The following is a 72,089-nucleotide window of genomic DNA, read 5'->3' as shown; positions in this document are numbered from 1 at the left end:
AAAAATGAACTATATATATTTTGATTTTTTCACTTTTATAAAACCACTAAATTACTAATTAATTTAATAATGCAAAATTAGATCGTAAATGCAAATGCAGCGTATTTTTGTGTTTTTCATTGATTAAACAAAAATAAAAATGCACAGACAAATGCAAACAACTATCAGAAAATGCCACAAAATCCTCAAAAATTGCAAATAATGCAAAGAAGTTATTTTGTTTTGAATTTATGGGAGTAATTCATATAGGGCAAAATCACGGGCTCACATCTGCCCCTCTTTGCTCAGAAGCATGAAGAGTTTTCGTACAAAGATAAAGTGAGCAGATACGAGCTATTTTTGTCCGTTTGAATACTCCGTGGGAAGCATTTTTGAAAGATTTGACAGCACCCTGCTTCCGAGGTTGCCTACATATCCTTAGCTATAAAGGAATCAGATCGATGTAGTTCGGGGAGTTTTGGTAGCTGGGACTACCATGAAGCTGTGATTTCACTGTTGTAGCTGCTGCTACTACTATTTATTGAACCCCTTATTACACCATGTCAAAAATAAAAGAAGCTAGACTAGACTAGACTATGATCTATGAGTTTTACAAGAGATCCTATCTATATCTTCAAACTTGCTTCTTGTAGTTCTTGTTGCCTTGTTGACTTGTATTCTCCCGGTGGAATCCCTTTGTTGCCGTCTTGAATTATAATCTGAGATATTTTCCATTTCTCCAGGTGGATGCCTGACTGCTGAACTTGAATGTATTCCATGCTCTCCAGGCGGGCTCCTGACTGCTGACTTGAAATGTATTCCCTGCTCTCCAGGCGGGCTCCTGACTGCTAAAATTGAAATGTATTCCCTGCTCTTCAGGCGGGCTCCTGACTACTAAACTTGAAATGTATTCCCTGCTCTCCAGGTGGGCTCCTGACTGCTGAACTTGAAATGTATTCCCTGCTCTTCAGGTGGGCTCCTGAATTCTAACTTGAAATGTATTCCCTGCTCTCCAGGCGGGCTCCTGACTTCTAACTTGAATTGTATTCCCTGCTCTCCAGGTGGGCTCCTGATTGCTGGCTTGACACATATTCCATGCTTTCCAGGTGGGCTCCTGACTTCTAACTTGAAATGTATTCCTTGCTCTTCAGGAGGGCTCCTGACTGCTGACTTGAAATGTATTCCCTGCTCTCCAGGCGGGCTCCTGACTTCAACAAAACAGACAAAAACAAAGAAAATATATCTGCCCCAGTTTGGTGGCTAGGCATAGATGTGAGTGCAAAGCCAAATCTTATTACCAAGTATTACTAAGAGTTTGAAAGCTAGGTCCCATTATTCACGGGGGTCCTGACAACTCTTAATTAAACGACAATTATAGATCTAAGATGTATCTTCTAAAGGTATTACTTCTACTAAATCTTGTTATCTAAGAGGGTCTTTAAACTACTTCCTATTATCCAGGAGGGTCCTGAAAATCAAAGGTCAAATTTTATCTTAAGAGTGACAACTTTTATGGCTAAATTATACTACCCTACAACAGAATTTACGCTAAATATTGTTATCTAATCGAAATCTTAAAGCTAAGCCCCATTAATCAGAAGGGTCCTGAAAACTACTAATTGAATCTTATCTCGAACATGCAAACTTTAAAACCAGCTTATATTCATTTGGGATACATTTATGCTAGACTACGCTATTTCTGAACTTTACACTAGGTCCCATTTTCCAGGAGGGTCCTAAAAATCAAAAATCAAACCTGTTTGGTGACTGCCTTCTCCACGGAGGGTTTCTTCGAAACAACCGAAATTTCCTGCCCCTGTTTTAATCAAAGAAAAATTCGTCAATTTAAAATATGGTGGTTAGTTGATGGCATTCTTTGCTGAAGGTCTCTCTGCTGCATTGTTTTGTTTTGACTGGTTTCCCCGAGCTGGCCCGGAATCGCTTGACCTTTTGACTAACTTTCAAAACCCATGACCCTGGATGACCCGAGTGTTCTATACCTGAACCGCTGTTTCACACTTCTGACACCTTTAACTGAACCTCTGCATCTCCCATGAAATTACTAAATCACTCTGCTGATGGAACCTTTGCTGGCACTTTATCCCCCTTTACATCATGCTATCTTTGGTATGCTCTGACCGCACTGTGCTTTGCAATCTTAAAGCTAGTAGTGAGCTTTGAAATTCCTTCTTAGTTGCTTAAACAGAACTAATATCGGGAACATCTTAGGGGAATAAACCCAAAAGAAATGAAATGCAATGACTTAGATAGTTAAGGATAAGAAAATCCCAAATTGGAAGACTATACGAAGAGGAAAAAGAAAAGAGACTTATCTGAATGGAGCAGCTGGCACCAATGGTCATGTCATGCATTTTGAATTAATCGGCCCAATCTATCCAACCAATCAACTTTTAGTTGCCATACTTTGTTGCCCCGGGGTTTCCATAACCTGATTTCTTCACCCAAATCCTGACCTTGTTCATCCTGCGGTGCCTTGAAAGATTTCCTCTAGTAGACCTCTCTCATTCGTTCATCTCTCAACTCAATTTTGCCTTACGGTGCCCGTGGGGGGTTTTCACCAATAAGATTCTCTCATTTTTTATTTCTCTTAGCTCTCATCGCTTTACGGTGCCCGTGAGGGTTTTCACCAATAAGACTCTCTCATTTTTTGATTTGTATTTCCTATTTGGACTAGAGTGTTGCCCCCTGATATGAATCACCTCTGCCTGCTTGACTTGGCATTTCTCGAAGACTGATCATAAGGTCTTTCTTTGGACCGTAATGTGGGCTTTTGGATAGGGCTAGAAAGAAAGGGTATAAAAGGCTCAAAACAACTCAAATGGGTCAAAAATTACAACTTTCGGAATTCCGGTTTCTTGTTTGGGGACTTTTGAATTTTTATTTTGATGGGACCGAACCGTGAGACTGTCTACGTATCCTTAAAAAGAATCAGGTCGAACGTAGTTCATGTCATAGAAATTACTTTGTTTTTGTGATTTTCTTCTCTCTTTCTTTTCTTTCTCTTTTGTTTTTTTTTTTCTCTTTTGTTGTTTTTCTTCTTCTTCTTTTTTTCTTTTCTTCTTCCTTCTTCTTCTTCTTTTTTTTTCTTTCTTTCTCTTTCCTTTTCTTTCTCTTTTTCTTTTCTTCCTTTTCTTATCTTTCACGCTTGTGTTTCTAATGTTCACTACTGATTCCGAAAGAGGGGTATGAAAGAAAATAAATAAGGCTCAAAAGGGGTGACAAGGGATAAAGTGTTTAGATAGCAGAACAAAATGCCTTCGTCATTTCAATATTCAAAACATGCCAAATACAGACAAGTACAATCAACAAAGAAATCATACATAGTATCTCTTGACTGCATCAGAGTTGATAGCCATTTCTACATCTTTCAAATACAATGCGCCGCTGGACAACACTCTAGTTACACCGAACGTCCCCTGCCAATTTGAGGCAACCTTTCCTTTTGCTTCAACCTGATGAGAAAGAATGCATTTCAATACTAACTGACCCACTTCAAACTTACATGGACACACCTTCTTATTATATGATCTTGCCATTCTCTGTTGATACAGTTGGCCATGACACACTGCTGCGAATCTTTTCTCGTCGATCAAACTTAATTGCTCCAGACGGGTTTTGACCCACTCATCATCATCGATCTCAGCCTCACGACAATTCGAAGGGATGGAATTTCCACTTCTGCGGGTATCACTACTTCGGTGCCATACACCAACAAATAAGGAGTCGCCCCTACTGAAGTACGGATGGTAGTGCGATAACCCAGCAATGCAAACGGCAGCTTTTCATGCCACTGCCTAGAACCCTCCACCATATTTCAAAGTATCTTCTTTATGTTCTTGTTGGCTTCCTCGACTGCTCCATTCACCTTAGGGCGGTATGGGGTAGAATTGCAATGTGTAATCTTGAACTGTTGACATACCTCTTTCATCAGAACACTATTGAGATTTGCCCCATTGTCTGTAATGATCACCTTTGGTATCCCAAACCGGCAAATGATATTTGAATGCACAAAATCAACCACCGCCTTCTTGGTTTCAGAATTAAATGTTTTAGCTTCTACCCACTTGGTGAAATAATCAATGGCTACTAGAATAAACCTATGCCCGTTGGACGCTGCTGGCTCGATTGGTCCAATGACATCCATTCCCCAGGCAACAAAAGGCTATGGTGCAGACATTGTATGTAATTCAGATGGTGGAGAATGAATCAAATCTCCATGCACTTGGCACTGATGACATTTATGCACGAAACTGATACAGTCTCGCTCCATAGTGAGCCAATAATAACCTGCTCGGAGAATCTTCTTTGCCAGCACGTACCCACTCATGTGTGGTCCACAGACTCCAGAATGCACTTCAGTCATGATAGCCATGGCCTGTCTGGCATCTATACATCTTAATAACCCGAGATCTGGAGTTCTTTTGTACAAAACTCCTCCACTGAAGAAAAATTCACTTGCCAAACGACAAATTGTTCTCTTCTGATCAACTGTAGCTTGTACTGGATATACTCCTATCTTGATGTATTCCTTCATATCGTGGAACCATGGTTCGCCATCGAGTTCTTCTTCCACCGCGTTACAATAAGCATGCTGATCGCGGACCTGAATATACAACGGGTCTACATAAGCCTTATCTGGATGATGTAACATTGACGCTAGAGTAGCCAAAGCATCAGCGACCTCATTATGAATCCTCGGAATATGCATGAACTCTATTGATTGGAAACGTTGACAAAGATCATGCAAACATTGTCGGTACAATATGAGTTTTAAATCCCGTGTTTCCTATTCTCCCTGAATCTGGTGTACTAGAAGGTCTGAGTCACCCAAGACCAAGACTTCCTGGACACCCATATCCACAGCCATCCTCAAACCCAAAATGCATGCCTCGTACTCAGCCATATTTTTAGTATAGTACAACCAAAGCTGAGCCGTAACAGGGTAGTGATACCCTGTCTCAGAAACAAGTACCGCTCATATCCCAATGCCTTTCATGTTAACAGCCCCATCAAAGAAAAGTTTCCATCCTGGCTTTTCAATCGGTTCCAACTCATCAATGTGCATTACCTCTTCATCAGGGAAATAAGTCTTCAAAGGTTCGTATTCTTCATCCACATGATTCTCAGCCAAATGGTCGGCCAATGTTTGTGCTTTCATCGCAGTCCGAGTCATGTAGACAATGTCAAATTCTGTGAGCAAAATCTGCCATTTTGCGAGCCTTCTTGTGGGCATAGGCTTCTGGAAGATATACTTCAACGGATCCAAGCGAGATATGAGGTAAGTAGTATAAGATGACAAATAGTGTTTCAACTTCTGGGCTATCTAAGTTAGGGCGCAACACGTCCTCTCAAGATAAGTGTACTTAACCTCGTAAGATGTGAATTTCTTACTGAGATAATATATGGCATGCTCCTTCCTGCCGGTGATGTCATGCTGTCCTAACACACATCCAAATGAACTGTCCAAGACCGTTAAATACAGAATCAAAGGTCTTCCTAGTTCCAGCGGAACCAATACAGGTGGGTTTCACAAGTAACCCTTTATCTTATCAAATGCTTCCTGACATTCATCTGTCCACTTGACTGCAACATCTTTCTTCAATAGTTTGAAAATAGGCTCACAAGTTATCGTGGGCTGGGCAATAAACCGGCTGTTGTAATTCAATCTCCCCAATAGACTCATTACCTCAGTTTTATTCTTTGGGGGTGGCAGTTCCTGGATAACTTTAATATTTGACGGGTCTAATTCAATACCTTGGCGGCTAACTATGAATCCCAACAACTTTCCAGACGGAACACCGAATGCGTGTTTTACAGGATTAAGCTTGAGATTGTACCTACGAAGCCTTTGGAAGAACTTTCTTAGATCTCCGACATTGTCAGACTGCTTTATAGACTTCGAAATCACATCGTCCACATAAACCTCAATCTCACGGTGTATCATGTCATGGAATATAGTCGTCATTTCAATCATGTAGGTTGCCCCAGCATTTTTCAGGCCAAATGGCATAACCCGATAGCAGTATGTTCCCCATGGCGTGATGAATGTTGTCTTTTCTGCATCTTCCTCATGCATTAAAATCTGGTGGTAACCCGCATAACAAACCACAAAAGAACCAATCTCATGTTTGGCACAATTATCAATCAATATATGGATGTTCGGCAATAGGAAGTTATCTTTGGGACTTGCCTTGTTGAGGTCTTGATAATCAACACACACCCTGGTCTTGCCATCCTTCTTCGGCACAGGCACTACATTGGCTAACCAAGTGGGATACCGAGTGACCCGAATGACCTTTGCATCGAACTGTTTGGTGACCTCTTCCTTAATCTTCACACTCATATCAGTTTTAAATTTCCTCAAATTCTGCTTGGCAGGAGGAAATGCCGGATCAGTGGGCAATTTGTGAACCACCAAGTCAGTGCTTAGACCCGGCATATCGTCATAAGACCATGCAAAAATATCTTTATACTCGAACAATGCTTAAATTATCTCCTCTCTGAGTTGTGGTTCAAGATGGACACTTATTTTAGTTTTCCGAACATTATCTTGGTCCCCTAAATTGATTGCTTCTGTATCACTCAGGTTATGCTTGGGTTTTTCTTCAAAATGACTTAATTCTTTACTAATCTCTTCAAAGGCTTCATCCTCGTCATATTCCGATTCAACATCACATTCTATTTCTTGAATTACTATTTCAGAACTAGAATGGCTTTTAAAAATGGGCCGGAGATTCCGCATGCATGTCATATCATTGAAGCCGACATAAAAAGAACTGTACAAGGAAGAAAAGAAAAAAAAATAAAACTATTGTGAGCACGTGATTTTTGCCCTATATGAATTACTCCCAGAAATTCAAAACAAAATAATTTCTTTTCATTATTTGCAATTTTTGTGGATTTTGTGGCATTTTCTATTAATTATTTGCATTTGTTGGTGCATGTTTATTTCATTTAATTCACGAAAAAATACAAAAATGCTTTGCGTCTGCATATAAGACCTAATTTACATTTTAGATTAATAATTAAATTAATTGGTTTGTCAAAAATAGAAAAAATCACAAAATGGCTCATTTTTTGCATTTTTATTTTTCGAATTTTGTGGTTTCTTTTAATTTGATAATTAATTATTTGTTGTAAATATTTTTTTTTAGCAATTAAACTAATTTTATAGGATAATTTAGGTTCAGAATTAGTCTAGGTTCTATTTTTAATTTGAAAAAAAAATTCAAATTGAAAAGAAATTGGAAAGACAAAAGAAAGAATTGGAAAATGTTTGTCTTGTGAAATTGGGCCAATTTAATTAAAGACCTATTCAAATCCTTCCCAATCTAGGCCCAAAAGATTGATCCCTACCCGGTCCAAATCAGTTGGTCCATCAGACTATCCAAACGATGTAGTATAAGGCCAATACTACGCTGTTTTGAGTCCTCTAAATCCTAGCATTTCATCTCAGTACATCTAATGACCAGGAATACTTCTCTCAAGTTAATTAAAATGTCTGAAGACCTCCAGTTTAACCTAGGCTCTTGTCTCTTTTGAACATCATCTCTCTCGTCGAACCAACGCAGCCCTAAGGAATTTTCGCCATTTTCACCGGCAGGGGAGCTCCAAATCACACCATATTTTCACCCATCCACTACCCATAGTCCCTCAAATAGTAAGCCACTGTCAATTTCCCTGAAATCTCCACCTCTTCTCCTCAATTTTGAATTTGAATCGGAAGAAAAACAATGTTCTGACCCCTACGCTCCTAAGACTCGTTCTGACTTAGGACTTCCGTTAAGTGATTGTTTTTTTTTATTAACGATAGTTTTGGCTCATTTCGAGATTTATCAGTTCCTGAACAGACCAAGAACGCCTGGCCAAGCTCATCGCCTTCGTCGATTTGTTCCGGTTAAGACCAGTGACATCCCATCCTCTCTTCCGTTCTTCGTGGTTGTTTCTTGTTTTCTCTTTCTTTGATTTTGGTATTTCTGTGTGTTTGAATTAATAGTTCTAGTTGTTCATTTACGTGATTGGGATTAATATTGTATTGGGTTTGTTTTTGTTAAAGTTTGTTTTGGCCGAAATTATTTAGGTTTAGTCGTTAATTTTATTAAAGGCTTGATGAATTAGCTTTCCTGCTCCCTTATGCATGTTAAGTTGTAGGTTTGGGCTGTTAGTATACAGATTCATATATTGGGTTGGGTCTTGGGTTAATTCGACCTTGGGGCAACTTTGACCCATATCTGTTTCAGGTTCATGAAGGTAATTAGTTGCTGTTTAGGGGGTAGTTTAGGAAATGGGGTAGGGGAATATTTTTGTAACTGCATTGGGAAGCTTCTAGGAAAGTGAAGGAAGGGATTGGCTTGCAATAACTTACTTAAATTGGGGTTCGAACTGAATAAAAGGACTTTAGGGTAGGGGTAAATGTTAATTAACAAAAAATCCTTACTGCTGTCCTAACCCCCCTCTATAAAAGCCCCATTTGCTGAAATTTCGAGGGGAGGATCAGATTAGAGAAAATTAGAAACTGCTGAAAAATACTAAAAGGGTTTGAATAATCAGAAAAATACAAAGAAAAATCACCAAATTACTGTTACATTGATGTTTTTCTGTAATTCTTGGGGTTTTCAAGTTTTGAGGTAATCTCTGATCCATTCTGGGCTCGAAATGGTTTAAAGGAGCTAGATTTGCTGTTGTTGAAATGCTAAAGTGCATCCACTTCTACTGCTGATCTTCTCACCTTTTCTTTTGTTCTAATTGCATCAGGTACTCTTTTGAACTATGACTGGAAATGAGGCCTGATTGAGTTTTTGTGTGAAGATCTGTAAACCAAGATGAAGTTAAATGACAAACATTAGTCCCTGTTGTTGATTACTGCTTGATTCTGCCATTTTTCTTTATTTATTTCATGTTTGCCTAGTCTAGCTTATTTTGCATACTTCATTCCCTGATATTACATTTGTTTTAAGTGATGGATTTGGACCTTGTCTGAATGTAGTTGATTCAAGAGTATTTATTTAGACCTAGTGTAATATCTATTAGTTGAGGATCGTGATTCTTAGTCTAATTAGTGTAATATGTGTTAGTCCAATGACGTCAAAGTGTCACTTAGTTCTGCTTCTGCTTGTGTATGAGCCTCTTGCATTTTTAAAAGGGCTTTCGACTGGGTATAGAGTGAAAATTTCTTGTTAAAGCCATATTGTCAAACATATACCTGTGTTTCGAGGTCCTTTCAGGTATTTTGATGAAAACTGAAATAAGAATTGGTTGTGTTTGATAGCTAGGCTAGTTGTGTGAACGATAATGATGCACCAGGGAAGATTCATTAAGTGTTTCAATTTCAGTAATGATTGGTAATGGGTCTGTTGTTATTTGGGCATGGAATGTTCTATTTTGGCAAAATAGGGAGATTGCCTGTTGAGTTTTGTTGAAATAAATCTCACTAGGAATTGCATATTCACTTCAGAATATATGTTAGCATTAAAATATGCTTTGCATTTGAGTCAAGGATTATCAGAATTGGTTCAAACTCAGATTTTCTTGAATGATGTAATTTGCCTCAAACATTGGCGCTGAATCGTGAAACTGGGCTGCCTTCTTTGGCCCAGTTATGCCGAATTTCTTTTCAGCGATGGGATTTTCCATCTGGGTTCACGTCGAGTCCAGCTGCTTCTTTCGCTGGTCATGTAGTAATTGGCAGTTGGCCGTTGGGCTTCTGACTAGCCTAGGCCTTTTCGCAATCAAACATGGATCGTCTATTACTAGTTCGTTGATTATTAAATTTTAACTTAAACATTAGCATAAAATAAGTAGAAATCCTCTTACGTCTTTTAATCAACTAGTTATGCTCATTAATTAGTTGAGGTGTTCCACATTTAACATAAACAGTTATGGATCTCACAGTTAAGTCTAGAAGTTAGAACAAAGTGAGGTACACTGTGCCAAATAAAATTACAATTACATGGCCCTCGTTTTAATTAATCTTGTTTATCCTTAAAAATCGAGGTGTGCCGTTTTGCGAATTTTCATGGCCCTCGCAAAGTATAAATGCGTAGTTGCTTTAGGCGTGTATTTTAATAACATTACCTTCTTAAATTCGGGTGCGTATTTATGTGACCCAAATCCAAATCTCAACAATGTCAAAGTATGTCGAAGACCGCGGGTGCATTTATGTGACGTGGTTCGAGACGTATTTTAACAATGTTGCAATCTTCTTTAAAATAATTCAAAGCGGCACAAAGTTAAAATTGAACCATAGGTAAAAACGTGTCTTAAAATCAGATAATTAAGCCGAATATAACAGTTGAGCGACCGTGCTAGAACCACGGAACTCGGGAATGCCTAACACCTTCTCCCGAGTTAACAGAATTCCTTACTCAGATTTCCGACTTGCTAACTGTTAAACAAAGTCAATATTTTCCTCGATTCGGGATTCAACCGGTGACTTGGGACACCATAAATCTCCCAAGTGGCGACTCTGAATCTTTATAATAAATCCCGTTTCGATTGTCCTTTAATTGGAAAAACTCCCTTTATTTAGACCCTTCCGGGGGTAGTAAAAAAGGAGGTGTGACAGCTCTGGCGACTCTGCTGGGGATCGAACCCAAAATCTCTGGTTCAGGGTTCAAGAATTCGAGCTTAGAATAATTGTTACTATTTTGGCTTTATTCATTATCTGATTTTATTACATGTTTGGGCCTAATGTGCTAAATGTTGCTTTTACCGCTTTGATATTATCTGAACTGTATATATAAACTGCTACGAAACCCCTCTCTTCTCTCTCCCGAGGAGTGCACGCTGGTCATAACTTCTTTCTGTTAGTGTCATATCCCAAATAGAACATGGCTTGGACAAGTTGCAAAGCTGGATGATTTTTGGTTACCGGTATGCAGCCCCCCTCCGGCTCGAGTTGTCCGCTCGGGTAAGCCAGGTCTAGAACAAATAAACCCAAGTTTTTAAACCTAATATAACAATACCTAATGTTGGATCCCTAGTAGGAACGTTTGTGTGCATCATATGCATTTTTGACTTTAGAGACTCAACATAGGGGTTGGGTCTGTCTAGGACAGGTGCACCTAAATAGAAAGACCATCCTGATGCATCTTACTTGCTACTTGTGCACTTATTTGCTTCGGATTTGCATGCTGACGACTTTTGAATAAAAGGAGAGAATTTGGAAAAGAAATAGCAATATGAGGGTTAAAGAGAGTTAATCGCCTGTTTTGAAAAAACCCAATGTCCAAATAGTGTCGAAATTCTGCCGAATTTTTGAAAAAATGAAAAGAAAAAAAAAGGAAAAAGTATTTGTTTTCAAAAAATAGTTTATTTTATTTGCCAACGAAATGAAAAAAAATAGGAAAAAAGTTTTTGTTTTTAACAAAATAGTTTGTTTTATTTGCCAATGAAATGAAAAAAGAGTCTTATTTTCAAAAATAGTTTATTTTATTTGCCCGAACTATGCCAGTTTGATTCTCACAGGGCGTGAGATACGTAGGCAACCCCCATCGGGTCCAACTTCCTTTTTTGCGAAAGTAGCCAAAAGAACAAAAAAATTATTTTTATTTGAAGATAATTAAGGTGATGTCATTCTTGTCAGAAATAGCCGAACGTCCCCAAAATGGCGCTGGAATCCTGTTTTTGCAAGAACAGCCGTCTGTGGTTATTTTTCAAGGTTTTCACCAATTAGCCAACACAGCCTTAAAATCTTCGTCTTCGAGGTGCTGAAAGGCCGTATTTGCAAAATCGGATTTTATTTTTGAAAAAAGGGGGAAAAGTGTCTATTTTGTCTTTGAGTCAAATGAGTCTTGATTTTGCTTAATCACCCTAATAAATGTGCAGAATGAGCACCAATCCAAGTTTGCCGATAACAGTCATGAACAAGATCCCTTTGGAGTTGCATATGTGGTGGGAGGATCTCGAAAAATCGGAGCAAGATAAGGTCAATATACATGTGGGAGGTCAAGCAGGCCCAGAGGAGATGTCATAAAGGCTTTAGTTACGTTTTGGGACCCGACCCATAACGTATTTCACTTTTCGGATTTTGAACTCCAACCTTGGAAGAGATAGCAGGTTATATGGGAAGTACTGAAGGGCTGAAGCATAAGTATCTGATCGCTCCAAGAGCCATTAACTCTCACAAGTTCATGGATTTGCTAAAGATAATCAAGGAAGTCCCATATTCCAAGTTGGATGATAGTTTTGCTACTTTATGTTTTATATACCAGAGGTACGGGCATGTAGGAGGATTCAACGATCCGGCAAATGGGGTTTGTAGCAAAGGAAACCAAACAAAATGGGATGAGCATAGGCGTTTCGCCTTCATGGTAGCTTTTTTAGGCCTTGTGGTATTTCCCCGAAAAGACGGGAATATTGATTTGCGGGTGGCTGGAGTCGTCAAGGTCCTGATTACCAATGTCAAGAGCATTATTGCCCCTATGATAGTGTCTGAGATATACCGAGCTCTCACAGCTTGTAAAGCTGGGGCAGATTTCTTCGAGGGATGCAATTTGCTATTACAGATGTGGATGATCGAGCACCTGTGCCATCGCCCTCAGTATATGAGTTATGGATCCACAAAGAAAAGTTGTATTAAAGAGTTTGACACAAGAATTTTAGGGTTTAAGCTGCCAAAGGGGTTTGAAGATTGGGTATCCTGCCTTCGCTCCATTACTACAGGACAAATAGAATGGACATTGGGTTGGCTTCCTGTTGAAGAAATTGTATATATGCCCGCCATTGGTCCTTACTTCCTCCTGATGGGTCTGCGAGGTATTCAGCTATACGCTCCTTACCGGGCGATGAGACAGTTGGGAAGGTGTCAAGTGATGTACCCAGATGAAGATCTTAGTGTGCATGCGGTCGAGGTTAGTTATGGTGGTCAATTTCATGAAGAAACAGTTCGTTCTATTTGGAACGAGTGCCAGTATTTGACAGTGAACACTCGAGTGCGTGATTTATCTAGAGGCGAAGTCTCACCCGCCTATCTTGCCCGGTATAAAAAGAACACTGCAAGGGCCGAACCAGAAAGACCAGCCAAAAAGTCTCACATTCAGGAGTTCATTGAGGTGTCGCAAGAACAATGGGCTTGGTTGGATAAGGAGAATGAGTACAGGACCACAATAGGAAGATTGGAAAAGTAAGTCAGAGAGCTTCAATTCGAGAGTAGCTTGCAAGTTGCGGCGGATGAAGGAGAAAAGAAAAAGCTAGCCAAAGAAAATGAGGCCTTTCGAGCTCAAATTCAGAAAATGAAAGTAGTGGCAGAAAATCCAGCCTGAAGTGATAGAGATGAAAAACTCATATCTAACTTGAGGTAGAAAGTGAATGACTATAGTTTTGATTTGAACAAGGCAGAAAGTGAACTAGCCAAGGCTCGAAAGCAATTGGCTAAAAACGCAGATGAACGAGCACGCCTGGTTAAGCAGTTGAAAGAAAAGTATGACAATAAGGTCGCAGGGTTAAAGAAAAGGGTCATCGCCACGGAAAACAAAATGATCAAACAGGCAAAAGACTTCAAGGTTGAAAAGGAACATTGTTATACAGCATTGGCGCAATTAGAAATATATTTGCAACAACTTCAGGAGCAGAATCATGTGGCCGAGCAAACTTTGGAAGCCAGGGCCCAGCAGATTGGGCGTTTGTTACAAGAAAAAGGCGTCATAAGAGAGAGAATTAGAAACATAGCCGACTACATCGTTATGAAGTGCCAGATCTGTGAGGATATGACTCACACTACCTTCTTCGCAGCAGTGATGACATTTGTCAAACAGATAATGAATGACTTGGACCGACTTCAAAGGGAGCTTGCATATAGTCCTGCAGCGAGACCGAATGATGTCCCGCGGGCACCAGGAGCATTGATGTATTCATGATTTTTCCGTTTGAGCCTGTATTTCCCTTTTTGTTAGCGTCTGTCAGTCATGTTTAGTTTGTATTTCTTTTGCTAGAGTCTATCAAATTGTCTTTGAGTCTGTATTTTCTTTTGTTGGAGTATGATAGTCTATTTTTGGAGTCTGTATTTCATCTTTGCATCAAAATCTGTTAGTCTTTTGGAATTTGTTTTTGTAAGGGAAGCATTTGTTTTTACGAGAACTAAAAATCCCAAAAAATATTTTATTATTTACTTTCACACTTATCCCCCAGAACTACACTCGGTCTGATTCATGCGGGGTCATGATACGTAGGCAATCTCCATAGGATTCGACCAATAACCAAAAGAGGGAAAAATAAGAGAGAGAAAGAAAAGAAAGGAAAAATAAGAGAAAAGAAACGATGGCAAAACAAGAGGGAAGGGAGAGGATAAAGAAAGAAAAAAGAAAGACAAATAAAAGTAAAGAAAGAGAAAAGAAAGAAAGTTGCAAATGGAAAAGCCGGGATGACACAAGCAGCCGATCAGATACATGATAAAAACGGTTAACTGCTTAGGTGCATTCATTCCCCAAATGTGCGGTTACCAATTTGCTAAAGACCTAACCGCTAACCAGGTTGTTGTTGATGCATTGAGTACATGCAAGTGGTTAGTTGATTTGCATTCTGGCAACTCACTCATACAACACCTGATCGAAAGACAGGCTGAATATGGCCAACTAGGAACTGGAAACAAGTATTGTCAACCCATCGAAAGAAGTGGAAGAATTGGATGTTAATGAAATTAGGGAAGAAATGTATAAGCTAAAGCAACAGATGGCTGAAATGTACCAAGCCTGGGCGAAGGGGTATCCACCGCCAGTCTATCCCGCTAACCCTGCTTATATCCCACCATTGGCTCAACCTCAGAAACCTCCTACTGTGAACTCATCTCCAGCCTTTCCCCCCTACCAACAGTGCCACGGCACCACTTCCCATACATCACAGCCTTCTCCACCCAAACAAGTTCCATACCCTCCTCCACCAGTCACTCCTATTTTTGTGGCACCTCCACCCGCTACATTACACCGATCTTCTAGTGAACCTCTTTTCCAGACTCACGACAACCTGTATTATCCCCCTAAACCCACCTCAAAGTTTCGAAACCATATTCTTACACCCCTCATCTTGATCTCCGGGTAGAGACCGAGAAGCCACCCAAAAATCCCGAGCATGAGGAAATGATCAAAAAGGTCAAAAGCTTAGAACAATCATTCCTAGATATGAGGGGGTTAGGGGGCCAAGTAAGTGTGGCCTATAAAGATTTATGTCTGTTCCCAGATGTTCCGTTACCAACCGGGTTCAAGATGCCCAAGTTTGATCTGTACGACGGGCATGGTGACCCAGTAGCACACTTCAGAGGATTTTGTAGCAAAATGAGAGGAGTAGGTGGAAGAGATGAATTGCTGATGGCATATTTCAGCCAAAGTTTAAGTGGATCGGCATTAGAATGGTATACCAGACAAGATCACAGCAGGTGGTACACATGGGACGATTTGGCCCAAGCCTTCGCCTGTCATTTCCAGTACAATCTTGAAATTATTCCAGACTGTCTATCATTAACAAAGATCGAGAAGAAGCCCGGTGAGATTTTTTGAGAATATCGGTTCCGTTGGAGAGATCAAGCTGCGAGGGTTGACCCTCCGATGAAAGAGAGTGAGATGGTTGATTATTTCTTGCAGGCTTTGAAGCCCACTTATTTCGGCCACTTGGTGTCAGTAGTGGGCAAGTCCTTTAATGAAGTTGTAAAAATGGGAGGCATGGTTGAAGAGGGACTCAAGTCCAACAAGATCATGAGTTATTTAGCGATCAAAGAGACCACTCAAGCCATTCAAAACGGTACTGGGGGTGTGCTCGGGAAGAAGAAGAAAGAGGATGTTGTGACAATTGAGCTGGGAGTTTGGGCCGGACCCAAGAACCTCTCTCATTACTACAACCAGCCTCGACCCTATCCCCAAACTTACCCCCACACTCCATATAGCCCACCACAACACTACTACCCACCACCAGATCCCCATCTTTTCCGTCCATCACGCCCAAACCTATACCCAACCTCCTGCTCACGCACAATGGCATGCGCCATCTCCACAAAATACACGCCAAGCTCCACAAAATACCTATCCACCCCCAAAATCCTACAGAAATCCTCCTGGAACGGGTTTTCGACCCAACCAAGCCTTTAAGAATGAGAGGTTGCAGAAGCAAAAGACTTTCACTCCATTGGGAGAATCATATGCTAGTCTATTCCACAGACTGAGACAGTTGGGTATGTTGAATCTGATCGAGGCTAAATTGCCGAATCCCCTCCTAGAAATCTTGACCACTCGGTGAGTTGTGAGTATTGTTTAGGGGCCCCGGGACATGACACAGAGAAATGCTAGAAATTGAAAACAGTCATTCAAGAACTCATTGACACCAATCGGATTGAGGTCCAAGCTCCGGAGGCACCCAATATCAATCAAAATCCCATGTCAGCCCATCATGAAACAAATATGATTGAGATAGTGCATAAGGTAGGGGAGCCTAAGAAGCCTTCGCAAACCGTTATGATGATTCGAGCTAGTGAAGCCAAGCCGACTGAGAAGTTAACAAGTAAGAAGTCTGTGATCAAGTTGAACCTAGTAAAGAGTGAATCATTTGTGGTGGTCAAGAAGGGGTCCTCAAGTGACGTTGCAGGGAAACAGGAAAGAGCAAAAGTGGTTGTGTCAGGAATGACAAACAAGCCTATGGTAATTGTGAAGGGCGCCCGCATAGATCCTGTTATCATCAAACCGGTAACTCAATTACCGATAGTCAGCAGCAAGGCGGTCCCGTGGAATTATGAACGAGTGACAGTAACTTATAAGGGGAAAGAGGTTAAAGAAGAAGTGTGTGAGACCCATGGTTTGACTCGATCGGGGAGATGCTTTGCAAAGTTGAGGAAAGTTAAGACTTCAAAAGATAACCCAGTGTTGGTGAAGAAAGCTGTGACTGAGGAAGAAGCACAGGAGTTCTTGAGAAAGATGAAAGTGCAGGACTATTCCATTGTGAAGCAGTTGAGGAAAACACCAGCTCAGATTTCATTATTGTCATTATTGATCCATTCCGACGAGCACCGTCGGGCTTTGATGAAGATCTTGAACGAGGCTCACGTTCATGACAAAATATCAGTAAACCACTTGGAAAAGATAGCTAACAAGATATTTGAGGTAAACAGAGTCACTTTTTCTGATGACAAGTTGCCCGTGGAGGGTACTGAGCACAATAAAGCCCTCTATCTAATGTTGAAATACGAAGATTCCGTGGTTACTCGGGTACTGGTTGACAATGGGTCTAGTGCAAACATTTGTCCTCTCTCCACTCTAAACAAGTTGAAGGTGGATGATGAAAGAATTCACAAGAATAGTATTTGCGTTCGGGGATTCGACGGTGGAGGGAAAGATTCAGTCGGGGACATAGTGCTTGAGCTTACCATAGGGCCAGTTGAATTTACTATGGAATTCTAGGTGCTCGATGTGGCTGTTTCTTACAATCTACTGTTAGGATGACCCTGAATTCATGCTGCCAAAGCAGTCCCGTCGACTCTGCATCAAATAGTCAAGTTTGAATGGGATCGACAGGAAATTGTTGTACACGGTGAAGATAATTTGTGTGTGCCCAATGATGCCATTGTTCCGCTCATAGAGGTTGATGACGACAAGGGACCATGGGTTTATCAAGTTTTCGACACAGTATCGGTAGAGAAAATGTCGGAAGGAAAGTGCGTTCCAACTCCAAAGATGGCTGCGGCATCAGTCATGGTAGCCGTTGAAATGTTAAAAAATGGTTCTGAAAGGGTTTGGGTGCATCTCTGCAAGGTATAGTACAGCCATTTTCTCTTCCAAAGAATCTGGATACTTTTGGTCTAGGGTTCAAGCCCACCCTTGTGGATGTGAGAAGAGCCAGGAAAATGAAACAGAAAGCATGGGCATTGCCAAAGCCAATCTCGTGTCTGTCCAAATCATTGGTCAGGCCGGGTATCAGAAAGCAATTGTTGTCAAAGGTTCAAAGATCATTGATTGGTGCTGATGGAGACTTGGAGAAGGGACTCGAAAGGTTATTCGTCGAGGTTAACATGGTTGAGGCTAGAGAAGGGTCAAGCAAGGCAGATGTGCAATTCATGGGACCACGTGCAAAAGTCAACAACTGGGAAGCTACTCCTTTTCCTACCCAGAGGGAGTCTTGGTAGTGGGTTTTGATTTTCTTTTAGTTGTCTGGATTATTCCAGGGTCTGTAATTCAGATATTATGTTCCGTCCAGTTGAATGTATTAAAACCCTATTATCTTTAAATTCAATGAAATGCAATTATTCATGTTCCTTCATTTCTAATAGTTTTATTTTGTTTTCTTTTTCTTCTTTTGTACAGTTCTTTTTATGCTGATATCAATGACATGACTTTTATGGGGAATCTTCAGCCCAGTTTTAAAAGCCAATCAAACTATGAGATAATCATAATATAAAAAATTGAGTGTGATAACGAGTTAGAATTTGATGATGATAAGGCTTATGAATAAATTAGTAAGAAATTAAGTTATTTTGAGGAAAATCCCAAACCTAATTTGAACGATACAGAAGCAGTTAATCTAGGGGACCAAGATAATGTCCATGAAACTAAAGTAAGTGTCCATCAAAGCACAGTTCGAATTCAAAGATATTTTTGCGGTCATATGACGACATATCGGGTCTAAGCACTGATTCAGTGGTTCACAAGTTTCCCACTGACCCGGCATTCCCTCATGTCAAACAGAAGCTGAGAAAGTTCAAAACGGATATGACTGTAAAGATCAAAAAGGAGGTCACCAAGCAGTTCGATGCGAAAGTCATTCGGGTCACGCGGTATCCCACCTGGTTAGCCAACATCGTGCCGGTGCCAAAGAAAGATGGCAAGACCAGGGTGTGTGTTGATTATCGGAATCTCAACAAAGCAAGTCCGAAGGACAATTTTCCCCTACCAAACATCCATATATTGATTGATAATTGTGCCAAACATGAGATTGGTTCTTTTGTGGATTGTTATGCGGGTTATCATCAGATCTTGATGGACGAGGAAGATGTAGAGAAGACGGCATTCATCACACCATGGGGAACGTACTGCTATCGGGTCATGCCATTTGGTTTGAAAAATGCTGGGGCAACCTACATGAGGGCAATGACAATAATATTCCATGATATGATACACTGGGAAATCGAGGTGTACGTGGATGATATGATCATTAAGTCTAGAAAGCAGTCTGACCATGTCAGGGATCTGAGGAATTTCTTCCAAAGGCTTCGTAGGTACAATCTCAAGCTTAATCCTACAAAGTGTGCTTTTGGGGTGCCGTCTAGAAAGTTGTTGGGGTTCGTAGTCAGCCGCCGGGGTATTGAACTGGACCCACCAAAAATCAAGGCCATCCAGGAATTGCCACCTCTGAAGAATAAGACCGAGGTGATGAGTTTGTTGGGGAGGTTGAATTATATCAGCAGGTTCATCGCTCAGCTCACGACAACTTGCGAGCCAATCTTCAAACTGTTAAAAAAGGATGTTGTTGTCAAATGGACAGATGAATGTCAGGAGGCGTTCGATAAGATAAAGGGGTTTTTGTCAAATCCACCCGCGTTGGTCCCGCCAGCATCGGGGTGACCTTTGATTCTATATTTGATGGTTTTGGACAATTCATTCGGTTGTGTATTGGGTCAACATGATATCACTGGCAGGAAAGAGCAGGCTATATATTACTTCAGCAAGAAATTCACATCCTACGAGGTTAAGTATACTCATCTTGAGAGGACATGTTGCACCCTAACTTGGGTGGCACAGAAGCTGAAACACTATTTGTCATCTTATACTACTTACCTCATATCTCGCTTGGATCCATTAAAGTATATCTTTCAGACGCCTATACCCACAGGGAGGCTTGCAAAGTGGCAGATCCTGCTCACAAAGTTTGACATTGTCTACGTGACTCGAACTACAATGAAAGCACAGGCCTTGGCGGACCATTTGGCCAAGAATCCGGTTGATGAAGATTATGAACCTTTGAAAACTTATTTCTCCGATGAAGAGGTGATGCACATTGATGAATTGGAGCAAGTTGAGAAGCCAGGGTGGAAACTTTTCTTTGATGGGGCTGCAAACATGAAGGGCGTGAAGATAGGAGTGGTACTTATTTCTGAAACAGGGCAGCACTACCCTATTATGGCTCACCTTTGTTTTTATTGTTCCAATAACATGGCTGAGTACGAGGCATGCATTCTGGGTTTGAGGTTAGTTGTGGATATGGGTGTCCAAGAAGTCTTAGTCTTAGGTGACTCGGACCTTCTGGTGCACCAGATTCAGGGAGAAAGGGAAACACGGGATTTAAAACTCATACCGTACAGACAATGTTTGCATGATCTTTGTCAGCGGTTTCAGCCAATAGAATTCAGGCATATCCCAAGGATCCATAATGAAGTTGTCGATGCTTTGGCTGCTCTGGCGTCAATGTTACATCATCCAGATAAGGCTTATGTGGACCCTTTGCAGATTCAGTTCCGTGATCAACATGCTTACTGTATATGGTGGAAGAGGAACTTGATGGGGAGCCATGGTTCCACGATATCAAAGAATACATCAGGACGGGGGTATATCCGATACAGGCCACATGTGATCAGAAAAGAACAATTCGACGATTGGCAAGTGGATTTTTCTTCAGTGGAGGGGTATTGTACAAAAGAACTTCAGATCTGGGATTGCTAAGATGCATAGATGCTAGACAGGCCATAGCTATCATGACTGAGGTACACTCCGGAGTTTGTGGACCACATATGAGTGGGTACGTTCTGGCAAAGAGGATTCTCTAAACAGGTTATTATTGGCTCACTATGGAGTGGGATTGCATCAGTTTTGTGCGCAAGTGTCATCAGTGTCAGTGCACGGAGATTTGATTCATTCTCCACCATCCGAATTGCAAACAATATCAGCACCATGGCCCTTTGTTGCTTGGGGCATGGATGTGATTGGGTCAATCGAGCCAGCAGTATCAAACGGACACAGATTTATTCTGGTAGCCATTGATTATTTCACCAAGTGGGTTGAAGCAAAAACTTTCAAATCTGTGACCAAGAAAGTAGTGGTCGATTTTGTGAATTCAAATATCATCTATCGGTTTGGGATTCCGAAGGTAATCATCACGAACAATGGCACTAATCTCAACAGTCATCTGATGATGGAAACATTTCAGCAGTTTAAGATTATAAATTGCAATTCCACCCCATATCGCCCTAAGGCGAATGGAGCAGTCGAGGCAACTAACAAGAATATAAAGAAGATACTTCGAAAAATGGTGGAAGGTTCTAGGCAGTGGCATAAAAAGTTGCCGTTTGCATTGTTGGGTTATCGCACTACTGTCCGTACTTCAGTAGGGGCCACTCCTTATTTGTTGGTGTATGGCGCAAAGGCGGTAATACCCGCAGAAATTGAAATCCCATCCCTTCGGATTGTCGCTGAGGCAGAAATTGATGATGTTGAATGGGTCAAAACTCGCTTGGAGCAATTAAGTCTGATTGATGAAAAGAGATTGGCAGCAGTGTGTCATAGCCAATTGTACCAACAGAAAATGGCAAGAGCATATAATAAGAAGGTACGTCCCCGGAAGTTCGAAGTGGGTCAGTTAGTGTTGAGACGTATCTTGCCTCATCAGGCTGAAGCAAAAGGAAAGTTCACCCCAAACTGGCAAGGGCCATTTGTTGTAACTAGAGTGGTCCAATAGCGCGTTACATTTGACAGATATAGAAGGAAAATGTGTAGAAATGGCTATCAATTCCGATGCAGCCAAGAGATACTATGTATGATTTTTTTGTTTGATTGTACTTGTTTGTATTTGGCATATTTCGAAGATTGAAATGACGAAGGTGTTTTGTTCTACTATCTAAACACTTTATCCCTCATCACCCGTTTTAAGCCTTATTTATTTTTTCTTTCATACCCCTCTTTTGGAATCAGTAACAAATATCATAAACACAAGCGAAAAGATAAGAAAAGGAAGAAAAGGAAAAGAGAAAGAAAAGAAAAGAGAAAGAAAAGAATGAAAAATAATAAAAGAAAAAAAGAGAGAAAAGCAAAAGAGAAAAAAAGAAAAGAAAGAGAAAAGAAAAAATTACAATAACAAAGTAATTTCTATGACATGAACTATGTTCGACCTGATTCCTTTTAAAGATACGTAGGCAGCCTCACGGTTTAGTCTCATCAAAACAAAATCCAAAAGTCCCCATGCAAGAAACTGGGGCAGAAGTTGTGGTTGTTGTGAGAAACCTGATTTCGAAATTCGTAATTCTAACCCATTCGAATTGTTTTGAGCCGTTTATACCCTTTCTTTCTAACCATATCCAAAATCCCACATTACGGTCCAATAAAAGATCTTCTGATCAGTCTTTGAGAAATGCCAAGTCGAGCAGGAAAAGGTAATACATGTCAGGGGCAACATTCTGGTTCAAGCAGGAAAAATAAAAATGAGAGAGTCTTATTGGTGAAAACCTTCACAGGCACCGTAAGGCGATGGGAGTTGAGAAAAATAAAAATAAGAGAGTCTTATTGGTGAAAACCCTCGCGAGCACCATAAGGAGAAAGTGAGTTGAGAGATGAACGAATAAAAGAGGTCTGCTGGTGAAAACCTTTCAAGGCACCGCAGGATAAACAAGGTCAAGGTTTGGGTAAAGTAATCAGATCACGAAAATTCTGAGGCAACATATTACGGCGATTGAAAGTTGATTGGTTGGATAGATTGGGCCGATTAATCCGAAATGCATGTCATGATCATTAGTACCAGCTGTTCCACTCAGATAAGTTTCTCTTTCTTTTTCCCCTTTTGTAGCAGTCATCTGGTTTTGGATTCTTCTTATCCTTAACCCGCAAAGTCATTGCATTTTATTTTATTTTGGGTTTATTTATCTAAGATGTTTCAATGTCAATCTTGTTCAAAACAAGTGAAAAAGAAATTCAAAGCTCATTGCCAACTTCCAAAATTGCAAAGCATAACGTGATCGGAGCATACTAAGGATAACATGATGTAAGAGGGGGTACAAGGAATCACCGGAAGATTCATCGGTGAAATGGTTTGGTAATGCCATGGGAGATGCAAAGGTTCAGATAAAGGGATCAGAGGTGTGAAACAACAGCATGGGTATAGACACTCGGTTCATCGAAGGTCATGGGTTTTGAAAGTCAGTTAAAAAGTCAAAGCGGTTCAGAGCCAGTTCGGGAAAGCCATTCAGAACAAAACAATGCAATAGAAAGATCTTCAGCAAGAATGCCATCAGCTAACTACCATTTTAAACTGACAAAATTTTCTTTGATTGAAACAGGGGCAGAAAATTCGTTTGTTTCGGAGAAACTCTCCGTAGGGGAAAGAGCAAGCATCAAAATACGTTTGACCGTAAACTTTTAGGACCCTCCTGGAAAATGTGGCTTAGTTAAAATTCAAAACAATCATGAATAGCATAATTTAGCATAAATGTATCCCAAAGGAATATAAGTTGGTTTCAATGTTTGCATGTTCAAGATAGGATTCAATTAGGAGTCTTCAGGACCTTCCCGAATAATAGGATGTAGTTTAAAACCATGTTAGATAACAGGACTTAGCGGGAAGTAATACCTTTAGAAGATACAACTTAGATCTATAATTGTCAGTTGTCAGGACCTTCCTGGATAATAGGACTTAGCTTTCAAATTCTTAGTAACAATTGGTAGAATGATTCAGTAACACTCACCCATGTGCCAAGCAACCAAACTGGGGCAGGAAAAATTCTTTGTTTTATCTATTTTGAAGTCAGAAGCCCGCCTGGAGAGCAGGGAATGCATTTCAAGTTGAAGTCATGAGCCCGCCTAGAGAGTAGGGAATACTTTCAAATGCATCAGCCAGGAGCCCGCCTAGAGAGCAGGGAATACTTTCAAGCGTAGCAGTCAGGAGCCTGCCTGGAGAACAAGGGAGTACAATTCAAGTTTTAGCTTTCAAATTCTTTGCTTTGTTTATTTTGAAGTTAAGAGCCCGCCTGGAGAGCAGGGAATACTTTCAAATGCAGCAGTTAGGAGCCCGCCTGGAGAGCAGGGAATACTTTCAAGCACAGCAGTCAGGAGCCCGCCTGGAGAACAAGGGAGTACAATTTAAGTTTTAGTTTTCAAAATTATTTGTTTTGTCTATTTTGTAGTCAGGAGCCCGCCTGGAGAGCAGGGAATATTTCAAGCACAACAGTCAGGAGCCCGCCTGGAGAACAAGGGAGTACAATTCAAGTTTTAGCTTTCAAATTCTTTGCTTTGTTTATTTTGAATTCAGGAGCCCGCCTGGAGAGCAGGGAATACTTTCAAATGCAACAGTCAGGAGCTCACCTGGAGAGCAGGGAATACTTTCAAGCGCAGCAGTTAGGAGCCCGCCTGGAGAACAAGGGAGTACAATTTAAGTTTTAGTTTTCAAAATTCTTTGTTTTGTCTATTTTGTAGTTAGGAGCCCGCCTGGAGAGCAAGGAATACTTTCAAGTGCAGCAGTCAGGAGCCCACCTGGAGAACAAGGGAGTTACAATTTAAATTTTAGCTTCCAAATTCTTTGTTTTGTCTATGTTGAAGTCAAGTGCCCGCCTGGAGAGTAGGGAATACATTTCAAGTTGAAGTCAGGAGCCCACCTGGAGAGCAGGGAATACATTCAAGCGTAGTAGTCAGGTGCCCGCCTGGAGAACAAGGGAGTACAATTCAAGTTTTGGTTTTCAAAATTTTTATTGATATTCGGTAATGTGAATCGTTTTACACTTACACATGGGCCCACATACCCAAACTGGGGCAGAAAATTTTCTTTGTTTTTGTCTATTTTGCTGAAGTCAGGAGCCCGCCTGGATAGCATGGGAACACATTCACGTTTCGAAGTTAGGAGCCCGCCTGGATAGCATGGGAATACATTCACGTTTTGAAGTCAGGAGCCTGCCTGGAGAGCATGGGAATACATATCAAGTTCAGCAGTCAGGCACCTACCTAAAGAAGGGGAAAACATCTCATCTTACAATTCAAGGTGGCAACAAATGGATGTCACTGAGAGAATAGAGGACAACAAGGCAACAAGAATTACAAGATCAAGTTTGAAGATATAGATAGGACTTTTGTAATCCATATATCACTAGTCTAGTCTAGCTGCTGACACCAAGTGACCAAAATAAGTGGGCTCCAAAGCCTGCAAGAAATAATCAGCCATCTTACTTTCTTTCATCGGAGGGTCAACCCTCGCTGCTTGCTCTCTCCAACGAAACCCATATTCTCTGAAACTCTCACTGGGCTTCTTCTCAATTTTTGTCAATGATAGACGGTCTGGGATAATTTCAAGATTGTAATTAAACTGGCAGGCAAAAGTTTGGGCCAAATCACCCCATGTGTACCACCTGTTGTGATCATGTCTGGTATACCATTCTAATGTCGATCCACTCAAACTTTGGCTGAAATATGCCATCAGCGATTCATCTCTTCCGCCTACTCCCCTTATCTTGCTACAAAATCCTCTTAAGTGTGCTATTGGGTTACCATGTCCGTCGTATAGATCAAACTTGGGCATTTTGAACCCTGCTGGTAACTGAACGTCTGGGAACAAACATAAATATTTATAGGCCACACTTACTTGACCCCCTAACCCCCTTATATCTCTGAATGATTGTTCTAAGTTTTTGACCTTTCTGATCATCTCCTTATGTTCGGGATTTTTGGGTGGCTTCTCGGTCTCTGCCGGGAGATCAAGATGAGGGGTGTAAGAATATGGTTCTGGAACTTTGAAGGTGGGTTGAAAGGGATAATACTAGTTGTCGTGAGTCTGGAATAGAGGTTCACTGGAAGATTGGTGTAATGCAGCAGGTGGTGGTGCCACAAAAACAGGTGTGATTGGTGGGGAAGGGTGTGGGATTTTTCTGGGCGGAGGAGCTTGTGATGTATGGGAAGTGGTGCCGTGGCATTGTTGGTAAAGGGGAAAGGCGGGAGATGAGTTCACAGTGGGAGGTTCCTGAGGTTGAGCCAATGGTGGGATATAAGCAGGGTTGGCGGGATAAACCGGCGGTGGATGCCCCTTTTGCCCAGGCTTGGTACATTTCAGCCATTTGCTGCTTTAACTTATACATCTCTTCCCTCATCGCATTAACATCCAATTTTTCCACCTCTTTTGACAGGTCGGCAATACTTGTTTCCGGTTCTTGGTTAGCCATGCTCAGCTTGTCTTTTGATCGGGTGTTGTACGAGTGAGTTGCCAGAATGCCAATCAACTAACCACCTGCCTGGACTCAATACATCAACAACAACCTTGTTAGTGGTTAGGGCTTTAACAAATTAGTAACTGAACATTTGGGGAATGAATTCACCTAAGCAGTTAACCGTTTCTATCATGCATTTGATCGGCTGCTTGTGCCATCCCAGCTTTTCCATTTGCAACTTTCTTTCTTTTCTTTTCTTTTCTTTTCTTTTCTCTTCTTGTTTTTTCCTTTTTCGTTCTGGCCTTTGCTTTTCTTTGTTTTTATCTTCTCATTTCCCTCTTGTTTTTCCATTATTTCTTTTATTTATTATTTTTTCCCTCTTTTATTTTTTTTCTCTCTTGTTTTTTCCTCCCTTTTTCTTTTTTTTTTGTTATGGTCGAATCCTATAGAGATTGCTTACGCATCATGACCTCGCATGAATTAGATCAACCGTAGTTCTGGGAGATAAGTGTGAAAGTAAATAATAAAACATTTTGGAATTCTTCAGATTTTCATAAAAAGCAAATGCTTCGATTACAAAGACTCAAAACTAACAAGTTCCAAAAGACACCAACAGACGCTAATGAAAATACTAAATACAGACTCCAAAAATAAACTATCATACTCCAACAAAAGAAAATACAGACTCGAAAACAATTTACAGACTCTAGCAGAAAGAAAATACAAACTCAACACAACTGACAGACTCTAACGGAAAAGGAAATACAGACTCAAATAAAACATCATGAATACATCAATGCTCCTGGTGCCCGTGGGACATCATTCGGTCTCGCCGCGGGCCTATGTGCAAGATCCTTTTGAAGTCAGTCCAAGTCATTCATTATCTGTTTAACAAATGTCATCACTGCTGCGAAGAAGGTGGTGCGAGTCATATCCTCACAGACTTGGCACTTCATAACAATGTAATCAGCGATGTTTCTAATTCTCTCTCTTATGACGCCTTTTTTTTTGTAACAAACACCCAATCTGCTGGGCCCTGGCCTCCAAAGTTTGCTTGGCCACATGATTCTGCTCCTGAAGTTGTTGCAAATCTATTTCTAATTGCGCCAATGCCGTATAACAATGTTCTCTTTCAACCTTGAAGTCTTTTGCCTGTTTGATCATTTTGTTTTCCATGGCGATGACCCTTTTCTTTAATCTTGCGACCTCATTGTCGTACTTTTCTTTTAACTGCTTAACCAGGCATGCTCGCTCATCTGCATTTTTAGCCAATTGCTTTCGAACCCTGGCTAGTTCACTTTCTGCCTTGTTCAAATCAAAACTATAGTCACTCACTTTCTGCCTCAGGTTATTTATGAGTTTTTCATCTTTGGCACTTCGGGCGGGGTTTTTTGCAGCTATTTTCATTTTCTGAATTTGGGCTCGAAGGTCCTCATATTTTCTTTGGCTAGCTTTTCCTTTTCACCTTCATCCGCCGCGAATTGCAAGCTATTTTTGAATTGAAGCTCTCTGACTTGCTTTTCCAATTTTCCTATTGTGGCTCTGTACTCGTTCTTCTTGGCCAACCAAACCACTATTCTTGCGACACTTCAACAAATTCCTGAAGGTGGGGTCTTTTGGCCGGCCTTCCAAACTCAATTTCTCTTCTGTACCAAGCAAGGTACCCTGGTGAAACCTCACCTTTGGATCAATCATGTACACAGGTATTGGTTTTTAAGTATTAACATTCGCTCCAGATTTGACGGACTGCTGCTTCATGAAACTGGCCATTAGGTCTGATCTCGACTACTTAGGCACTAAGATCTTCATCTCTCGGAACTTTCTGGTATCTCCCCAGCTGTCTCAAAACCCGATATGGGGCATAAGGCCGGATATCCCTAAGTCCCATCAAGAGGAAATGAGGCCCGGTGGCTGGCATGTATATGACCTCATCCACAGGCAGCCATCCAAATGTCCACTCTATTTGGTTTGCAGTGATGGAACGAAGGCGCATTACCCACTCTGTGACCCCCTCTGGCAATCTGATCCCGTCAACCCTCGTGTAAAATTCTTCTATGTATGTTTTTTCTGTCGACCCATAACTCATAAATTGAGGCTGATGGCACAAGTGTCCGATCATCCACATCTGCAACAACATGTTGCACTCTTCGAAAAAGTCTCCTCCGGCTTTGCAGGCTGTGAGAGCGCGGAAGATTTCAGCTACTATCATGGGTGCAAGGGTGTTGTTGGCCTGAGTGAGAAAAGTGCTGACAACCTCGGCTATTCTTATGTCAATATTCCCATCTTTTCTAGGAAACACCAGGAGTCCCAAAAAGGCCACCATAAAAGCCAAACACATATGTTCTTCCCACTTAAGGCGGTTTCCGTTGCTGCAGTTTTTGTTTTTTGGCTTGTTAAACCCCCCTATATGGCCATATCTGTTGTATATAAACTGCAAAGTACAAAAACCAGCTGCCAAGTCTGGGTTGTGGACCCCCTGCTTATTTTCAAAGAGTCTAGGAACCAGTGTACGGCTACGGCCCTTGGAGCAATCAGGTACTGGTGTCTCAAGGGAACTTTGGGACTCCCAATACATCCGGCTATTTCTTCCAATGTTGGGGTAAATTCAAAATCTGAGAAGTGAAATACGTTGTGGGCCGGGTCCCAAAATGTAACCAACACCTTTATGATGTCTCCCCTAGGATTAATCTTCAGCAACCCAGTGAGGCCTCCCAGGTATAGATTGACCATGTCTTGTCCCATTTACCCAGATCATTCCACCACATATGCAATTCCAAAGGGATCTTGTTCAGGACTGTTATTGGTAAATTCTGACTCGTGCTTATTCTGCAGATTTATTAGGGTGGTTAAGCAAAAATCACGATTCAATTGACGCAAAAACAACATGGACATTTTTCCCCCTTTTTCATTTAAAAATAAAATCTGATTTTGCAAATACAACCTTTCAGCACCTCGAAGTCAAATATTTTAAAGCTGTGTTGGCTAACCTGTGAAAACTTGAAAACCAAATGGCCACAGGCGGCTGTTCTTGCAAAAACAGCCTTCCGGTGCCTTTTTAGGCAAATTCGGCTATTTCTGACAAGAATGTCATCAACTTAATTACTTAAAAGTAAAAAAATTTGTTCTTTTGGCTATTTCCACAAAAAGGAAGTTGGACCCGATGGGGGTTGCCTACGTATCCCACACCCTGTGAGAATCAAATTAGCATAGTTCGGGCAATTTTTAAAAAAGCCAACTTCTTTTTTTTTCTTTTCCAAAAACACAAAGATTTTCCTTTTATTCTTTTTTTCCTCTTCCTAAAAAAACCACAAAATTCTCTTCTTCTTTTTTCAAAATTTCAGCAGAGTTTCGGTATGTTTTGGACATTGGTTTTTTCAAAATAGACACTTATCCCTCTCAACCATCTCATTAACCCTTCTAATTTTTCCTTATGAGCCGGTCAACATGCAATCCGAAGCAAATGAATGCACAAGTAGCAAGTAAGATGCATCATAATGGTCTTTACATTTCGGGTACACCTATCCTAGACAGACCCAACCCATGTGTTGAGTCTCCAAAGTCAAAATGCACATGATGCAAACAAACGTTCCTACTAGGGATCCGGCATGAGGCTGAGCTATTCTAGGTCCAAAACCTAGGTATTTGTTCTAGGCTGTGTACCCGAGCGGACAACTCGTGCCGAGGAGGGGGCTACGTACCGAAACCAAAAGGCCATCCGGCTTAGTAACTTGTCCGAGCCTCTTTCTTATTTCAAGGTATGACACTAACAGAATAGGGAGTCTTGACCAGCGAGCACATCCCCGAAGATGAGAAGAGAAGGGTTTCGTAACAGTTTATATACAGTTTAGATAATATCAAAGCGGTAAAAGCAATATTTAGCACATTAGGCCCAAACATGTAATAAAATCAGATAATAAATAAAGTCAAATATAACAATTCATCTAAGCTCGAATTCTATTCTACGAAATCGGAGATTCTGGGTTCGATCCCCAGTAGAGTCGCCAGAGCTGTCACACCTCCTTTTAATACCTACACCCCCGTAAGGATGTGTATAAGGGAGTTTTTTCCAATTTAATTGACAATCGAAACAGGATTATTTTATTTGAAATTCAGAGTCGCCACGTGGGATAATTTATGATGTCCCAAGTCACCGGTTCAAATCTCGAATCGTGGAAAAGATTGACTCTGTTCAATAGTCCGCGAACCAAAAATCTGGGTAAGGAATTCTGTTAATCCGGGAGAAGGTGTTAGGCACTCCCGAATTCCGTAGTTCTAGCACGGTCGCTTAACTGTTATATTTGGCCTATTTATCTGATTTTAAACATTTTTAAACCTATGTGCATTTTTAACTTTAAACCGCTTTTATTCAATTTTAGGAAGATTGTAACGTTATTAAAACACGTCTTGAACCACGTCACATAAATGCACCCGTGGTCTTTGACATATTTTAACATTGTTGAGATTTGGATTTGGGTCACATAAATGCGCACCCGAATTTAGGAAGGTAATATTATTAACTAAAGCGCCTAAAGCAATTACGAATTTGCAACTTTGCGAGGGCCATGGAAATTTGCTAAATGGCGCACCTCGAATTCTAAGGAGCAAAACGAAGTTAGTTAAAATGAGGGTTATGCAATTGAGATTTTATTTAGCACGACACACCTCGTTCCTAATTCTTAAAGGAAATTCGAAATTAAGCTTTTGAGGGCCATAAGTTATACATTTTGGCTAATCGGGCGTGCCTCAACCCATTTTTAAAGGGTCTAGTTAGTTAACTAAAGGTCTAAGGTGATTTGATTTCCGTCTAGGCAAACAAATGACTTAACCTTTAAGGATCAACGAAATGCGACAATGTTTCGTTAACATAAAACCAAATCAACAGCATGTCACGACCCAAAATCCCAACCCGGTCGTGATGGCGCCTCTCGTGAGGACAAGGCCAGCCAGTCAACAAAACAATACATCTCTTTATAATTACTTAGCAGGAATAAGTCTAATCATGGACAATATAATCTTAAATGCGAAATAAACGTGCTAGAACAAGGAAAACCCTCCCAACACAGCCCAAAATCGGGGTGTCACAAGCCATGAGCTACTACAGAATTTACTAATATTTTACAAAGTCTGGAATTATCATAAATAACAAAGATAAGGGAGAAAATGGGGTTGCGGATATCAACAGTTACCTCGTTACTCCTAGTCACCGCCTGGTTTGGAAAGAATCAGCACTCAGGAGCGAACTCAGCTCTGCCTGTATCTGCACACATGGTGTAGGGAGTAATGTGAGTACTCCGACCCAGTGAGTAATAAAAATAAATAACGACTGAAAACATGAAATCTCATAACGGCACAATATAGCGCTATCACAAGCAGTAAAATCAGTTATACAGTAAAATAGTGAGTATCAGATAATTCTTCTTTTAAAACAGTAAAGACAAATAATTTCCACAGTAAGCATAAATCAAAAGCTTGCCCCTCGGGCTCAATATGTAATCTCAGTATAGTATTAGCCCCTCGGGCTCACTCCCAACTCACCAGCACACAACATCAGCCCCTCGGGCTCACTCCCAACTCACCACACATAAGCAACGGCCTCTCTGGCCCACTCCCAACTCACCTGGGTACCCTACGCTCACTGGGGTTGTGTACAGACTCTGGAGGGGCTCCTACAGCCCAAGCGCAATATCAATAGTCCTGAAAGCCTTCACACATCACACACGAGGCCTGAAAGCCTCCTCATATAACACTCGAGGCTTGAAAGCCTCCTCACATCACTCAACATATCCTCACGTATGGCGCTCGACCCCAATCTGTCCAGAAAATAATCATAAGCCTCTTGGGCATCAGTAAAACAACAGTGCTCAGCTCAACAACATTATAAATATCACTAAATATCAAGTTGAGTATAAATGTAGCTGAGTTCACAAAATAATATCATTCAATTGGACTGAGTTCAAATAATATTTCAATTCGTGAGGAAAATAGTGATGTAAATTCACAAAAGATTTCAGATAATTGGCACGAAGCCCAAATATGGCAATAAGCCCCAATCATAGTGAAAAACAATAAATCTTTATCAATTACGCGGTAAAAATATCAACTGGGATGGACCAAGTCACAATCCCTAATAGTAAATGACCTCGCGCTCGTCATACAAAGTGTGTCTCATCTCAACATCGCAGTATGTTGTGCAATTCGGGGTTTCAAACCCTCAGTGCATCATTTAAAATCATTACTCACCTCAAGATGGTCCAACGTCTACTCCGCTATGCCCTTGCCTCTCGAATTTACCTCTTCGCATGTCTAATCTGGTCAAAACCACAACGAATACATTACCATAGGCTAAGGGAATATAACTCAATTGAAAAGACTCGAAAAATATCAAAATTCACGAAATTCGTAAAACCCGAGCCCCGGGTCCACTTCTCGAAAAATTACGAAAGTCACATCACCGGATTCCTCGCACGCTACGATTCCGTACATATAAAATTTACCAAAATCGGAGTTCAAATGACCCCTCAAATCTTCAAATCTTATTTTCAAATCCCTAGGCCTAAATCTTCAATTTACTCCTCAAAAACATATAATCTAGTCGGATTATTCGATGATAATTCAATATTATGGAGTAAAAATAATCATAAGCGTCTTACCTCAAGATTTTCCAAGATTTCTTGCTAAAAATCGCCCAAAATCCGAGCTCCAAATCGTCAAAAATGGAAAAATCTCCCGAACTTAACATTCTGTCCAGTACTGTTCACAGGTTACTGTTCACGTATTACTGTACACAGCAGTGTTCATGGGTTACTATTCACAGGTCGTTGTTCACCCGCGCAGTTATTGTTCACGCGCGGGTATTGTTCACTGCTGCAGAAAATACAACAGTTTTTTAAGAAATTTGCAGCACAGCCATTTTTCACTAAAATAGCTCTAACTCCATCATACGAACTCAAAATTAGACGATTCTTGTTCCTACGAGTCAAAAATAATAATACGAATACAACCCTTCAAACGAAACTCAATTTTGGGCTCGTTTGCCCAGTTCAATACCCATTTCGCTCATTAAATAATTAACTCACATTTCACGTCAAAAACCCAATCGAGACTTGATGAAATTAAACCAAAATTTTTAGATAAGTCCTATAATTCATTATTTAAATTTTTGAAGTCTCGAAATCAAATTTGGATCTCTAGAACTAAAAATGAACCTTTAGATCATCACATTTATGCTCAAAACGGCAAAAATCTTCCAAAAATGTCCCGTTGGGCATCCGAAACACACCCGAGGCCCCCGGGACCCCGACCAATAATACCAACCAGTCCCAAAATACCTTACGGACTTGCTCGAGGCCTCAAATCATATCAAACAGCGCTAAAATCATGAATCAACCTCCAATCCAAATTTTATGAATTTTAGAATTTCCAACTTCTATTTCCGATGCCGAAACCTATCAAATCACGTCCGATTGACTTCAAATTTTGCACACAAGTAACATTCGACATTACGGACTTGCACCAACTTTCGGAATCACATTCCGACCCCGATATTAAAATTTCCACTTCCGGATCTCAAAAACCTTCAAATTTCTATATTTAGCCAAATGACTTCAAAATGACCTCCGGACATCCGAATTCACTTCCAATCGCACTCCCAACTCCAGAATCACCATACGGAGCTATTCCCAGACTCGGAATCCCAAACGGACATCTATAACTCTGAAATGCCTTCCAACCCAAACTTATGAAATTCTTCTAAAATACTAACTTCCACAATATATGCCGAAATGCTCACGGGTTATCCAAAATCAAATCCGGACATACGTCCAAGTCCGAAATCATCATACGAACATGCTGGAACTTTTAGATCCCAATTCCGAGGTCGTTTACTCAAAATTCCAATCTTAGCCATTTTCTTCAACTTAAGGTTGCTGCAATGAAAAGTTTCTTTCCAATTTGACTCTGAATTTCTCGAAATTCAACTCTGACCATACGTACAAGTCAATATACCTAAAATGAAGCTGGTCATGACTTCCAACTGCTGAACGACGTGCTAGAGCTCGAAATGACCGGTCGGGTCGTTACATTCTCCCCCACTTAAATAGACGTACATCCTCAAACGTTTCAAGAACTGCTCTTAAGTTATCTGAAATCACTGTTTAACACCTCATGCACCTGCACGTGCTACCACAACTCATATGGACACATTAGTTTGATCAAATCTATAGATATCCTCTTTTATCCATACAATAAGCTCAGAACCCAATTCCAACACCTGAAATTCTCTGCCAGACCTGTTCCCTGTATATAAACACTGTATCAACTACCACACGAGGTACCAGAACATGACTGCATACCTTTGTTGAATTAGCACCATGCATCGCATAATTCACCATCTAACCACAATGACACTCCATGAACCTTAATAGCCAAAATTCTACGACACTTATGCTCCCAATGCATATGATGATATACCTATACATTCTATTATAATGTTGACGATACAACCACAACGGGAGAGATGTGCAGAAATTTCTAACCAATTGCAGAGTTAATCAAACATTAATTCTCTCCTTTTTGACTAAAATCATCACCTCATTACTACCCAAATACTGGTAACTGCCCTGTAATATACCTCATATAATCCCACTGTAATGGTCCCCGATACCAATAGTCTCGCCTCACCTAGTACGAGCTGCTCAAACAACCAATCACCACAGACAATGACCAACGGTCTCCCATGATGCAAAAATGCGCCAATAGGCCATAATGCGAACAAGATACATAAGGAAATGATCCAGGAATGGACTGCTCAACTCACACAACTAATATGGACTTTTCCCCAGAGAATAGGAATTTATCAAGCCGCTTCACAGCACACATGGCACAATCACAATATTACATGAGTTGACGAATACGGAACAACATATGATATTCCAACACCCCTCCTTGAGGAGCGCTATACTAAAATGAACATATCTGACTCACATGAAGCCCATAATCCTATTTAAATCCATTCACCCACTTCAGGTCGATTCTGCTTGCACTGAATTAGGTTGATAGCCTTTTCTAGACCCGTAATAAGTCATTTTTTCTCATAACATGAAAGAACTACCACCATAGCCAGGACAACACCCCACAATCCACAACCAAATGAACCGAATGACTTTATATAGATCTTAGATATTCTTCCAACATTTCAACTTTCTTAAGTCCCCAAAATTTGACTAACTCCTAGATTTTTCAAATATTTCGGCAGAGTTTCCTTTGTAATTGGGCCTATCCACCTGTCAGAGTAATACCAAACAACTCCTAACAGTATGTCGACAACCCAAAAAGTACCACAAGTATATCAATAATACTAATCTCCGCATTACAAGCCCGACATTATCACAATGATATTTTGACATGAAACGCATCATTTGTATGATCATAACCACATTTCTGGTCTTAATAGTTGTTCATAAATAACTCCATCATTATCAATAAATCTCATATTAAACACCACCTCATTTCATTTCACAATACTGACAATAGAATGTGAGGCATGAAGACCTCATTGGTACTTACTCGGATTAATGAGTCACATTTAACGCCACCTGGGAACTCATCTCATAAGCTAAAACTCAATGTTTACAGTATGAAAATGGCTGAATATGAACATAAAATATACAAGAATTATCAAATCAACCTAACTGGCATGACTCCCTTTAATATTATCGTACAAATTAAACTTTACAAAGGAAAACTTTAAACTCATAATTATTTACCACAAGGACCTTCTCCTTACATAACCTCTACTGCGGCTTGCAGCCCGGTTTAAATATTTCACATTGTGCCAACTGTAGTTTTCAATTTTCTTTCTTTCTTCTTCTCAATAAATTTCGTAAATATTTTTTTTTTCATAGCACATAACGAACCCACATACCGGTAGGGCATATAATTCATAAAAAAAGTTGGAACCAATTATTCTGAAACACATTAAACCCATTGTAGTGAATAATAAACATTACTTTAACCTTACCCCAAATCCTTGGAGCCCAATTTCTAACATCCAGAATTCTTTTCAAGACCCGAATCTCACATACACACACTGTATAAGTCCGAACAAACTGTGTCAAGCCATAACAATGTCACGACCCCAACCCCGGTCATGATGGCGCCCAACACACTACTAGGCAAGCCCGACCATTCAACAACATTACCACAAATTCTTATTCAGATTTTAGATAAATATCACAGAGAATTTACTAAGTCATTACTTTCAAGTTTATAAATAATAATAAAATCTGCGGAAGTTCAATTAGAATACCACAACATAGCCCAATAGAATCCGGTGTCACGAACATGAGCCTCTAATACAGAATATCCACCTATTACAAATCTGTCTAGGAAAAATGCAGGATAAAGGGATAGAGATAGATGGGAGAGATCAAGGCTGCGAAAGCCATGCAGCTACCTCAATAACTCCGATAAAAACTGAACAACAGAAAACTCGCTCTATGCCTTAAGAATACATGTACCTGCACACATGGTGCAGGGAGTAATGTGAGTACTCCGACCCAGTGAGTAATAAATATAAATAATAACTGAAGGTAAGAAAATACGTTAAGGCACACAACACTCTATACAGAAGCAGTGAAATCATTTAAAATAACAATTCAGTGAAACATCATGTGAAATTTCTTTTAAACCAGTAAAACAGGTAATTTGGCAGTAAAATGACGAGTAGAAATCTGCCCCTCGGGCTCAGTATAAAAATAATAAGTAAAAATCTGCCCCTTGAGCTCAGTATCAAAATAATAAGTAGAAATCTACCCCTCGGGCTCAGTATCTCAGAATAGTATCAGCCCCTCGGGCTTAGTATCTCAGAACAGTATCAGCCCCTCAGGCTCAGTATCTCAGAACAGTATCAGCCCCTCAGGCTCATAACAGTATGAAGCAACCAGTCAATGAAATAAGAGCACATAATTATTATGGCGGATAATGCAGATGAGGAATAAATGCATGAGTGCAATGCAATACATATGACGGTACCCTCTGGTATCCACTGCGGCGTGCAGCCCGAGCCATCCATATTTATTTATCGTCGACGGCGCTCACTAGAGGTGTGTACAGACTCCGGATGGGCTCCTACAGACCAAACGCAATATCAAGCCATCTCGTGGCATCAAATCTAGGCCCTCGGCCTCATATCAATATCAGTATAATCACCCAGGCTCTCGGCCTCAATATCAATGTAATCAACCAGGCCCTCGGCCTCAATATCAATGTAATCAACCAGGTTCTCAGCCTCAATATCAATGTAACACTGCTGCGACGCGCAGCCTGATCCATGCTCAGTCCAAAAATCATAATAAGCCCCTTGGGCATTTGTAAAACAGTAATTATTAGCCTGAAATATCATTTAAGTTTTAAAATCTTAGAAAGATAGTTGAGTTTGCAAAACAGTATTTAAAACCTTAGACTGAGATCAAATGATATGCATGTATGCGAAAACAGTGATGTCAATCCCTGAAGGATTCAAATAATTGGCAAGAAGCCCAAATGTAACAATTAAACCCACGTAAGGATGATTCTCAATTTAGTTCAAGTAGAAAATACGGTAAAACATCTCTCGGGACGGACCATGTCACAATTCCCAATGGTGCTCTACCCCACGCCCGTTATCCAGCATGCAAGTCACCTCAATATAACGTTACAATGTGAAATTGTGGTTGTGGATGGAAAAATATGGGTAAGTTAGTCAGATATTAGTATGTACTATGATTCAGTCATTGTGGACCTTCGAAGGATTATTTATCGGTTGTGTGTAACTGGAGTTGATGTATGGTCCATTGGTAGACCAATATGGGATATGTGTCCGGCATCGAGACGGTTTTGTTGACTTCGAGTTGTTGTTGGCGGAGGATGTGTTGCTTCGGTTGTTTTGAGCTATTAGCAATTATGGGGATCTATGCGTTACCTTTTAGTGCTGTGAGACATTACGATCTGTTGGTTATAGGTACCTATGGTGCGGTTCTATCGGAGTTTCATAATGGAAGTCGATCGGGAAGAGTAATTGTGTTGGATTAGATGAGATCGTTGGGAACATCAATGAATACAACGGATTCGGTTTCAACATGTTGGAAGGATAATATCGAGGTTTGGCTCAGAAATTTGCTTTGGTATTTTCCATAAAAAAAAGTGGCTTCATGAATGGTTGATCTGGGAAATGGTTATGGTTTATTGCGTGTTTCATTATCATTGGCAGTATATGAAAAAGCTGGAATAATACTTTAGTTGATAAGAGGTTTTCTACCTGTATTCGGTTGTTGCGTACAACTGCTATGAATGGAATTTATCTCTACATATGTTTGAGTTATGTGGTATGTCATATAATTGCACCTGACGATGCAGGTATGGGTGAATACAGCTTGTTCGGACTTATTCAAAGTATAAATGTGAGATTCTGACTTTATAGATGATTTCAGAAGTGGAAATGTGGTTCTAAGGTTTATGTGCTAGGTTGGATTGTGAAAATTCAGTTACATTGTGTTATCGGACCTATATGAGATAGGGTGATGTAGGACCACCCCTGGGTATATGCATGGTAAAGTTATTCAGCTATTGGTTGGCTTTTAGAACAACTCTGAGTACGTTCGAGGACGAACGTGTGTCTAAGTGGGGGAGGATGTAACGACCCGACCGGTTGTTTTGAGCTTTTGCACTTAGCTCGCCAGTTCTTGGGCATTACTTGCCTCGTGTGGTGCATTATGACTTATGTAAATCATTGGTGTTGGGTTTCAGGTTAATCAGAATGAATTTGGAAGAATAGTCTCAGTTGAAAGCTTTGAATTTGAAAGGTTTGACCAAGAGGTTATCCAAGGGTCGGAATGGAATTCCGAGAGTTGTTGTAGCTTCATTATGTGATTTGGGATGTGTGTGCAAAATTTCATGCCATTCGGAGGTGATTTGGTCGGGTTTTTGATCAAATGCGTGTTTCGGAAGTTTTTGGAAAACTTAGGCTTGAATTCGATGTGAATTGATGGTTTTGATGTTGTTTGAGGTGTTTTGTTGATTGGAAAAAGTTTGAATGATGTTATGGGGTGTGTTGGCATGTTTGGTCGGGGTCACATGAGGCTCGGATAAGTTTTGGAAGATTTTTGCCGTTTTGAGCATAAGCACGTAATGATCCAAAGGTCCATTTTTAGTTATCGAGATTGAAATTTGATTTCGAGACTTCCAGAATTTTGATAATGAATTATAGGATTGATCTGGAAAGTTTGGTCCAATTTCATCAAGTCACAATTGGGTTTTTGATGTGAAACATCTGATATTGTTTAACGAGTGAAATGGATATCGCACTGAGAAAACGAGCTCCGAATTGAGTTTCGACTGAAGGGCTATGTTTGTATCATTATTTGTGACTCATAGGAATAAGAATCATCAAATTCCGAGGTCCCAGGCCCGAGAAATGAATTTTTGAGAAACATTATTTTCTGAAAATATTTAAGGAAAATGGAAATGAAATTTGATTAGAAAGTGATGATATCGGGCCCGTATTTTAGTTCCGGTGCCCGGTACATGTCTTATATATGGTTTAAGCACTTTCTTTAAAGTTTGGTTGAAAACGGACGTCATTTGATGTGTTTCGGACTCAAAATGGAAAATTTGATGGTTTATGAAATTTGAAAGAATTCTTGGATTTTAAAGCTTAATACATGGTATATGACGCTATTTTGGCGATTTGATCGCACGGTTAAGTTCGTAGGATATTGTTGAGTTAGTGAATATGTTTGGTTAGGAGTCTCGAGGGCTCGGGAGTGTTTCGGAGGTGTCTCAGAGTGATTTCGGACTTAGGAAAATTTGGAGAACAATTGCAGAAATAGTACCCAGTGAACAGTAACCGCGCGGGTGAACAGTGATCCGTGAACAGTACCCGTGAACAGTGCCGTGTACAGTAATCCCGTGAACCGTACCGGACAAAATGTTAGTTCGGGAAATTTTCCATTTTTAACGATTTGGAGCTCGGATAAGGCGATTTTTCGGGAGATTTTCGGAGAGAACAACGGGGTAAGTATTCTTAACTCAATTTTGGTTAGATTACTCGAAACTATTACAAGTTTTTGCATTAAATCCGTGAATTTAGCGGGAAAAGTTAGAAACCCTCTCGGATAGAATTGAGAATTTGAGTGTCGAAATGTTATGGGAATTTGATAATTTTGGTATGGTTAGACTCGTGGAGAGATAAGAAACCCGTTGATGTAAAGAAAATTGAATTTCGAGACGTGGACCCGGGGCTCGGGTTTTTGCTAATTTCGAGAATTTTGGTATTTTTCGATTGTTTTGATTGGGCTTTGTTCCCTTATCATATTATGACATATTCGTTCTGATTTTGGATAGATTCGACGCACGTGGAGGCCAATTCGAGGGGCAAAGGCATCGCGAGCTAAAGAAGTAGCCGGTTTGAGGTGAGTAATCGATGTAAATGATGTCCTGAGGGTTTGAAACCCCGGAATTTCACATTGTAACGCTATATTGAGGCGTGACACGCATACCATGGCAGGTGAGGGGTCGTATATGATTGGGTATTGTGACTTTGTCCATCCGTGACACGCTCTGATACCATCTTGTCATGACCCAATTTTCTAACCCGGTCGTGATGGCGCCTCTCTTGAAGACAAGGCCAGCCAACTAACCCAAATCGTATCTTTAACAATTATTAAACATAAATGAATAAATAAATACAGATTAACGACAATAATAACCAGTGTTTAAAGCCCAACATAACCCGACCGGGGTGTCACAAGTCACGAGCATCTAAAGAAATCCTGAACACAACTACAGGGCCAATAATATACAAAATTAAATTCTGAAATTCTAAAGACAATGTACGGTGCCGCGAACGCTGGCGGTAACCTTGCTCAGCTACAATAGTAATACCTTCAATGAGCTAATATCCCGCTACCGGGTGATCAATACCTGCAGCTACACGCGAGGTGCAGGGAGTAAAGTGAGTACTCCGACCAAGTGAGCAATTGATGCAACTGTTGTTCTGAGGATTTGAAACCCCGTACTTTCACATCGTAACGCTATATTGAGGCGTGACACGTATCCCATGGCAGGTGCGGGGTCGTATATGATTGGGGATTGTGACTTGGTCCATCCCGAGTGATAATTATAGTATATTGGCGACTGATTCGCACATTGTATTGATACTTATATTATGTTGGCGACTGATACGCACATGTATTGATGATATTTGGGCTTAATGCCACGTTTGGGGGCCTTGTGCCGACTTGTAGAATCCTTCGGGGATTAATATCATTTAATTTCAGTCCAAGGTTTTAATTACTGTTTTGCAAACTTAGCCGTAATTCTAAGTGTTGAAAACTCAAATGACATTTTAAATGTATTTCGGGCTGGAAACTTCTATTTTGTAAATGCCCAAGGGGCTTATTATATTATTTTCTGGACTGATTATAAAGTGACTTGAAACAGTGGTAACAATGACACTGTATGATATACTCGAAACAGTGGTAACAATGACACTGTATGATATACTTGAAACAGTGGTAACAATGACACTGTATGATATACTTGAAACAGTGGTAACAATGGCACTGTATTATGTAAATTGGTCAGGTAACAATGGGCTGACCGGTCAGGTAACAATGACTGACCAAGATATTGCGCTTGGGCTGTAGGAGCCCCTCCGGAGTCCAATGACACTGTATGATATACTTGAAACAGTGGTAACAATGACACTGTATGATATAATTGAAACAGTGGTAACAATGACACTGTATGATATACTTGAAACAGTGGTAACAATGACACTGTATGACATACTTGAAACAGTGGTAACCTTATCTTCGGATTGTAGTTACTTTTATTACTCACTGGGTCGAAGTACTCACTTTACTCCCTGCACCTCGCGTGCAGCTGCAGGTATTGATCACCCGGTAGCGGGATATTAGCTCATTGAAGGTATTACTATTGTAGCTGAGCAAGGTTACCGCCAGCGTTTGCGGCACCGGACATTGTCTTTAGAATTTCAGAATTTAATTTTGTATATTATTGGCCCTGTAGTTGTGTTCAGGATTTCTTTAGATTCTCGTGACTTGTGACACCCCGGTCGGGTTATGTTGGGCTTTAAACACTGGTTATTATTGTCGTTAAGCTGTATTTATTTATTCATTTATGTTTAATAATTATTAAAGATATGATTTGGGTTAGTTGGCTGGCCTTGTCTCACGAGAGGCGCCATCACGACCGGGTTAGAAAATTGGGTCGTGACAAACAATAACCCTAGATATAATCGCATAACATACTACACAACTCGTATACTCGCAACACCATTCTCGATCACCATAACCACTCAAACCAACCAAGTACCAGTAGGAAACCCCACATTAAACAGAACCTCGCTCCAAAACCTTCGTACCCTATCAATAATGAAGAAATATACAGGAACTCACAATACACAACACGTTCCTCATACCTGTAGAAAGTATCTATTTTAAACCATGGTAGAAACCATCAAGAACACTTGGAAATCCATTTTCTCCTAATCAAGCTATCAGAACTAAATTCCTCTAATTCAACCAGGCCACGCAGGTCATCAAACTCAGAAATATTGCCATATTACTACAGCTAGTTCAACAAAATTTCTTCACAAGCTTAGGTAACACAGATCGTAAAATACCTCAATTTCACTACTAAGATCACCTTCATTCTTGTGATAATCAACTCAAATTTCTCAATTAGAGTCAAATTCAAATCTCAACACATACACCCTGTTAGTAGAAAAGAAACTCTCTACTCAACATTATAAGGAACACACCTACGTAGATTATTCCGCATGAGATAACCCACCTAATTTGCCTCCAATTAACATTTTGTATACCTTCCACCGTCATACACATTACATAATCACTTAGTCTTCCTAGGTCTAAACTCATACTGTAACATAAAATTTACTTCACTCCAAACAGGAGACTTGAAAGGATTCTTCACGCCCATAACTCGGAGCTACACCTCTAATCACAATGGAAATCATACACTTAATAGGTCACCTATCATCCAGCAGATCTTCCTCGACACTTCTAAGTCATATAGAAATATCTCGCAGTACTAACATACCGATCACATTGCTACCCAATTGTCATTCCCGCTAATAGGGACACTACCGAATATATAAGTTCAAAAACATTTGTTCACATAATTAGCACCTCGGCACTCCAGCCATAGGCAAAGATCCAACCTCAAGCCCTCCAGACTGGCCCACCATAAACTCACAAAGATGACACCTCGCCCCTCAATCGAGGAATCACAAGTTATCGAGGCATATCTGATACTAAGTGCTCATGTGCGCATACGAACGCGTCGAAAGAATTTCAAAAGTTTCTTTTCAAGATGAATCAAGGACGCACGATAAGAATTCAAGAATGTGAAGTTTTCCTAAAGGTTCTGCAGCCTCTCGAGGATAAATACAGACGTCTCCATACCGATCCGCAAGACTCTACTAAACCGGCTCATGACTCGTGAGACCAATTAACCTAGGCTCTGATACCAACTTGTCACGACCGAAAATCCCAACCCGGTTGTGATGGCACCTCTCGTGAGGACAAGGCCATCCAGTCAACAAAACAATACATCTCTTTATAATTACTTAGCAGGAATAAGTCTAAATCATGGACAATATAATCTTAAATGCGAAATATACGTGATAGAACAAGGAAAACCCTCCCAACTCAGCTGGAAATCGGGGTGTCACAAGTCATGAGCTACTACAGAGTTTACTAATATTTTACAAAGTCAAGAATTATCATAAATAACAAATATAAGGGAGAAAACTGGACTGTGGACGTCAACAACTACCTCGTTACTCCTAGTCACCGCCTGGTCTGGAAAGAATCAGCACTTAGGAGCAGACTCAACTCTACCTGTATCTGCACACATGGTGCAGGGAGTAATGTGAGTACTCTGACCCAGTGAGTAATAAAAATAAATAACGACTGAAAACATGAAATCTCATAACGGCACAATATAGCGCTATCCCAAGCAGTAAAATCGGTTATACAGTAAAATAGTGAGTATCAGATAATTCTTCTTTTCAAACAGTAAAGACAAATAATTTCCACAATAAGGATAAATCAAAAGCTTGCCCCTAGGGCTCAATATGTAATCTCAGTATAGTATCAGCCCCTCGGGCTCACTCCCAACTCACAGCACACAACATCAGCCCCTCGGGCTCACTCCCAACTCACCACACATAAGCAACGGCCTCTCTGGCCCACTCCCAACTCACTTGGGTACCCTACGCTCACTGGGGGTGTGTACAGACTCCGGAGGGGCTCCTACAGCCCAAGCGCAATATCAATAGGCCTGAAAGCCTTCACACATCACACACGAGGCCTGAAAACCTCCTTATATAACACTCGAGGCCTGAAAGCCTCCTCACATCACTCAACATATCCTCACGTATGGCGCTCGGCCCAATCTATCTAGAAAATAATCATAAGCCTCTTGGGCATCAGTAAAACAATAGTGCTCAGCTCAACAGCATTATAAATATCATTAAATCTCAAGTTGAGTATAAATGTAGCTGAGTTCACAAAATAATATAATTCAATTGGACTGAGTTCAAATAATATTTCAATTCGTGAGGAAAATAGTGATGTAAATTCACAAAAGATTTCAGATAATTGGCACGAAGCCCAAATATGGCAATAAGCCCCAATCATAGTGAAAAACAATAAATCTTTATCAATTACGTGGTAAAAATATCATGGGATGGACCAAGTTACAATCCCCAATAGTAAATGACCCCGCGCTCGTCATACAACGCGTGTCTCATCTCAACATAGTAGTATGTTGTGCAATCTGGGGTTTCAAACCCTCAGTGCATTATTTAAAATCATTACTAACCTCAAGACGGTCCAACGTCTACTCCGCTATGACTTTGCCTCTCGAATTTACCTCTTCGCGCGTCGAATCTGGTCAAAACCACAACGAATACATTACCATAGGCTAAGGGAATATAACTCAATCGAAAAGACTCGAAAAATATCGAAATTCACGAAATTCGCAAAACCCGAGCCCCGGGCCCACTTCTCAAAACATTATGAAAGTTACATCACCGGATTCCTCGTCTCTCCACAAGTCTGTACATATAAAATTTACCAAAATCAGAGTTCAAACAACCCCTCAAATCTTCAAATCTTATTTTCAAATCCCTAGGCCTAAATCTTCAATTTACTCCTCAAAAATATGTAATCTAGTCGGATTATTCGATGATAATTCAATATTATGGAGTAGAAATAATCACAAGTGACTTACCTCAAGATTTCCCAAGATTTTTTGCTAAAAATCGCCCAAAATCCGAGCTCCAAATCATCAAAAATGGAAAAATCTCCCGAACTTAACATTCTGTCTGGTACTGTTCACGAGTTACTGTTCACGTGTTACTGTACACGGCATTGTTCACGGGTCACTGTTCACCCGTGCGGTTACTGTTCATGCGCGGTTAATGTTCACTACTGCAGAAAATACAACTGCTTTTTAAGAAATTTGCAGCACAGCCATTTTTCACTAAAATGGCTCTAACTCCATCATACGAACTCGGAATTAGACGATTCTTGTTCCTATGAGTCACAAATAATAATACGAACAGAAACCTTCAATCAAAACTCAATTTGGGGATCGTTTGCCCAGTTCAATACCCATTTCGCTCGTTAAACAATTAACTCACATTTCACGTCAAAAACCCAATCGCGACTTGATGAAATTAAACCAAAATTTTCAGATCAGTCCTATAATTCATGATTTAAATTTTGGAAGTCTCAAAATCAAATTTGGATCTCTAGAACTAAAAATGAACCTTTAGATCATCACATTTATGCTCAAAACGGCAAAAATCTTCCAAAAATGTCCCGTTGGGCATCCGAAACACACCCGAGGCCCCCGGGACCCCGACCAATAATACCAACCAGTCCCAAAATACCTTACGGACTTGCTCGAGGCCTCAAATCATATCAAACAGTGCTAAAATCATGAATCAACCTCCAATCCAAGTTTTATGAATTTTAGAATTTCCAACTTCTATTTCGGATGCCGAAACCTATCAAATCACGTCCGATTGACTTCAAATTTTGCACACAAGTCACATTAGACATTAAGGACTTGCACCAACTTTCGGAATCACATTCTGACCCCGATATCAAAATTTCCACTTCCGGTCGAATTTTCTCAAAAACCTTCAAATTTCTATATTTAGCCAAATGACTTTAAAATGACCTCTGGACATCCGAATTCACTTTCGATCGCACTCTCAACTCCAGAATCACCATACGGAGCTATTCCCAGACTCAGAATCCCAAACGGACATCTATAACTCTGAAATGCCTTCCAACCCAAATTTATGAAATTCTTCTAATATACTAACTTCCACAATATACGCCGAAATTCTCATGGGTTATCCAAAACCAAATCCGGACATATGTCCAAGTCTGAAATCATCATACGAACGTGCTGGAACTTTTAGATCCCAATTCCGAGGTCGTTTACTCAAAATTCCAATCTTAGCCATTTTCTTCAGCTTAAGGTTGCCTCAATGAAAAGTTTCTTTCCAATTTGACTCTGAATTTCCCGAAATTCAACTATGACCATACGTACAAGTCAATATACCTAAAATGAAGTTGTTCATGACTTCCAACTACTGAACGACGCGCTAGAGCTCGAAACGACCGGTCGGATCGTTACACAGCAGGCCCAAACCAACAACAGGCCCAAATCACAAAATGAAATAGAGGTCTTGAACGAAATTTGTAGCACATCAAAAGACACTGGGCCAACACTAAAGGCCCAGTTGCAAGTTTCAACGCTAAATCATACATAAGAACTCATAATTGTACACATTTATTGAATACCAATTAGCTAAAACTATGATGAGCACGTGATTAAACTAACATCTTTGCTTCCTTGATTATTTAAACATAGAGCAACTAAAATTATAATTTTGACCATGTCTGCACCTCAGACCCACGTTTTCCTTGGACTCACAAGGCCACATCACAAGGAAAATGAACTTTGGGCCCAAACGAGCCCAAGCCAAATTTCAATGTCAACTGCTGGAGGCTTTAAGACTCGATATCGAGTCTCCTCAGAAGCAAACAACATATGTCTAACCTTCCTAACAATAAACAGGCCTCAACCAGCAAGATTTGAAGTGTATAGCTAAACTAGAGAAAAACTTAACTGAACAGCACGCCTTCAATCCAACAACACTGGCCCAACAGGCCCAAAACAGACCTGAAACATACTTGATACTACTAAAATTTCTTTGCAATAGTTCTCTACTGCTCCTACATATGATCAGGAACCTTCAAACATTTAAGCTAAGCAAGTGAAAGGGAAACTTATACAATACCATAAAGAATCTAAAAAGATAATGACAAGAAACTAAATAACTTATATGAGCCTAGGAGGAACATGAAGACAAAATATATTAGACTTCAAAACTGGTAAGGTAACAGGGAAGGGGCAACGATCAATTTCTTCAACTCGAATTACATGATTCCAACACAATAGCCATAACAAGCTTCATTTCCATTCAGGGTCTGAAGAAAATACCTGGAAATAAAATAGAAACCAAAAACAGTGAAGAATCAGTAGCTAGCAGCAAGCAGCACAGAACCCAGATTCAGGAAATAACCAGCAAAACCCAGCTCAAACCAACAGTGATACACAGTATACCAAAACCCAATCTCAAACCAGTTTCAAACCATTTCTTACCCCAACAATGTTACTATGAAATTCTTCAAAAAATTCTAGCTAAAAGAAGGCTCAGAAACCCACAACTAAACAGAATTTTAGTAGTTTTTAGCAATGGAATTTAGAATTTTCAAAGAAACTCAGCCGTTGCAGCTTTTTCAGGAATTTTTGTCTTTTCGATGCCCTTTTTTCTCTTAGCTCCCTTGGGTCTGCCTTGAAAGGCAAGAAATGATGCCTTTATAGGCAAGAAAGTAGGGCAGCCTCAGCTTGCACTTTTCCCCCTTTCAAATTTTGTTTTTTGCTTAAGAGTCCTTTATTTAAGTTTCAGAACTTCAAATCAGTCCCCCTCTACAGCTTCCTAGAAGCTTCCTTTTCAGTTACAAGAGATTCTCCCACCTAAATTTCCTATACTAACCCCTAGACCCTCTGTTTTTACTTTGGGAACCAAATGGGTCATATTGACCCAATAGCTCAAACAGACATGGGCTCAGATCACCCAAGAACCCAAACAGACCCCTTGAGGTGAGGTCTGAACTGGCCTCAAAGCCCAAGCAGCAAAGACAACCCAAACTAAATCAATATTTCATAGCAGGCAAAAGAAAACACTCGAACAATTTTCAAAACCCAAAACCTAAACTAAGTGACTGACTAATTAACAAAATAGGCAGGGATTCAAAATGACCTAATTAAATTAAACTATGCGACTAAAACAAAAGACGAAATGAGAAGTTTAAGCATGGCACTATTAAAAACTAAACAGACCACAAACTTTAAGATTCGAAAAAGAAAACTGAAAGGCCAACGGAACAGATACGAACACAAAATTAATCTAGAGGGAACCTAGGTTCAAAACCTTGCTAGTAAAAAAAACTAACTAAAGAAAGGAAGAAGAAAAGAAGAGGAAATAAAGGTGAAACACGGACAGAAAAAGAAAAAGAGAGAAAACTTACCGATTTAAACTCAAAATCACCGGATAATTCTGATTTAACCACAAAATGGTGTAAATCGCCTGTTCTCTATCAAGAACACACGAATAACACCATTCTGAAACTTTGAACACTCTGAGAAACATGGAGGGATGATCTTGCATGGGTGAAGTTGATTTTGGCCTCTAGGGCTCGAACCCTAGATTTTAAGATTCGAGAGGTTCTAGCCCTGTTCGAGGAGAACGGAGTGAGGATTTGGCAAGAGGGGAGCGAGGGGGTTTTGGGGTGTGATTTTGGTGGCGTTTGGAGCCGGCGCCGGCAAAGATGGCGGAGAGGATATGAGGGCGGCGCTAGGGTTTCCAGTCCATGAGAGAGAAGTGAAAGAGACGGGATAGGGGTTCTGAGGGGGGTGAAGGGGGTTATGACACTTATATATTGAGATAGGGTCAGTTACGGACCATTTGATCAACTGAGATCAACGGTCCAGATCAAAAGGACGAAACGGTGTCGTTTGACTTAGTTGGGGGAATGGATCAGGTTGGGGCGTGGGTTTGGGCTGGGTTGAGCGGGTATTTGGGGTGAAATGGTTTGAGCCTGGGGTTTGCAGCCCAATCCAGCCTTTATTTGTTTTTCATTTGTTTTCTTTTCATTCTTTTTTTTATTTTCTTTTAGTTTCTTTTAAATTAAAAATAATCCTAAATTAATCAAATTATCCTATTACATAAATTAATTCTAAATAACAATTAACACAATAATTAAAAACCAAATTCAAAGAAAAACTATCAAAATTAAAAAAAATTAAAATTAAAGTGCAAAAATGAACTATATATTTTTTGATTTTTTCACTTTTATAAAACCACTAAATTACTAATTAATTCAATAATGCAAAATTAGATCCTAAATGCAAATGCAACGTATTTTTGTGTTTTTCATTAATTAAACAAAAATAAAAATGCACAGACAAATGCAAATAATTGTCAGAAAATGCCACAAAATCCTCAAAAATTGCAAATAATGCAAAGAAGTTATATTGTTTTGAATTTATGGGAGTAATTCATATAGGGCAAAGAAGTAATTCATATAGGGAGTAATTCATATTGTATTGGAAGCTATATAACGTAGTGTATTATAATGTAGAGAAGTGTAAAATAGTGCTACATTGGTATCTAGAACAAGTACTGGAATTTATTAATTTAAAATTTTGTTTTCTGTATATTTTGCTGGATGTATATATTGTGAAACCATAATGTCCCTACAAAAGATGTGCACAATCTAGATTTTTTACCCTAAGTTTGACCAATTTATTAATTGAAATAAAGTTGTAAGGATTGAAGATTATAATTTCAATGGTGTGTTTTTAAGTATAATATGTTAAATTTAATAATTTTTGCTGATGCAACTCTTGTTGGAGTTCTTATTTTGCTTGTTTCCTGTAAATTATGCTTGAAAAACTATTTATTAATCTATATAGGCCAGTATATTATTATGGAGACGTGTAAAACAATGGAAAATTTCCTCTTGAAATTCAAGAAATAATTGAATAATTACTAAACTTTTACAGTTAAATTTGTCAACACAATCCAGCATAATGGAGAGAAGTGTAAAATATTACAAAATTTAGAACAGCTTATTGGAATTAAATAATTTAAAATTTAAAATTTTATACTGGATGTTCAGAATCCAGATTTTTAACCTAAGTTTGCTGATGCAATTCTTGTTGAAGTTCTTATGTTAGTTGATTTCTGTAAATTGTGCTGGAAAATCTAGTTATTAAGCTATAGAGGCCAGTATATTATAATGGAGATGGGTAAGACAATGGAAAATTTGTATATACTATAACTTACTGGAATTAAATAATTTAAAACTTTATTTCCTGTATGTTTTGGTGGAGGTATATATTGCAAAACTATAATTTCCCGGTATTTTATACTGGATGTTCAGAATCCAGATTTTTAAACTAAGTTTGCTGATGCAATTCTTGTTGGAGTTCTTATTTTAGTTGCTTTCTGTAATTTATGCTGGAAAATCTAGTTATTAAGCTATAGAGGCCAGTATATTATAATGGAGATCGGTAAGACAATGGAAATTTGTATATACTATAATTTTCTTGAATTAAATAATTTAAACATGCACAATGCAGATTGTTTTTAGCACCAAATCAAGAAACAAAAAAAAATAGAATAATAATATTTTGAAAAACTAGAATATCGAACAAATTATTCAGGATTACAATCAGTTTTTCATATGAGCCAATGCAACTTTATTGTATATAATCAACCATTTTTTTCCTGTATTTTCTTGCATAAGGATGAATTACAGCAGAATTTGTGCAATTTGTTCAGTTATGCCCATATTTTTTACAACGACCACATCTTGGTTCCTTCTTGAATTCTGTACCAGAAACATGTCGATTCTTCTGTCTTCTTCCTAGCATTACTTTTGCATCTGGAGGCTTAGTGATTTCTGATTTAATATTGTCTGGTATAACCCATGTTATTGAATCACCTACAGAATTTACTTGTCCTTCAGATGTTTTCAACCAAAAGTCCCTTGAATAATAGGCTGAGCAAAAGGTCGATTTCTTTTGATATATAGGCAGCAATTGCATGTTCACAGGGTATCTCATCTAGCTGACATTCAGAACAATCACATGTTCTTTTGTCTAGATCAACAATAAATTCCATATCCCCTTCTTTGACATTGAATTTTAGTCGATCAATGGGCAATACTCTAAATGTAAAAGCTAGTTTAATTTTTTCTTCCAATGTTGCTTCTGCCCAATTTGATATCTCATGGAATATTCCTTCTGCAGTTGTCCTTCTTTCATAGAACCAGCTTTGCAATTTTTCTTGTATGAAATCCATCATTGTTAAAAGTGGCAATTCTCTTGCACGTCTCAAAATATTATTCATTGACTCAACAAAATTTGTTGTTAACATATCATATCATCATCTTGGACAATATGAACGAGCCCATCTTCCTGGTGGTTCCTCTATCAAATAATTGAATGTTTTCTTATCAACAGCAGCTATTTGGGACATGAAGTCATCAAATTCTCATTAAAGGTATACTCTTGCAGCACTTTGAAAGAGGTTTATTACAGTGTTTCTCACTCTTTTTTGCTTTAGATTCTTTTCTAAATGATATATGCAAATACAATGGTAGCACTCAGGGAAAACCTTTGCAATTCCATTTGCAATGGCCTTGTGTCGATCTGACAAAAACATTAAATCTTTACGAATCCCAATTTTTTTTCTTAATTCTCTGAAATACCATTCATATGATACGTTATTCTCTGAATCCGGTACCCCAAATGCTATAGGGAATATCTGGTTATTTGCATCTTTTGTAACAGTCACTAACAGAACACCTCTATATTTATTTTTTAGAAATGTTCCATCAACAGCAATAAGTGGTCTACAATACTTCCACCCAGAAATTGACGCCCCATACATAAAAAATATGTAAACAAAACTGTTAGATTGAAAAGTAAATAACATTCAGTTATACCATATGACAAGCTGAATAGTAATAACATAGTAGACAACAAGCTTAAAGACGACAGACTTCCATTAAAATATACTGAAATCAAAGAAAACTCAAGTATTATATACTGCATTAAAGATCATAATAAAAAAAAGAAGACAAATAATTACTCAAAAAAAGTAATGGCAAATAAAACAAAGTTCTAGGTTAAACAGAAATCATCCAGTATAATATACTGGAGAGAAATCTTACACACGGCAGACGTTCAGTAAAATATACTGGAATCAAAACAAAACTCAACTATGTTATAATATTCATCCAATATAACATACTGGAAGACCTACATTTATACGAGATTTCAGTATAATATACTGGACAAAATTTATTATTAAATTTAATAAACAAAAAATATTAGCAAAAACCATACTCAAAAGATAGATTTCCCATAAAAAATATTACACCATATATGAAGGCAACAATATTATAATCAAACATAAGAAATTTACCTGTTTTCTGCATCTCTCTGAATATTAGTATATGATCTTGGATTTTTTTGTTCGATCATATACAAATATGATGGCAGCTGCTCATAATTTTGTTCAGTTGTTCCTCTTAATAAAGATAATTCTTTTTGAATAGCATGTCATGCTTTTCCGTAACCAACATCTATTTCATGTGCTCTTTTCATTTCTGAAATGACAAACTTAGGCTTTACTTCAGTAGCTATGTCCCTTAAGTTGTCAATCATATATTCTCTAATCACATTTGAAGTTGCTTGTCTTTGATGTAAATTTCTAATATCAACCGAGCACTCATGTGTTTTCTGAAATTTATCTATTTTAAAAAGTGTTGATTCCCTAGTTCTGGAACCTCGAATAGTCCAACCACACTTTTCATCAGTACATACCAAAGAGTATCTCGTGTTACTTGACCTCTCAACATAGAACTCAAAGTGCTCCTTTAAAGTTGCTAAGCAAAAACATCTAATCAAAGTATTTTTGTCTTGAAAAACAAATCTGAGTTTTACATCATCCAATGATGCATTTTCCTTTAGTATTATTGATGGGGATTTTTTTGCTTTTCCTTTTGCTTTCCTTTTTCTTTCTTCAATAGTGTCTAGTGATTTAATGTTTTGATCTTCCACGGGAATCACAATTTTATTTTCCATTGTAATGTCATAAATTGGCATCTCCTGCGCTTCTACTATTTGAGATATCAACATCACTTGTTCTTCCGGAACATATGTAGTTCCGTGCAATAATTGTTGATTGTCAATTTCCATTATTGCATTACCTTCTGGTTGTTGATTTTGTATTTATGATATTTCAACAACAAATTTGGAACCTTTATAGTATGGATCGTTTTTTAAAAGCATCATACACAAGGTGAGATCTTCATCTTTTATCACTTGTATTCCCTTAGCAGTACCTAGGTTGATGTTAAGCCATACTTTTGCTTCAAACTTGTTGTTGTCGAACTCTATAACTTGAAATTTTTTACTCATGAATACTTCAAATGAAGTCCCATCATTTATAAGAAGAAGCTTTATTTTATGATCTAAGTACTTGTAATCTGCTGTCCATTTGCCATCGAATGCGAAAAGCAAGAAATTTGTATGCATCCTGTATTTAATGAACTCAAATAATTAGATATTTAGAAGTAATACTGTTTAAAAATATAACTCTAGTATAATAAGCTGGAATTACTTGACATATTCATATTAATAAAGCAAATTCCAGCTTATTATGTTGGAGTTACTGCAGTCACACATACTTCCAGTAGGATATATTAGAAATGTCTAAGTTTTACATATTAAATTAACAAACGTCCAGTATTCTATACTGGTGTTTTGTTCTATACCATTTTATTTATAATTTTTTATACTAGTTTGGATGAAAGATACTTCCAGTGTAATACATTGTCGCTTTTTGAATTTTGCAGATTAATACAAAAAGTTCAGTCGTATTATACTTGGTTTTGTTCATTTGGAATCAAGCACTGTAAAACCATTTTATGAGATTTTTCTAGTATAATAAGCTGGAAGTATCTCAGCTTTACATATTAATTTAGAAAGGTCCAGCAAATTATACTGGCGTTATGTTTTGCGGGATTTTATATTATTTTTTGTGGTTTTGAACAATGTAGATTTTATTAGTTACGATCTAAATTACAGAAAAGAAGGTATATAATACAAATAAGCACAGATTAACGCATTGAGAAAATTAGACATTAAAAGAAAATTCGAAGAATCAAAAAATTTTACTGATACTTTGAATTTTCTGGTTTGAAGTACAAAGAGAAGAATCATAGATTATCACAAATCAATTTGTGATTGTAGAAGAAATTCCAACTAGTTAAATTCAAACAATGAGACAAATAATTGAGAGATCTTACTTGGATTTGCATATTGACGCTGCAAGATTATGCTAAAGAAAAATATGAGGTCAAGTCGCGTAAATTTAAAAAATAGAGTAGGGGTATTTTAGTCAACAAATTGTTACTGTGCTAACTTCACGGCTAAATATCGTTGACCTTTGATTTTGTGGCTAAATTTAATTGACCAGGCGTAAAACTGGCCATTTATAAATTTTTCACTAGAGTTTCTGGTGTTACTGGGCTTGATGTAAAAGGACACAATTTCAAAAATAATTAAAATTTAGTGATTTTTTCATTCCTATACACTATATGAATTTTGAAACCTTATTACTAAAATTGTCCAAATTTTTGTATTTACCCAACGTAAATACGTTTTAGCTACAACATATATACATTCCACCTTAAAAGGCTCTAAATCCATTATTAGTGCCTTCAATCAAGGGATTTAGTTATACATTTTCCCTTTTTTCCCTCCTCTTTTTCCTTTTCTCTCCAAATCTTCCACCCTTACAACAATTTAAGCTAACTATTATATCCCTTGATTTTAGTTTCCAACATTTTTTAAGTCTATCAAATGTGGCTGTGACTCTAATCATATCATAGTAAATATATTTTCTCCTTTCCTTTTTCACTTTTACGTTTAAAAAAAGTGTTCATATCGCTACTGTTTCAGAGACGTTGTTTCAACATGACTTGAAAAAAAATTAAAGAATTATATATATATATATATACTAAACTAAAAATAATTGATAGGCGTATAATATATAATTAGTACATAATTTACATATATCGACTAAAAAAAGCAAAGTGTGAATTTAAGTGACTATTTTTGTAATAATCCCTTGAATAAACAGACCACATCGTCCCAAGAAAAAATAAATAGGCCACATTGTTCAATTTCTCCTCATTTTTAAATTCTAATGTAAAGGAATACGTCTTTTCTATTTTTCCAAATCACTCGAAATAAAGTTTTTCCTTCGGATAAAGTTTTTTCTGTTGTATTTACAACTTATTTACAATTTTCATACATTATTTCTACCCAGTTATATACAACTACAATATTATACCACTTAAATACAATTTGTATACAGATTTTATACAATACGTCTTTTGTATATTTTGTATCTAATTTATACATAGTAAAAACAAATTCATACAACTAATTATATATTATACAACTTAGCTACAACTTTCATACATTATTGCTATCATGTTATATACAACTACAATATCATAAAATTTAAATACAATTTTTATACAAGTTTTATACAATATTGTTCAACTTTCATACAATATTTAAATAAAAAAATATATATAAACACCAAAATACAATTTACCTACAATTTCACTACAATTTCGTAAGTATAATGTATGTAATATCCTTCTTCTTCTTCTTCTTCTTCTTCTTCTTCTTCTTCTTCTTCTTCTTCTTCTTCTTCTTCTTCTTCTTCGAATTTCAATTCAAAATCAGCCAAAATCAAATCTAATCTTCACCAAAATACCCTTAAAATTGAGATATAAACTCCAAACAATATTCTCAATTATTTGCAACAACACCCAATCCAAACAAATAATGATTTTTGAAAACTAAAAATTGAATTCAAAGTTTCAAAGGTTATTAATGACAATTAATAGTGGAGAGTCAAACACCTTCAAAATTTACTGATTGACAATTTCAATTTAAACACCAATTGTGCAACATTACTGGAATTGGAACACCAATTATGCAACACATTCAGCTATACATTACTGGAATTCAAAAAGCATGGAATTGTTGTTCCCTTTCCCTTTGCTTTACATTATTGGAAGAGAGAGAGAGAGAGAGAGAGAGAGAGAGAGAGAGAGAGAGAGAGAGAGAGAGAGAGAGAGAGAGAGAGAGAGAGAGAGAGAGAGAGAGAGCAGGAGGGAGAAAGAATAAGGATGGGAAATAATTGATTCCTAATATAAAAGGATACTCATTTAATTCCTAAAGTATATATAATTGGTAAATTGTATATAGTATGTAATTAAATTAAAACTTGAGTAGGGAGGGTAATAAAGTTTTAAATAGTGTATAGGAATGTAAAAATCCTTAAATTTAGCTACTTTTTCATATAAAAATAAAATTTGAACAAAAATACCCTTAAAAATTCAGAAAAATTCCAACATAATATGCTGAAGTTCGAATTTTTTACATATGAGATTTCAACATAATATGCTCGAATTTCATAATGTGCTAGAGTTCCAACATAATGTGCTGGAAGTTTATATGCAGGAACTCTATAATCCAGCATATTATACTGGAACTTTATGTGTTTATGCTAAGGTATTTTTATTCAAATTTTATCTCCGCATAAAATAGTAATTATTTTTTAATGACTTTGTAAATACAGGCTATTTTTCAATTACCCGTACGGAAACTGGCTAGTCCTACTATTTGTACTTACTATTTGGCTCAACAATTATAGTATGGATGGAGAAATAAGACGCATTCCTTCTTTACAATTTGGGGGTTTGGTTCATATTAATTTTGCGAATTATAACGTAGAGATTGTTTATGTATTGATAAATAACTAAAATATTGTTATGAAATGATTAACATCGAAAGAATTATTAAGCGGAGACTAAAAATAAATGGAAAAGGGTCATAGTTGTTCCTCTACTACCAAATATTAGTTATATTTATCCTCCGTTATACTATTTGAAGGTATATACCCTTGCAGTTACTCTTTTTTAATATTTCTGTCCCTCATTTTAAGGGGAAAAGGCCAAAATTGTCCTTATATTTTGGATAATTAGTCACATTTATACACGTTATTACTTTACGTCTAAAATTATTCCCACCATTAGCAAAGTAGATAAAATCAACTCCAAACCCTAGCGGATTTCCAATTTGACAATAGGACCCCTCACTTAAATTGTCAAGTGGGCAATTATGAGCCCAAATTTTAAAAGGCACGTACCCATTTCTTTGACCTAAATATTTAAGAAGAACTGCTAAAAATATCGCTAATTTTCTGCTCCGCATTAAAATCCCATAACGACACTACATTTTTACATAAATCATAATACTCATAATCTAAACCTAACGCTAAACTATCCCACATCTTTACGACATTTTTTGCGGCTGAAAATTTCGTGCACAGGAACTTTCCGAAGCTGTTGCGCCGTCGTCGGATTCTCAAATTATGATCTTTCCCTTGCTCCTTAAACTAGCAACTCGAACCAGAAACTCTAAATCTTCATCAACCTGCCGATCAATGAGGTCTTCATCGTTGGAAGACGGCGGCGTTGAGCATTTATCGCCTTCATCCTCGGAGTCTGAAATATCGAAGTCTTCGCCGAGGTATTGAAGGAGAAGTTCAGCGGAATGGGCACGCGCCTTTTAGCGAGAAGGTTTATTATTTTTCACTTGAGCAATGTTGAGCTAAAACTTCCATAGTTTTAAATAGGGTGGTACAAAGGTCGGGTTGGTTCAAATTTTATAATTACCAAACTAAACCAATAAAACTCGGGTTTTCAATCTCGATTTTTCTCGGGTTTTCGGTTTTTTCGGGATTTTTTCCGGTAAGATCTTCGTAGAACAAAACATATAACTTGTGCTCAAAATATTTTGTTGATCCTAGTAAAATAAACTATATAAGGTATTTTCCTAGAAAATAATTCAAAATATGAGATGTGTCATACCTTTATCCCAAAATATTCAACAATAAAGACAATAAAATTATGCAATATAAATATTGTTAATTAAAAAGTCATAATAAAAATAAACATAATCTAAAAGTACTAAGACATGCTAAAATAAGGAAACTAATACGGGAATATTAATTACATGACTAAACGCTAAAGAAAAAATAAAAATAGATTATGCATTTTTATCTAAATTATTGCAAAACAAAAAATAAATATTCAATACATTGTCGTTCGTAGTATTGAATTGAATATCTTTTGTTAGCATTAGTATTGATTTGATTTTGGTTTGGGCTTTTGTTAGCAATTTAAGTTACTAATATTAATGACTATTAAATTTATTGGAACATACAAAACTTCTAAGTCCAATCTTAAAATAATACCTAAAAGATAAAATTATGAAAAAGTTTAAGAAATATTTATAAATTACATCACAATAAGTATATTTATATATTAAATATATCTAAAATATCTATATATGTAATGTCGGGTTGGTTTGGTTTCGGTTTGACTTTCTTTAGTTAAAACCAAACCAAACCACTTATGCTCGGTTTTTTTTTCCAACACCAAACCAAACCATAGTTGGATTTTTTTTCTCGGTTTGACTCGGATTATCGAGTTGGTGCGATTTGTCGGTTTCCTTTGTACACCCCTAGTTCTAAGAAAGAGGAGCGGCAGCCACTAGCCATTAACGGGCATGGGGCTTTGGGTCAAAGAAATGGACACGGGCCTGTTAAAATTTGGGCTGATAATTGCCAAGATGTCAGTTTAAGTGAAGGGTCTCATTGCCACGTTGAAAATCCGTTATGGTTGAGGGTGATTTTATCTACTTTATTAACGGTGAGAATAATTTTAGACGGAAAGTAAAAACGGGTATAAACGTGACTAATTGTCCCAAATATAAGGATAAATTTGGCCTTTTCCCTTCATTTTAACGGACAACTGAGGCTTCATTCCAAACTAACACGTGGCAAAAATGTGTTGATACCCAATTAAATAGCTAATACTTATCCAAAATGGCTTAACCATGTACCCGATCCGAAATAAAATATTTCCATTCCCACAATATTTTTTGCTAAATGCATCGACTTTTCCTCTCCCTATCTCTCATGTTCTCTCTCTTTCTTCTCCTTTCACGAACTATCAATGATTGATTTTCATTTACCCAAATGGCTTAAAAATCTGAATTAATTTTTTTTAAAGCTTTTGATTACCCTAATCCAAGATTCATGGAAGAATTTGGTTTTGCATAATTTTTTTTTATGGTCAAATACATGTGTAGACCCCTAAACTTGGACACTTAAACTCAAACTAGTACCTATTGGACATCTAAACTACTCCAAAACTAGTACCTGTTGAAGGTGTCTAAATGGAATAATTGGACAAGTTTAGGGGGCTACATATGTATTTGGCCTTTTCTTATCAATAAGTTTTAGGAAATTTTGTTGGATCTTTCCATTTTAGGTTTCTGAGTTTTTTTGCTTTCAATGAATATTAAATATTTTATGTTTGAATTTGTATTTCTTTTTAGGAAATGATCGATGAACATTTCATCATGGTTGCCCACAACAAGTTCCTTGATTATGAAATAGAAGTGACATATATTTGGGTTAAGGAGATGCTAAGATTTTGAATGGAATTGGTCGAGATTCAACGAGTTTCGTGATAAGGGTTTATCAATTTTTGTGTAGGGATGAGAAAGAAGGGGTGGAAGGAGATATTGAAGATGATTATATCACTAAATTTCTTTTTTATGATACCAGAAAAGATGGTACATAGTTTGATTAATTGATTTGCTTTGGAAGAAAAGACCCGAATTTTTTACATGGGTTAGCTATTTAATGGGGTTTCTAAATATTTTCGTCACGTGTCAGTTTAGAATTGAGCCTGCATTGTCCGTTAAAAAGAGCGCAAAAATATTAAAAAGAGTAACGGAAAAGGAAAATATCTTCGAATAGTATAGCGGAGGATAAATATAACTAGTATTTAATAGTAGGACATAAATGACCCTTCTCCAAAAAATAAATACAAGATTTATTTAGTCTAAGGATAATTTGTCTTTAAAAAGTCTAATCCCCGTTTTGACATGTACTTTTATTGATTAAATTTTCATCGAATAAAAACATGATTAGGAATTAGCAATATGAATAGAAATCATAAACACAGAAAGTAGCAGATGTTAAATATGTCGCAATCAATACAAATAAGAGTGCACAAAGATTATTGATAAGAGAAGACAACTGAAGCGGATCGAAGATTTCTAATACATGGGTGCACTACTAAAAAAAATAGAAAAAAATATATTAAGTAGGAATTGATCTCTACCTCTTGGTAAATGACTCAACTTCAACCAAGTGCATCATTCAAACTTCTTGGAATATGGGTGCCAACGGTTAATATTATATCAATTTTAGAAAATATATACATAAAATATTTAATTTTACGAAAAAACCATGGATTCACGTATTCCAAATTTTCCTCTATAAATCTGCCCTTGTCCTGCTCTGTTCATCCTTATTTGTGTACCTAGACAGCAGGTCCTGCAAGAAAGAATCCCCCATATCAACCAGTTATTCTCCTAAGATGGAAGTATAAAGCCAAGGGGCTGATTGTGGAGAAAATAAGAAGATGATGAACTTTTTTTTTATAATCATGGTGTTGGGCTAGCTTGCTCGCATATCGACTAATTCCACTGGATACCTGCCACATCCCACCAGCAAAAGGTACAAGGTAATCGTGGAGAAAATAAAAAAAAGTGATGAATTTTTAGATTCAAGGAACATGTCAAGTGCTTAGCAAAACAAAGTGGTACTGCAAACAACAACATAAATGTTCAAAGCTTCATTGAAGCTGATCCTTTGTCTTCCCACGAAGGTGAGTACTATACCTTGTTAAAAATCTTCTTCCTACAGCTACAAAAAGGTTGACTATAGAATTGGCTAACTTATAGAATCAATCTTGATAGTGACAATATGAAATTTGTGCCAAAGCAACTCAAGTTAAACTAGTTTCTTGAGAAAATAAAATGATAAACAATAATTACAACAAATCCAGTGTTATCCCACAAGTGATGTTCGGGAAGAGTACCCCAACATTAAAATTGAGAATACAAAAGAGTTCCTCTAAATGTCTTCCACAAAAACGGAACAATGAGCACGCTGTTGCAGCAGGTTTAGCAAAGATAAACCAACAAATTTCAATATTAAAAAGCAGATTCTGAAATCCATGCAAAGCAGCATTTAAATGAAATTTCCAGAATTTGATTATGCGTTTCAACAATTTTTGTAAACGCATTCAAAAATACTAACCTCGACGGACAAGCATTATCGTAAAATGGTGCAAACTTGATCCAGGATGAGTAAAACTAAACACGAATGACAGTTGCAGACAAGGACAATGTGGAGTTATGGACACAGTGAACACCGGGGCAAGTCTCCTCAAGTTAGAAACTATTGTTGTAAAGTTTCAGTAAGCACTTAGGCTAGTTATGTTTCACACTGTAAATAGGATTGAACCAGTTCAAGTTTTACCTTTATTGAACAGGTAAGGCAGTCAATTCCCCCTCTTTGTAACATTTTATGTTGAAATTCTAATACAAATATGGAGCTAACACAGCGGAAATTAATCAAGAAACGTACCTTCAGCCATAGTTGTTCATGTATTGTAGAATTGCCTTGTAAAAACTTTGACAGAAAACCTAGGAGTCTTCTAGCTTGTGCGTATCGTTGGATGTCAGACTGATGGAGTCACATGCGTATTTATAGGTAGGCTAGGGACTCTTAAGCAAATACTTTAGCCCTAAAGACTTCTCCATGAATTATAATTACCCTAGGGACTCTTAATATATGGTAATTTCTTTCCATCAAAGAAACTACCATATATGCATAACTACAGAATATTATCTGATATATTATTTCCTTTGGGAGACAAGGTAAATAATTTATTACCTTATATGTGAGTCACACTAGAAGTCTCTAGAAGAGACGGTAATTTCTAACATTCTCCCACTTTGCCCACATATTAAAATCAGATAATCCTTTATGAGAGATAAAAATATAATATGGCCATAAACTTTATCACTAAATTAAAAGTTATGCAACAATCACTTTAACTAGAATATATTATTACACGAATCATGGCGGCCATGCTTTTAAACAAACATTTCCTTCCACGTATTACAATACACAATATATTCTAACAAAGCGTCTAACAACTTTATGAATGAACTTAATATAAGTCATTCAGAGTCAACTTTATTGATCCAATGATCACAAATAATACATGAAAATTCAAAAGTGTGCATTGTCATGTATATCAAAATAATCATAATGTATAGACAAACTGTTAGAGAGCAAAGCAAGACTAAGTTGAGCTACTAAGCCCCATATGGGTTACATGATCCTTGAAAATATTAGTCGGCAGACTTTTAGTCATAGGATCAGCAATCATCAAAGTATTACTAACATGCTCAAAATTCACATCTTGCTTCTTCACATAGTCTCTAACCATCAAGTACTTTATGTCGATGTGCTTGCTTTGGCTGCCACTTTTATTATTCTTAGAAAAGAAAAATGCAGCTGAATTGTCACAAAAAATTCTCAATGGCCTTGAAATGGAATCGACAATCCTAAGGCCAGAAATAAAGTTTTTCAACCATAACGCCTGTGATGCAGCTTCATAGCATGCTATAAATTTAGCTTCCATTGTAGATGTCTTCTTGACACTTCTCCAAGACACAGCACCTCCAGCAAGAAGAAAAATGTATCCTGAAGTAGATTTACCAGTGTCTTTACATCCACCCAGATCAGAGTCTGAATATCCAATCACCTCCAATGAGTCAGAGCATTTGTATGTGAGCTTAAAATCCTTGGTTCCTTGCAAATATCTCAAGACCTTTTTACCAGCTTTCCAATAGTCAAGACCAGGGTTACTTTGATATCTGCCAAGCATTCCTATCGCAAAAGCAATACCAGGTCTAGTACAGACATGTACATACATAAGACTCCCAATAAGGGAAGCATAGGGAATGTCTTTCAGTAGCTCCTTTTCCAATGCATTTTGTGGACATTGATTCAATGAGAATTTGTCACCTTTAATTATGGGTGCTGCTATAGGTGAACAGTTCTTCATCCCGAATCTTTTCAGAATTCTTTCAATGTAGGCCTTTTGAGACAGTCCAAGTAATCTTTGAGATCTGTCTCTCTGAATCTCTATGCCAATGACATAAGAGGCTTCACCCATATCCTTCATCTCAAAATTCTGGATAAGGAACTGTTTAATCTCGTGCAACAATCCCAAATCACTACTTGCAAGTAAAATAACATCCACATATAGGACTAAAAATATATATTTGATCCCCCTTATCTTAAGGTATATACACTGATCAATGATGTTCTCCTTAAATCCAATGAAGAAATAATATTATGAAATTTAATATACCATTGGCGGGAAGCCTGCTTTAGCCCATAAATGGATTTATTCAACTTGCAAACAATGTGACTTTTGTCCTTATCACAAAATCCTTCAGGCTGACTCATGTATACTTCCTCTTCAAGATCTCCATTCAAGAAAGTTGTTTTCACATCCATTTGATGTAACTCTAAATCAAAATGAGCTACTAATACCATGATTATTCTCAATGACTCCTTCTTTGATACTGGAGAGAAGGTTTCATGGTAATCAATGGCTTCCCTTTGAGTAAAACCCTTGGCTATAAGTCTGGATTTATATCGTTCGATATTACCCGATGAGTCTCTTTTAGTTTTGAAGACCCACTTGGAACCTATGGTAGATGATCCCTTTGGTAGTTCGACGAGATCCCAGACTTTGTTTTTAGCCATAGATTCTAACTCTTCTTTCATGGCATCATATCAAAGTGTGGATTTTTCTCCACCCATGGCTTGTGAAAACGAGCATGGATCATCTTTTAGTCTAATATCATAATTAGACTCTTGGAGATATACAACATAGTCGCTAGAAATTGTTGATTTTCGAATTCTTGAGGATTTTCTCACTCCCACTTCTTCAATGGGTTCAGTTAAAACGGGTTGATCTTCATGTGGCTCCTCAAGTGGTGGTGGCTCTTGAACTTGTTGTTGTTCAGATAATTCATGAGAATTTTTCTGAGCAACATTCAAGTTCCCAATATACAAAGGTACCACAGGTGGTTCCCTTATTTCTTCCAATTCCACCCTTTGAGTCAAACCACTCCCACTCTTTTCATGATCCTCAAGAAATTTAGCGTTTCTAGCTTCAACAATTTTAGGAGAATGAGACGGACAATAAAACCTAAATCCTTTAGAGTTAACTGCATAGCCTATAAAATAACGGCTTATTGTTCTTTCATCCAACTTCTTTAGTAGTGGGTTATAAACCCTCACTTCAGTTGGACATTCCCAAACGTGTAAATGATTTAAACTAGGTTTCCATCCTTTCCATAATTTAAAAGGTGTCTTGGGGACAGCCTTGGATGGAACCCTATTTAAAATATACACTGCGGTTTTTAAGGCTTCACTCCATAAGGATAAAGGTAAACTTGATCTGATAATCATGCTTCTTACCATGTCCATTAATGTTCGATTCCTTCTTTCTACCACACCATTTTGTTGTGGTGTTCCTGGCATGGTATATTGAGCAATTATACCTTAACTTTCAAGGAACTCAGCAAATAGACCCTTAACCTGTCCCTTATTTGTGTACCTACCATAATATTCTCCACCCCTATCAGATCTTACAATTTTGATCTGAGCATCGGTTTGTTTTTTTACTTCTGTTTTGTAAACTTTAAAAGCATAAAGTGCTTCTGATTTGTTAAACAGAAAATAGAGATACATATATCTTGAATAGTCATCAATAAACGAGATAAAATATCTCTTACCATTCAAGCAAGGGATAGGACTAGATGAGTATAAATACAGAGCCAACACAGCAGAAATTAATTAAGAAATGTACCTTCAGTCATAGTTGTTCAAGTGTTGTAGAATCGCCTTGTAAAAACTTTGACAGAAAACCTAGGAGTCTTCTAGCCTATGCCTATCGTTGGGTGCCTGATGGAGTCACAGGCGTATTTATAGGTAGGCTAGGGACTCTTAGACAAATACTTTAGCCCTAGGGACTTGTTCATAAATTATAATTATCCTAGGGACTCTTAATATATGGTAATTTCTTTCCATCAAAGAAACTACCATATATGCATAACTACAGAATATTATCTGATATATTATTTTTTTTAGGAGACAAGGTAAATAATTTATTACCTTATATGTGAGCCACACTAGAAGTCACTAGAAGAGACGGTAATTTCCGACATTTTATTATTTTCTATAAATTAAATATAACACCAAGGTGGTTTAATTTTAAAAGAAAGTTTTACAGTTGCTTTCCCGAAGTACTTAGGATCATAAATATGTGAGTCAATTACTCAAATGATCACTCAATTATCCCAAATTATCTCCTAAAGTCATTTTTCTTTCGTTTGTAACAACAAAGTCATTGAACTATGCCTATTGCACTCAGAAGGTCACTCAACTAGATTTTTCAAATTTTAGATTGCCAAATACCTATTTTACCCTCTAAATTATAAGCATTTATCTTCTTTTATTTTTTAAAAATTTTTACTATTATAATTTTTCCTTTTTTTAATTTATATTGTGAACTTACCTATAGAATAAATAAATATTATTTATAAATTAAAAAAATAAAAAGTATTAAATCATAAATAATGCTGGAATAACAAAATAACGAGCATAGTAAAAAAATTAATAAGAATAATTTGTTAGTATTAATAATTTCAATATTGAAAACAAAAATTCAAAATTTATTTATACAATTTAGAATGAAGAAAATAAAGGTGGTAAAATATATATTTTATACACGTAATATAAAAATAATTATTTAAATAAAGGGATTTTTGTAATATATATCATATAACGAGAAGAAGATGTGTGCACATGGCATAGCGGCGAGGCAAAGGAGAAAGAAGATTACTGAGAAAACTTAAGAATTAAGGAAACTGTTTAGTGCCACGGAAGTCAAATACTATTACTTCACACATTAAGCAGTAAGATTTCACCTTGCAATGGAAAACTTTTCAGTGCCACCGAAATTAATTTTTTTAAAACAAAATTCTTAGAATTTAAATGTTATATGGTGTATATCTGTATAGGGTAAAATATGCTATGTTAAGTCGTGCATGAAATATATATAATATAATTGAGCATAATTTTCAAGAATATATAATATATATTATAAAAATATCTTTATTTAAATAATTATTTTTATATAACGTGCATGGAATATATATTTTACAATCTTTATTTTCTTCATCTGAATTGTGTAAATAAATTTTTAATTTTTTTTTATTAATACTAAAATTATTAGTACTAACAAATAATTCTAATTAATTTTTTTTACCATGCTCATTATTTTGTTATTTCAGCATTATATATGATTAAATACTTTTTATTTTTTTAATTTATAAATAATATTTATTTATTCTATAGGTAAGTCCATAATATAGATTAAAAGGGGAAAAATCATAATATTAAAAAGTTGAAAAAAATAAAAAGAAGATAATGTTTATAATTTAGAGGGTAAAATAGGTATTTCGCAATCCAAAATTTGGAAAACCTAATTGAGTGACCTTCTGAGTGCAATAGACATAGTGTAGTGACTTCTTTAGGAGATAATTTGGGATAGTTGAGTGACCATTTGAGTAATGGACTCTAAATATGTTGATATATATGGTGTTCTTCTTCCAATAATAGCTGTTATATGGATAACATGAAGCAACATAAATAAAATTCTAAAGGAAACTTATTGTCTGTTCGTCATCATCCCAGTCAATGACCAATGTCTCAAGATCCTATGAACTCTGTAGAAAGCTGCAAATTCCAGGAAAGTCCAACTGTTCTAAGGATGCTATAAGATTCAAATATAGTTACGAATAATAAAAATTTGCTAAAAGTATAACCACGAATAATAAATACAATATATATGTTTGATGTGTCGCATAATTTTTCCTTTTTCTTTTAGGTCATAGTGAGCCGCATAAATTTTCCAAAAAAGATTTTACTAATATAACAGGCTGATCACCAAAATAAACAAGTAAAACAAAAGATTTTATTAGTATGCTCAATACCATATCTGACCCAATGTTGTCAACGGTTAGCTGTGTCTTAATTCTATAAGTTCTTGTCAATGCAGGATCTTCATGTGGCTGGAATTCTTGGCATTCAACTCACCATACCTCGAAATACTAGTCATAGACTATATAAACAAGTCTACCTCAGTAAGTTCATTTACAAAAAGAAATTCCAAAATATTGTCTTTTGTTTACCGTGAAAATGGTAATAACAATTAAATTTATTGATGAAACTCTAAAAATACGTGATTTATTTTTATGTTAGTTGTTAGAGCAGTTGATGTTAGATATGTGAAGTTTAGCGGCGGAATTATGAACTAAAGCAGAGTTATAATCAAACCGAGGGGCTAGCCGTCCGGGCTTCGGGCTAACCGATGAAGCGCCTCGAGGTCGATGCATGGGCTCAGGCTTGAGCTACCGGAGGTAACCGGGAAGGGACTAACAGTTAGAATATAATTAAAGGAGGCTCTTTATGGCCGATATCAAGCAATAAATGGAGAACAAGTACGAAAGCAATAAATGAAAGTGGTAGTCTCGAGCGAGTAAGTTAGAGAGAAGAGAGAGAGAGAGAGAGAGAGAGAGAGAGAGAGAGAGTTGTTATTGATCTTGTGTAGAATAGTTGGAACAACAGCAGCCCCCTACAAAGTGGTGAGGATCTCCTTTATATAGGAGGGAAAATATAACGTGGTACAGAATGCATTAATTGTAAAGATACGGAAATGAGACGGCTAGTCTTGATACCAGATTCTGCCGGTGCTACCTGCTCGCCTTGGGAATTCCTCATCCTCGGCATTGTCGTTAGGTCGAGCGTAAATGAACATCGAGGGAGAGAACTCGACCGCAACTCCATAGCCTCGAGATCTCGATATGACTTCTCGAAACCGCTTAATGACGAGAAATTGGACCCTCCGATTTTACCATATACAGAGAGTCTCCACGTTTCCTGGAATGAAGTAATAGAAAATGATTTTGAGCCATCGTTCCCAGGACATATTTGCGGTGATGTCAACCAATAAGAGCATTAAATGCCATGTTCCAGAAAATCGTGTAAGGGTCGCCATTAAATGCGATAATCGAGAAACCCATGAACTGCCATTGGCTCGTCCTTTCCACTGCCCAAGAGGTTCCTATGAATACATCGACTGTCTGATAATCCTCATCTTCGTAGCATATTCAAATTCACGAGTACATACCCATCTTCATTTACACTTTTCTATCTTACTTTCTATGAGGGAACTTCACCATTGCAATGGCCAGGACTTCTAGAATGGTTCCCCGGCGGAATGAAGCTACATCTTCATCTCGGTTATCTAAGGAGAAAACCAAAACAATGCCCACCTTGGAACAGTGTACTCCCTCCAAGCTTAATATGTCGAAAGATTTTACCGTCGATTCTACTTTATCCACGCCGGGTCGATATGAACATGTGTCTCATGACCAACATCGAAATAGTGAAGACAGACTGCCGATGGGGCGAAGCAGTGAAGGTGGAAATTCCCGGCCCCGATGAAAATATAACAGACCACAAGGTCGGCTTACTTTATGTGTATACCTACCCGTTCACCTTGGGTCTCGCTGAGTCTTTTGAATCTTTCGAATATTCTCCCCTGAAAATAGATCTGAATATCCGTGCACTTTGCAACAAATATCAAGTGACACTCGGCCAGATCTATCCCGCTGTTTGGAGGATAGTATTGATGCTTCGTCATTTTACCGAAGGAGTTACAGGTGAGGTTTTACCCTCAACCATTTGATCAGGTTGTACAGCCCTCGATTTTACCGAGGTTTGATCATGCTCCATCATCGATCAAAAAGTCATTTTTCTCGAGCACCGACAAGGGAAAGGACCGAGGGTGGATGAGAAGGTTCGTCCCGGTAAGGACCTCGGACATCATCCCAGCCTAGAGGATTCCTTTTCCAGAGAGATGGAACACACAGCGTAAGCGATTCTCCCTTAACCACATTTTGTAATCTTCTTCCCTTTCCCCGGAATGATGACTTCTTTATCGCTTCGCGTAGCGGCTGCTTGGTTCCCCGAGGCGGTTTTGGACTTGCCGGGTTGGATCAAAAGGTTGGACCTCATATTTCCGTATCATGATCGGTCTTGGGCCGACCTGGTCAAGAAACGATGGGTGGCCAAGAATCATGGTAAAGCTCCTTTGTTGTCTATGCCTTAGATTTGTGTTGCTGCGTTTCTCCCTGCATCCTTTGTGCTGACAAACTATGGTTGTCGTTCTTGTGCAGGTCTTGGCAAAAATAGGGAGATGAGGCCGCCCCCTGGTGGTGGGGCAGAGTCTTCGGAGCCCGGCAAGGACAAGAAGAGAAAAGTCAAGGCAGTTGTCGTCCTTCTTACGGCAAAGAAACCTAGGTCACACGAGTGTCGAGCCGCTGCTGGGACCTCTGCTTCAACTTTAGGGGTGAATCCCGACACCGAGGAAGAGGATGATGATGAATGCCAATTAGCACGGAGGACAAGGTCGAATGCAAGGGCCTCGCAGGTGCCTCGATCAGAGGCTACTGAGCCTAGAACGGCTAACTCTTGTCAGTCTCGTAAACCGGGGACCCTTGAAGAGGATGTTAATGTGGCCTCAGATCGCACAACCGGGTTTGATGTAGTTTCCGTTGGGGGGACCGCTGCCATCGATCTTGAAAGATTGGGGCCTAGAGCTTTTCAAGAGTAGCTATTTCTTTTTGGAGAAGTCGGTGACATGAATGACTTCATCTTATGCTTTCAGTTCTCGTCAGAGGAACTGAGGGACGCTCGAGAAGCAGACGTCATCAAAGCAGAGATTCCTCTCCAAGGGGTAGGCTCTCTTGCCAACATTTTTGATGGTGTTAGTGATAGTGTCGGTCTTGATGTTCCAAGCACCGTCAAGGCAGTGGAGAGATTCATGCGGCAGGTGATAGCCATCTTTCGTGTATTTCTTTTAGTGTCGGGTGTCGTTCTACATATTTCTAACTTTTCCGCTATGCCGCAATGCAAGGATATGTACGACTATGCCTTCCTTCAACTCCGCGAGGAGCTTTCTTACCATGAAAAGGAGTGTAAGAAACTTATCTCGATGCTGCAGGATTCGGAGGGTCGCTCTGCCCGGGGAGGGAAGGAGCTAGGAGAGCTCCGAGCTGCTTTGGAGGGACCGCTCCGGGAAAAGTCCGACCTTGTTGCGCTGGTATTTCACCTTGCTTGTACCCGACCTTTGCTCCCATATCCCGACACAAATTGACTTACCTTTCTTTTTTAGGTCGAGAAGAATGGCTTGCAGCTTAGCCAACTGAACACAGAGATCTTCGGGCTGAGGAAGCAAAATGAAGTAGTGACTAAGGAGGTAGCGACATCCCAGGATCTTTTCAAGAATGCTCACAAGAGGTTGCTGCCTTGGTCGTGGCCAAGTCTGAGGTTGAACGAAACACTGCCACTTATCTGGAGGACACAGCCACGATGCATAGAATAGCTCATGACATATCGATAGTAGCTGAGCAGAAGCTAGCTCGAGCTATCAATCATGCTAAGGCGGAGGCGATGAGAGAGACCTTGGAGGAGGTCGGAGCTAGAGGTGTCAACCTGTTAGTTGACCTCGAGGAAGCCCGTGAATTGGAGAGAGAACTGATGCTTTTAATTTCCCTCGATGAGAGTGAAGATAGTAGTGACAAGGAGTAGTCCCCAAGTCGTTTTGTATCCCCTCTTTTTCCCTTTGTATGCATCCCCCAGGGGATGGATTTTGCAGAGATGTTTTTGTGGATACATTTTTGGCAATGTAAAAAAGAGGGACTTTCCTCTTTTCAGTTTTTTCAGTCTTTCCTTGCTTTGTTCCTTTGCTTTCGCGGAGTGAATTTTGACCTTTGACGTTGGCCTTTCGAAATCCATTCTTGGAGCAACCGGGACCCTCAAACTAGGTCATGCACCGGGATTAAATCGACATCTCCTATCGAACCGGTGCTGGCGATATCGGGGAGCCCCTGAGGCCTCGCAGTTTTTAAATTATGCAGAGTAGCAATATTTGTTTGATCTAGTTAAGGGGGGCCTGGGGGTGATTCTGCTAGTACGTTTCCCTAGGAGAGGGTGATATTAATGCGGCCAAAATTAATTTTCCTTTTGGGTAGGCGGGCAGTTGTTGCTTTGCCCCTATATATTCATTCACTTGCCTTTCCAATGGTGATTCTGCTGCTTGGATAGACTATCTCTTCCACAGAGCCTGGCGTTTTGTGCTAGTTTTTCCGTTGCCCCAATTCAAAGTTTTTGCTCAGATCCACACCTTTCTCCTCCTATTCTTTCGTAGCCATGACTACTACATCGACGTCCGACCGTCGGGAAGAGGGGATTCCTTCTTGTGCTCCACATTCAGTTGGTGATAGCGACTCACCACCAATTCCTGTTAAGCGAGCCTTGGGGTGACCTGCCTCAAGGAGAGCCATTACGCCGGGGAAGCCTCCCAATATTCTGGGTCACCGGGAGCATGTGTCGAGGATCATCTCATCAGTGGGAGAGGAAAACCTCTAAATGATCAGAAAAAATTGCAGATGGGGAGAAGGGGCGATATTACAAGTACCTTCTCACGAGGAGAGCGTCATGACATATGTTGAGGGGTTTTTGACGTATACACTAATATTTTCATGTCGGGTTCCCCCGACCGGGTTGTGCTTGATTTTTGTCGGAGATATC

This window comes from Nicotiana tabacum, chromosome 5, assembly GCF_000715075.1.
Source record: "Nicotiana tabacum cultivar K326 chromosome 5, ASM71507v2, whole genome shotgun sequence".
NCBI lineage: Eukaryota > Viridiplantae > Streptophyta > Magnoliopsida > Solanales > Solanaceae > Nicotiana > Nicotiana tabacum.
Note: the sequence above shows the minus strand (reverse complement) of the source record.